At 41.2% G+C, this 72089-nt stretch overlaps 1 protein-coding gene and 1 long non-coding RNA gene across 2 annotated transcripts in view; one reads left to right on the forward strand and one right to left on the reverse strand.

Annotated features, from left to right (window-relative positions):
- The first annotated feature begins 14975 nt into the window (after positions 1-14975).
- Positions 14976-29519, forward strand: LOC140711965 (pregnancy-specific beta-1-glycoprotein 2-like). The gene is made up of 5 exons (XM_073017260.1): positions 14976-15369; positions 16584-16943; positions 25205-25483; positions 28660-28909; positions 29406-29519. Exons 1-5 carry the CDS (start codon positions 15033-15035, stop codon positions 29497-29499), a joined length of 1320 nt encoding a protein of 439 aa, XP_072873361.1. The 5' UTR covers positions 14976-15032; the 3' UTR covers positions 29500-29519.
- A 39738-nt stretch (positions 29520-69257) lies between these two features.
- LOC140711843 (uncharacterized) overlaps positions 69258-72089 on the reverse strand; it is a 480768-nt gene continuing 477936 nt past the window's right edge. Inside the window, exon 4 of the long non-coding RNA XR_012093152.1 lies at positions 69258-69525. This is a non-coding gene — a long non-coding RNA (uncharacterized lncRNA). The remainder of the gene's footprint in view (positions 69526-72089) is intronic.

The following is a 72089-nucleotide window of genomic DNA, read 5'->3' on the forward strand; positions in this document are numbered from 1 at the left end:
ATAGGTCATATGATAGGCCACAAAACAAGTCTCACAAAATTTAAGAAAATTGAAATTATATTAAGTATTCTCTCAGACAACAGAGAATTAAACTGGAAATCAACTCCAAAAGGAACCTTCAAAACCATGCAAACACATGGAAATTAAATAACTTGCTCCTGAATGATCACTGGGTCAAATGTGAAATCAAGATGGAAATTTAAAAACTCTTTGAACTGAACAATAGTGACACATCCTATCAAAACCTTTGTCATTCTGCAAAGAGTGTGCTAAAGGTTCGTAGCTTTAAATGCCTACATCAAAATGACTGAAAGAGCACAAATAGACAGTCTAAGGTTACATTTCTAGAAATTCAAGAAACAAAAAGACACCAAAGCCAAACCCAGCAGAAGTAAGAAAATAACCAAGATCAGAGCAGAACTAAGTGAAGTTGAAACAAAATAATACAAACTACAAATAAAATGTAAAGCTTGCTTTTTGGAAAAATAAATAAAATTGATAGACCATTGGCAAGATTAACCAAGAAAAGAAGAGAGAAGAGCCAAATAAGCTCATTTAGAAATGAAATGGGAGCTATTACCACCAATGCCACAGAAATACAAAAGATCATTCAAAGGTAGTATGAACACATTTATGTGCATAAACTAGAAAACCTAGAAGGAATGAATAAATTCCTGGAAATGTAAAACCCTCCAAGATTAAATCAGAAAGAATTCAAAACCCTGAACAGACCGACAAAAAGCAACAAGATGGAAAAGATAGTTTAAAAATTAACAATAAAACAAATTCCAGGACAAGACAGATTCACAGCTGAATTCTACCAGACATTCAAAGAAGAGTTGGTACCAATTCATTTGACACTATTCCACATGCTAGGGAAAGATGGAATTCTCCCTAAATCATTCTATGAAGCCAGTATCACCCTAATAACAAAACCAGAAAAAAACATAACAACGAAAACTACAGACCAAAATCCCTGATGCACGCAGATGGAGAAATTCTTAACAAAAGACTAACTAACTGAATCAGAAATATAACCCACCATGATCAAGTAGGTTTCACATTAGGGATGCAGGAATGCTTCCACATACACGAGTGAATAAATGTGGCACACCACATAAACAGAATTTAAAAATCTCATGATCCTCTCAGTAGACACTGAAAAGGTACTCGACAACATCCAACATCGTTTTATGATTAAAACGCTCAGGAAAATTGGCACACAAACCCACAGCCAACGTAATACTGAATGAGAAAAAGTTGAAAGCATTCACTATCAGCAGGGGATCAAAACAAGGATGGCAACTCTCACCACTTTTATTCAATAGAGTACTGAAAGTCCTAGCCAAATCAATCAAACAAGGGAAATAAATAAAGGGCATCCAAACTGGTAAAGAGGAAATAAAACTGTCACTGTGTGCTGATGATATAATCATATACCTAGAAGACCCTAAGGACTCCTCCAAAAAGCTGCTAGAACTGATAAATGAATTCAGCAAAGTTTCAGCATACAAAATTAATGTGCACAAATCAGAAGCTCTACTACACACCAACAGTGACCAAGCAGAGAATGAAATCAAGAACTGAACCCCTTTTACAACAGCAGTTTTAAAGAAATAATAACTCAGAATATATCTAAACAAGGAGGTGAAAGACCTCAAGAAAAGCTACAAAACACTGCTGAAAGAAATCATAGGTGAAGCAAAAAATGAAAATGCACCCCATGCTCATGGATGAATAGAATCAGTGTTGTGAAAATAACCACACTGACAAAAGCAATCTAGAAATTCAACGCAATTCCCATTAAAATGCCACCATCATTCTTCACAGAACTAGAAAAAACAATTCTAAAATTCATATGGAACCAAACAAGAGCCAACATACCAAAAGTGAGCCAAACAAAAAGAACAAATCTGGTGGTGTCACATCACCTGACTTCAAAGAATTCTCTAAGTCCAGAGTCACCAAATAGCGTGGTACTGGTATAAAAATAGGCAGATAGACCAACGGAACAGAATACAGACCCCAGAAATAAACCTAAATACTTACAGCCAACTTATCTTTGACAAAGCAAACCAAAACATAAAATGGGTAAAGGACACCTTATTCAACAAATGGTGCTGAAATAATTGGCAAACCGAAAGTAGGAGAATAAATCAACTCCAGATGAATCAAGGACTTAAATCTAAGACCTGAAACTATAAAAATTCTAGAAGATGATATTGGAAAAATCCTTCTGGACATTGGCTTAGACGAAAAGTTTATGACCAAGAACCCAAAAGCAAATGCAACAAAAGCAAAAATAAGTAGGTGAGAATTAAACTAAAGAGCTTCTGCACAGCAAAGCAACAGTCAGCGGACTAAACATATAATCCACAGAGTGAAAGAAAATCTTCACAATCTATACATCTGAAAGGTAACCAACATCCAGAATCTACAAGAAGCTCAAACAAATTAGCAAACAAACAATCCCAAAAAATGTGGGCTAAGTACGTGAATAAACATTTCTCAAAAGAAGATATACAAATGGCTAACAAACATATGAAAAAATGCTCAGTATCACTAACGATCAGGGAAATGCAAATGAAAACCACAATGTGATACCACCTTACTCCTGCAAGAATGTTCATAATCAAAAAATGAAAAAATAATAGTTGTTGGACAGGCACAGTTGCTTACACCTGTAATCCAAGGTGGCCAAGATGGGCGGATCACTTAAGGTCAGGAGTTTGACACCAGCGTGTACAACATGCTGAAACATGGTGAAACCCTGTCTCTACTAAAAATACAAAATAATTACCTGGGTGAGGTGGCACATGCCTGTAATCTCAGCTACACCAGAGGCTGAGGCAGAAGAACGGCTTGAACCTGGGAGGCAGAAGTTACAGTGAGCCAAGTTCATGCCACTGCACTCCAACCTGGGTGAAAGAGCAAGACTCCATCCATCTCAAAAATAAATAAATAAAAATAATAGATGTTGATGTGGAAATGGTGAAAAGGGAACACGTCTATGGCGCTGGTGGGAATGTAAACTACAAATGAGTGGATAAAGAAATTGTGGTATATATATGATTGAATACTACTGAGCCATAAAAGGAATGAATTAATGGCATTCACAGCAACCTGGAAGACAATGGAGACTATTATTCTAAGTGAAGTAATTCAGGAATGGAAAACCAAACGCTGAATATTCTCACTCGTAAGTGGGAGCTAAGCTATGAGGATGCAAAGGCATAGGAATGATAAAATAGACTTGGGGAAAAGGGTGTGAAGGGGGTGAGGGATAAAAGACTACAAATTGAGTTCAGTGTCTACTGCTCTGGTGATGGGTGCACCAAAATCTCACAAATCACCACTAGAGAATTTATGTAATGAAATACCAAATCCCCAAAATCCTATGGAAAGAAAAGATTTAAAAATAAAATAAAACAATAAAAAAATTAAAAACATAGTTACTAAAAAATTCTTCTAAAATGTAAAAAAAAAATAAAAAAATAAAAAAAAGTTCCTGAAGGTCATATACCACAAACTCTATTATGTTGCCTCTTAATGCGTATATTTGAGCCCACTTCCTCAACTTCTGAGAACTTATCAGGAAGCTGCTGATCACCTGTTTCAGGTGTTTTCTATCTATTGTGAGACTGTATCTCCCTGTACCTAACTGCAACCAATATTACTTTAGAATTAACAACCACTTGACTTGACCATCACCTGGTGATGAACACTTGACATTTCTAGTGTTTGGAGGTGGAAGGATCTCTCCTGCCCTGCTCATGTCTGACCAGCTACCTACTGCAACACTTTCAGTTTTTTTGTTTTGTTTTGTTTTGTTTTGTTTTGTTTTTTTTTAAGATGGAGTCTGGCTCTCTCACCCAGGCTGGAATGTAGTGGCGCAATCTCAACTCACTGCAACCTCTTCTTCCCGGATTCACACCATTCTCCTGCCTCAGTCTCCCCTGTAGCTTGGACTACGGGCGTGCGCCACTATGTCTGGCTAATTTTTTGTGTTTTTAACAGAGACGGGGTTTCACTGTGTTAACCAGGATGGTCTCGATCTCCAGACCTAGTGATCTGCCCGCCTCGGCCTCCCCAAGTGCTGGGATTACAGGCATGAGCCACTGCACCGGGCCTCAGATTTCTTATTATCAGATTTTAGGTAGGACAAACAGCTGATATTCCTGGCTTTTCATTTTTTTTTTTTTTTAAACCAAAAGTATTAGTTCCCAAATGAAACTAATAAGCCTTAACCAAGATTACAGCTTAGCCAAGCATCTATGAGGCATCTCCAAAGAGGTGAAGGAGCACCTCAGAAACTCAAAAATCACACAAATATCAAAACAAATAAGGCTGATTCCTTCATCTGAAATTAAATCCAGGATACAGCAGTAAAAGTACAAGATTTTAAACTATTCGATGACAAGGTAAAGTGGATTTTATTCTTATTTTCTCATAGGTTCTAAGGCAAGCAGTTTGAGTTTATAAAAAAAATTAACTTTGTTTTAGGTCATATTTTTGCTCTGTAATTTAGTTAAAAGAAAATTTAAGGCTAGCCATAACACTATTAGGTAGGTATCTTTCTTTGAAATTAAATCCTCTGATCAACCATTTGGAATAAGAGAGCTCTAAAATATTTTTTAACTTAGAAGTCCCAATGTAAAGAATCCATCTTCTGGCCATGGACAATTAGAATTTCCAGAGATGTATTGATTCTAAGTGACTCAATCCAACAGCCTCTTTGGTGAAAAACCAACCCCAATGATCTTTTCCCACACCGCAACAAAATAAAATAGGTACTCTCAGGAACTGGCTTAGGAAAGCAAAAGCCATATTTCCTAGGGCTATTGTCACAGCCCTATCCAAGCAAAAAGACTTGGGATGACCAAAGTCCAAGATGGATGGGATTTCTTATGACAAGCCCTCCTGGGAGCTTAACACATTTGGAAAACAAAAGAAAAAATAAAAATCCTCAGGTTCTCAGCCATGTTAAGGCTAGTCACCTAATGTGACTCAAAAATGATTCCTATCCCTGATGGTACAGACCAAGAGTGAGTGCTCTGATTTGGTCATAAATCAAGTTCTCAAGGACATATGACCACTAGAGTGTAATTGACATTACCGACCTCCCGAGTAGAGAGCAATCATACACCTGCAGATAATCAAAGGTTGTTCTTAAGACCATCTGAGTAAACTCCTCTACAATCCTATGTATCTACACCTTTTAAGAGAATTCAGCTGCCTTCAGCCAAATCTTTTACTGAAGCTATGCAACCTCCCCGGCCTTCCGAGAAGGTTTGTGACTATTTCCTATAACTATCTTTATAATTTTTCCTCTAAAATCGTTTCCACCACCCTGACTGAACTGCCACATCTCCCCCTTTTCTGTTTTTTTTGTCTCTCTCAAAACAAAACAAAACAAAACAAAAGAAAACAAAACAAAACAAAAAGATTTCTCCCCCCTTGTTCCTAAAGCTCTATGTCTAGCTTACCTTCTTTTGGGAACCATGGGTTAAGTGATACAATTTGCATTGGGTCCCTTAATTGAGTCTGCAAAACCGAGGCTCCAGTGGCTTGAAGCAGCTGTTTGAATACTTTTGGATACTGCTCCTGTTGTGCTGATAACTGTTGTCCCGTGATAAAAGCCTAACCTGAACAATTCCCTCGAAATTGAGATCCCAAGCGGGCACTGATGACCTACTGACTTACTGACTTATCCACTTACTGGCTTACCAACCACATAGTCTTCTCCTTAGTTTTCAAAGGTTCTGTCATGATTATTTGCAGGTATACCTCAGACCTGGGCACCAACATGCCAGGTCCTCACATGGGGCACCAACTGTCTGCGTCCAACCGGCAGACCCTGACCCAGCAATGGATGAAAAATACACTCAGACACTAATATCCAGTGAAAGAGCAGGCTAGGTGGCCAAGTAACTCAGGGATACCTAGTAGGGCCCGGTAAAGAGTTAACAGCAGTGGCCCTGATCTGCCAGTGAAATTCGCATTTATTTAGTTCAGATTAAATAACAAAGGTCTTTAGTAAAGACCACTAGAAGGTAGTTGACATTGCCAACCTCCCCAAGAGTAGTTCCTCCAGCATAAGATTAAATGTTGGCTTTAGAACCGCCTGAGTAAACAGGCTATTTAGATAAAGTCCTCTACATTCTTGTGTATCTATGTCCTAAGCTTTTAAGATAATTCAGCTGCCTTCAGCCAAACCTTTTATTGAAGCTATGCAAACTCCCAGGTTCCAAGAAGGTTTGTGACTATTTCCTATAACTATCTTTATAATTTTTCTTCTAAAATATTTCCCACCACCTTGACTGAAGTTCCAAAGTTGAGAAGACAGGGAAGGGCATCAAACAAGTATGAAAAAATTAGAACAAGTTTGGCCATAAGAAAGTAAAATGTTGGTCAGGTCTTTCAACACAGATAAAAAAAAAAGGGAGATTAGAGCCATGCTATGGGGACACTGAATGCCAGCCTACGTAATGGGAACTTCATCCCACAGATAAAAGAAATCACTGGAAAGCTTTGAGAAGGTCACAAACATGACAAACAGCATTTCCGGGAAGATTACTGTGACCAGCACTAGGCAACAGAAGTTGGGAAATGATCTTCAACTTTGGACACTTAATAGAAATATGTAAAAGATCTATATTTCTTTTCTTTCCTTTTCATGTTTAATTTTGAAATAATTTCAAGCTTTCTAAAATGTTCCAAAACTAGGCGAAGTCCTCATATGCTTTTCATTCAACTTCCCCAAATATTAACATTATAGATATAAACCTAATAATGAAAATCAATAAATGATTATTAACACTGTAAAATGAATGCTTGTAGAGACCTTATCCATATCCCCTCTATGTTCTGACTAATGTCCTTTTTCTGGACCAGGATCCAATCTAGTATCACATATTGCTCTTCATTGTACTGTTCTCTCAGTCTTCTTTAATCTGGGAAAGTTAGGATTTCCCTTTAAGAGCTTACTTATTTTGTAGCATGACCCTCATTTGGGACTTTTCTAACATTTTCTCATGATTAAATCCAGGTTATACAGTTTGTAGAAGAATACCACAGGGATGATGCTGCACCTTCTCCATCCATTATATTAGAATGCCCTGAGATGTCGTTATCTCTGACTACTGGAGACATTAACTTTGATCACTGGGTTAAAGTTCCTCCACTGCAAAATGACTCTTTTCCTTCAAAGCAGTTTTAAAAAACCAATCTCTGGGCTACACCACCCATCAGCCAAATCAGATAGGCTTGAGGGATGGTACAGGCATTGGTAGGCTTTAAATGCTCTACAAGTGACTGTAATCAATATCTGGAAATGCAAACATATGGCTTAGACAGTGAAGATTAGAATCCTGAAAATCAGCTAGGAGACCATTCCTAAGGCTTCTCTTAAAAAAAAAAAAAAATTCTAAATAAAAGCAAATACATGTGGATTTTGGCACAGACATATGGTTGAGACATTGAGGAAAAATTGAAATCACCTGATGGGGAAAGAGATGCGTGAGCAGACTTCAGTCCAATTAAAAAAAAGAAAAGGCAGAATCCGGTGTGCTGACACTTGCTTGTAATTCCAGTATTTTGGGAGTGAAAGTGGGCAGATAGATCACTTGGGCCCAGAAGTTTGAGAAAAGCCTGGGATTTCACCTGCCTGGGTGAAAGCCCATCTCTCCAGAAACAATCACAAAAAATTAGCTAGGCATGGGGGCACGGGCCTGTGATTCCAGCTACTCAGGAGGCTGAGGCAGGAGGATCGCTTGAGCTCACAAGGTTGAGGTTGCAGTCAATTAAGATCTCATCACTGCACTTCAACCTGAGTATGAGAGTGAGACAATCGCTCTTTAAATCAAAAACAAACAAACAAACAAAAACCAGTAAAAACAATGTTCTAAGGTGAGATCTAGTACAAAAACTGCATCTTTTTCTGTGATGTTTAGATGCTATAATTAAAATAGAACATGGAGGTGTTTCCATATGAATAGCTGACAGATGGTACACTTTTTATGCAGCTGCATCATATTCTATTGTGTAGATATAAGGTAATCTGTTGAATTAGCATCGTGCTGGTGAAAGTCTAGGTTGTTCCCAACATTTTGCTGTTAAACAAACAATACAGTGAATAACCCTGATTAGGTGTCATTTTTCATGGCTGGTAGTGTGATAAATTTTTCCCAGTAAAGTTTGGGAGGCAAAAATATATATTTTTAAAATTTTGACATGCATTCAGAAATTTTACTCTCCAAGGTTTGTACATATTTTTATGTTCCAAGAAAAGTAGGGGAGGGTAATATCACCTCAGCTGCTCTCACACAAAAGTCCTGAGTGACAGGATGTTTAGGGACACAGGCACATGGCCATATCCCTGGTGCCCACACAGGGCAGGGGCATCTGGATCCTGGGAAGCTTCAGGAAAGGTGAGGATCTCCTCTAGAGGACACCCTACTAAGGATCAGAAAGGGGCCAAGGAAGTCGAGAGATTACAACAGGTCTTAAACTATGGGAAAGCTCCAGTGGAGGGCATTAAGATTCAAGGTGTAAGCTGAGGTGAGAAAGTGGTAGAGACTGATGGAAGGAGAAGGTAAAAACTCTAGGGAAGCTAAGGAAGGCATATCAGGGTTCTCCACTCCTCCTCAGCATTGAACTTTGTAGTGGTCATGCTGGTGGGGCTCTGTGAGGTCTAGAATGCTCAACACTATCTGGGGACTCTACCCACTGAAGGCCAGCAGGACTCCCTCCCCCAGCTCTGATAACCAGCAATGTCTCCAGACTTTGCCGAATGCTTTTCCCAATGAAAAATTTGCCCCGGCAGAAGGCAGAAGCATTAATCTACATTAATCTATAAAAGCAAATCACCACTAAAATCCATCACCTCTTGGTAGAAGAATTACAAGTGTGAGAGGGGTAAAATGGAGGTCTTCAATATCTACTGAAATGACTTTTACTTAATCAGCAATTTGATGTCCCAGAAGGCATGTTTAGAGGTGATGCCACATGGCTGCCTGTACCTCACAGCAGAAAGGGTGTGGGTTTTCCGAGGGTTTTAACCGTGAACTGGAAATGTCTGTAAATGTGAAAGGAAAAGACACCCACTGGGTTACATTAAAAAATTGATGTAGGGAATTCTGTAGATATTGGGAGAAAAAAATACATAATGTAAACCCAAACACCATGCTGATTCTCTCACCACCTTAGGGCCATCTTGTCTATCTATGAATGGTAGCATAGAGATTTTTGTATATTTTCAAAATGGTATACTGTTGGATCACTTTAAAAATAGGTATAAATCCCAAACTGGATGAGGTAACTGGACACTGCTGGAGTCTCACTTTTGCTCAGGAGAGCTGACAACATCCTGCTCCCCCTGGCCTGGACACTGTCTGACTCAGGGGCCTAAATGCTCTCTTATTATGGAGAAAGAAGATGTTTTGAACATTCTCATCATTCACCCATTCACCTCTCACACCCGTTGACCTCTCAAACCTCTTCACCACTCCTGGATTTCATTCTCAATTTACTGAGCACCATTTCTGTCCCTCATCCATTTCAACATGTGCTGGGTCCAGGTGGTGGCTTCTGCCCATGGTTTTGCAAAAAACAAAAAAACAAAACACAAAACAAACAAACAAGCAAAAACAATGAAAAAGACTTTCAAAATTGCTTTGCCTGAATCCTCCTTAGACTGACCTTCACCTGCAGCACCATGATCATATCAGCAGAATTTGGACACTTTTTCTGGTAATCAGATGCTTTCCATCTCTCATTAGGAAATGTGACTCTCTCCACCCTGCATAAAGTTTTCCCAGTAGAAATCAACACAGAGATACTGCCTGTGTGTTCCCAAAGGAAATGGATTCTATAAGAACATGTGAAAGCTTCCATTATAGAAAAGACCATGTAAAACATACATTATGTAGATGATTCTCACCATTCCTTTAAGAGATACTTTGTAAAACATAACATTAATAATTATTCAAAAGAATAAAGTGTAAATACTGTTTTCTTAAATTAATTTTAATAAGGTGGTTCCTCCCATGTGCCCCGGCTGGGACTCTGAACAAAATTCTCCATCTTCAGGCGCAGTGCCTGAGAGGATGACATGGACTTAGGCCTGATATGCAGCCATTTCTGTCCACTCTTCCCCTGCTGCAAGACAGTGCCAGCCCAGGGCCTAAATCCTCTGCTGAAGAGCTGAGAGAGAAAATGGAATATCCAAAGCCTCTTACCTTTTTTCAGTCTACTTGAATGGGTACCAGTGCAGTCCATTTGCCCGTGTGGACACCCACCTGCTGGTCTTTGGCTTTTAAGAGTCAGACCTCCCTGGCTTCTCTGGGTCTCAGCTGCTTTCACTCTGCTGAGCCCTGCTCTTTCCCATGGGGTTCACTCCCCTTACAGGCATGTCCTCCAGCTCCAGCTGACAGGTCAGCTAACCCAGAACCAAGAGAATCAACAAAGATTTCAATATCTAGTGTGTCCAGCAGAGATCTAAACTGCACAAAAAAATAAGGAAGTAGAGAGGCACACAGTTCCCCTGACAACATTATGTCCCCAAACAATGTCTTCTGTGCCCCTCATTAAGGAGCTCACTGTCTCTCACCACAGAGGCAAGTGGCTCCAGGGTCTCTCAATTCCTCAACGGGAAGCAACACACATTTTAACCCAGTACCCTCAGCAAAGAAGCGGTGATAATTTACCTACTTGTGATAAAGTTCCTGAAAAGATCCCGAGACTGCAAAATTCCCCTCCAAAATACGACAGAAAAAGCTTTCCAATTGCAAAACATTGGCCTCCTTGCTGTTAAAAAAAGTACTCCTGAAAGAGCCAAAACAACTTTGCCAAAATAAATTGCAGAACTTGAACTTTCTTATTTGAAATCTCACAAAACATTACAAGTACTAAAAACAGAAACTGCTGGCATAAGAATACAAATAGGGACCAAAGGGATAGAATTGAGAGTCTAGAAATAAACCCTCACCTTTATCGTTCATTTCTCTTGAATAAGGGTGTCAAGATAATTTAATGGAGGAACAATCATCCTCTCAAATAATGGTGCAGAAACAACTAGATAACCACATGCAAAACAATAAACTTAGAGAACTATACTTCCAACCATATCAAACAATTATCTAAAAATGGATGAGTGAGTTAACTGTAAGATCTATCATTACAAAAACTCTTAGAAAAAGGCATCGGGGTAAAAGTTAAAGTTAATGACCTCAAATGTACAATGGATTCTCAGGTATGACCCAATTGCATGAGAAAGAAAAAGGAAAAATAGATAAATTGGGCTAAAGATGCAAGCCTTTTGTGCATCAAAGGATATTATCAAGAAAATAAAAAGACCAAACAGAATGAGACATAACAGTTGTAAATCACAGAGACAATGGTTTCATGCCCAGAATATATAAAGAACTGATACAACTCAATAACAAAGAGACAAACCACCCAATTTATATAAATGGGCAAAGGACGCAAATAGACATTTCTTCAAAGAATATATGCAAATCATCAAGAGGGACATGAAAAGAAACTCAACATCATTAGTCATTAGGAAAATACAAAGTTAAAGCCACAATGGGATCCCACACTATACCTACAAATATGGCTACCATTCTTTTCAAATGTTAAATAACAAGTGAAAGCCTTATGTAGAATTTGGAATCCTCATACATTGCTGGTGAGATTATAAAACTGTGCAGCCACTAGGAGAAATAGTTGTGCTGTTCCTCAAGAAGCTAACCATAGAATTCTTATATGAAACAGCATCCATTCCTAGGTATATACCCAAAGAATTGAATCCAGGGACTGAAACAGGTACTCGCATGGGAATGTTGATTGTAGCATTACTCACAAAAGAGAAAATATGAAAACAATCCAAGTGTTCATCAGCACATGAATAAACAAATGTGGTCACACATACAACAGAATGTTAAACTGCTATAAAGAGGAATGAAGCTCTGACATCCGCTGGAAGATGCATGGACTTTGGAAACATTTATGCTAAGTGAAATATGTCAGAAACTAAATAACATATACATATAATTCCATTTATATGAAACATCAAGGACAGGCAAATTCACAGAGACAGAGAAGAGATGATCAAGGTCTAGGGTGGAAAATACAGGGAGTTATTATAGTTTCAAAGATACAAAATTTCAGTTTAAAATGATAAAAATTTTCTAGGAAAAATAGTGGTGATGGTAACTTAACATTGTGTATGTGGTTAATTGCATTTGATTGCACATTTTAAAGTGGTTAAGAAAGCACATTATTCACAGAACTGTGCAAAATCGATTTCTATTATTTAATTGACCCAGGCTAAGGTGTTTGTTATGGCAGCTGAAGTCCATGAATACATCATCTGACCCAGTGTTTTCCATGAAACATATGACTTTTTCAGTCAAGTTAGCTGGAAGCTCCTGTCCCCAGAAGAACTGCAGGTCCCAAAACAAGAGCTCCAGCAGGGGTTCAACCAGTACAGGTCCCACAGAGCAGCCTCGATGTCAGGCCCTGGATGGCATGTGAGGCTATAATGATAGAACCACAATGTGAAAGTGTAAGTGTTTTTACTACTTACAGACACTGGGGAGCACTCGGCACACCTGGAAACCACAGATACAGAGGTCAGTGAGCCCAGGCAGGGAGGAGAGACGAGACCGGTAAGCCAATGTCTTTAGTAAGTCCAGGTGTTGTCTGACAGGTTTCCAGCAGGGAGCTTTAATGGATGTGTTTAAGGTAAGCAGCAAACACTGGGACCAGGAGATCATGCTGTGATTGAGAAGTGGTCACTTTAAATGTAAGGGCAAATGTCAGAATATCAGTTTAAAGAAAGTAGATGGAGAGAGAGGAGCCCAGCACACCAAGCAGGAGAGATGCCTCTTAGATTTTATCGCTGGCCACCAACTGCAGCCACTTGAACCAGATACAGTATTGAAAAGTGCCATGGTGAGCAAGGCCTGCCTCTGATGTGAGGCAAATAAATTTACACCATAAAAAAGGAATGCCAAGGCAACATGACACTATGAGCATTCATGACATCCAGGGACACCAGCGGGTGTGGTACTGTGCCCTGGAGTCAGAATCCTGGGTTCTGGTCCCTGGGAGTGAGAAAATGAAAATGACTTGTCCCTGCTCCCCTGGCATTGATCCTCCCACCCTGCTGCTCCGTCTTCTGTTCCCAAGCCCATGTGCAGTGGTCAGCCCCAGACATCACTGCCCCCAGGGTATACACAGTGTCGCCTACTGCACACACACACAAACTCACCGAAGGTGACAAAAATCTGCGTTCGGGACATCCGATCGTGAAAGAGGGAGCACAGTGAACGTAGAGCCACAGAGACTGGGACTCAGGGCTGGAAGGTGATGGAGCTGTAACATAGCATATGTGTGACCTCGTTTGAAACTTGCAGATCCTTGCGGAATAAAACAGGTAGCCTGGCCTGGGTCTTCGGCTACCCACACTTCCCTTCCAGTCCACCAGAGGGCGGCAGAGTCCCTCCAGCCTGTAGCCTTCCCAGGGGATGCAGATCACCCTCAGCAGAACCCATAGCCAAACATGGTCCACCCTCACCAGGGTCACCTCGGCCGAAGTCCTCAACGTCCTCCATGTTCCCCACACGGACTCTGTCAGCTCCTCCCTGACCTGGTGGCCGCCAACCTAACACCACTCCCTCTGCAGGCAGCTCCTGCCCCACACACCTTCTCCTTCCCTGGGCTCAGTTAAAAAGACATCTCCCAGGGCAGCGCTGGTGCAGGGGACACCACACTGTGCGCCTTCCCCTTGTGACCTCCCTCCATCCTCATCAACTCTTTCTGTCACTGCTCCCTAAATGTCCGCCTCTGCTCCATCTGTCCTGTTCTGTGGGGCATCCTAGGCCAAGCCTAGCGCTGACACAGAACAGCGGCTGCCTGAGGGCCCACAGCCTCCGGGGAATCAGTCAGGCACCCTGTGACCTGCCTGCCCGCTGCACCCCGTGGGGCTCAGAGCCCGTATGATGATCACACAGGCACCACATAGTATGTAGCCGCCTGCCCCTGGCTGTCCCTTGGGAAGACAGACCTCTCCTGTGTTCCTGCCAGGAGAAGGGGGTATTATTGCTCTTTGCTCCCAGAACACAACTCACCCCCACCCGCCTTCTCAGGTTTGAGGAACGTCCCTCCAGACAGGCTCTCTGGTGACTGCCTGTTCCTCCTCTACAGAAAACATCTTGGCCAGGTGAAAATCCTCAGGACAGACCCCTGGGTATGTCAGCACATGGAGGGCTGAGCCCATCATGACCACGGAGTAAGTCGGGATGAATCTCTCCAGCTCTGAACTCCTACTCTGTCCCAGGCTCCCCTTCCTGTATCTCAGGGAGCCATGTTCCACGGGGTTCCTGGGTAACTTCCCACTTCCTCCTGCACCACCACGGGGAAGGTGTGGTGACCACAGGATAATCAGACGGCCAGGGAAGAGAGGACACCAAAGATGGTCAGGAAGAAATGAGAAACCCATCCACCAGTCCCAAGGGAGCAATAGAGTGACTGAGAACTGTCCCTTTGACTATGGGAATCACAGCCCCCACTGAGCAACCAGCACATGCCTCTCCTCCCAGGAGGCATGAGAGATTCACCCTGCACACCTCCAGGAAGGACAGTTTCCTCTGGGACACCCAGGTCCTGAATGCCCATCCTTGGAAGTTGCAGCCAAGCTAGACACAATTAGAGAAAGGAAGGGTCCCTGTCACCAGGCAACATATAGCTCACCCACAGCACAATGTGGTGTCCCTATAACAGGGACCTGATGCAGCTCTAGCCTCCTGCACTGAAGGGGAGAGCCAGATGGGGATGAAAGAGGGCAAGGGGTGTGAATGTACACCCCGACTCAGAGCCACTGGGGCAGTAGGAGGCTGAGGCCCAGAACTGTGCTTGCCCAACCTACAGGGTATGTGTGTGACTCTGTGTGTCTGTGCGCGTCTCTTTTTTGTGTATGTTTGTTGTTTTGCACAGTGTGTACCGAGGTTTGGTGACAAAAATCACTGATGAGAAATGTAGAGGCCTCCACAATTCCCAGGGACTTGACACACAGACAAAAGGAAAAAGAGAAGGAGGGACAAAGAGGCAGTACTGAGAGGGGAGGGGATAGAGAAGTGTCCTGGGCTCAGACCCCGCCCATAAGCCTGAGAAGTGCTCCTGCCCCGGGGAAGAGGCTCAGCACAGAAGGAGGAAGGACAGCACAGCTGACAGCTGTGCTTGGAAACATTTTGGATCCCAGGCTCATCTCCACAGAGGAGAACACACAGGCAGAAGAGGCCATGGGGCCCCTCTCAGTGCCTCCCTACACACTGCATATCACCTGGAAGGAACTTCTACTCACAGGTGAGGAGAGAACTTCCTGGGAGAGGACAGGAGGAGGAAGCAGAATGATTGGATGGGGTCTCCTGGAGGGGATGGGGTTCTAAAAAATAAAATAAGCCAGCACTTTGGGAGGCTGAGGTGGATGGATCATGAGGTCAAGAGTTCAAGACCAGTCTGATCAACACAGTGAAGCCCCGTCTCTACTAAAAACAGAAAAATTTAACCAGGTGTGGTGGTGTCCTCCTGTAATCCTAGCTACTCAGGAGGCTGAGGCAGGAGAATTGTATGAATCTGGGAGGCAGAGGTTGCAGTGAGCCAAGATGGCACCACTGCATGCCAGCCTGGGAGACAGTATGAGACTCCATCTCAAAAAGAAAAGAAAACAAATAAATAAAGGAAAGAAGGCTCTGTTGGAGCCTGGATTGGGGAAAATATACCAGAGAGGGACAGGGTCACAACAGGAAAATCACTTTGAACTGGAATTGGTAATAGGTAGGAAAATCTCAAGTGTTCTGTTCTCCTTGTTTAGCATCACTGGCCACCATATTTTGAAAAATGATAATAATAACTATTATCAGATGACACTTCAGATGAAAATATAAGCAGGACATGAAACACTGTCCTCAACAAAAAACCACAACAATTGGGGAAAGAAAAAAAGTATCTCTGGCTTGGAGGTCCCTGGGAACCCTCACATCTGCAGGAGTCTGCAGCCTGTCGCAGGCACTGGGGTGCAACCAAGATCACAAATGTCTCTGTCCTCACGGAGCTCACGCTCTCATGGGCAGGAAGACAGACATGCAAAGAGATCTGGAATGTGAGGTCAGGTGTTGACAAGAGCTCCGGAGGGAGCAGAGCAGGGAAAGGTCAGAAATGGAAGATCCAGGGTCTCTGAAGGAGGTGTCATGAAAGAAGTCTGAGGATGCCCTGATGTGAGCAGAACCTGAGGGCAGTGTGGAGGGAGCCATGCAGACCCCTGGGGAAGAGGATTTCAAAGAGAAAAATGCGGAGGTCAGAAGTGTTGAATGAATAGGGGTCGTGCTGCTGACCTTGACCCAGTAGGACAGTAGGACAAAAACACACACACACACATACACACAAAAAGGGGTGTGTGTGTTTGTGTGTGTGTGTCTACAAGGCTGATGATTGAAGAGATCTTCTCAGGACCCAAGGCCCCATCTTTTTACCCCAATACATAGGTCTCAATATTGACTGATGCTCTCTCCACCTCCTAGCATCACTTTTAATCTTCTGGAACCCGCCCACCACTGCCCAAGTCACGATTGAAGCACAGCCAACCAAACTTTCTGAGGGGAAGGATGTTCTGCTACTTGTCCACAATTTGCCCCAGAATCTTATTGGCTACAGCTGGTACAAAGGGCAAATAATGGACATCCACCATTACATCACATCATATGTAATAGACACTGAAATGATTGTATTTGGGCCTGCATACAGTGGACGAGAAACTGTATATTCCAATGCATCCCTGCTGATTCAGAATGTCACCCGGAAGGACACAGGATCCTACACCATACATATTATAAAGCGAGGTGATAAGATTAAAAGAATAACTGGACATTACACCTTATACCGTGAGTGATTCCACATGATCCCTGGGTGTTGGGGGGGTGGGTCACTTCTACTTTGCACACACAGGATGGTCAGGCCTGGACTGTGCCTGTGTCCCTCTCTGCATTATGTCCCATGTTGGGGTTTCGGCATTTAGTGCAGGACACACACAGAGGAGACAAACCTCAACAGATCAGAATTCCTTTCCTGCCTCCAGACCCTGCAGACACTTGCTGCACAGGAAGGACAGTCTCATGGCGGGGGGGCGGTGCTCAGCAGGAGGAGGTCAGTCTCAGCCAAGCACTTCATGTCCTCTTCATAAACTTGACCCTGAGAAAGACCCTGGAGAACTGAGTAGGGCTTTGCCTAAGAGGCCCCCTGAGATACTCTCAGAAAAGCTCAGCCCTAGAAACCTCAACCCCAGACCCCTGTCCCTAAATCCTTACTCCAGATAAAGCTGAGGAGCCTGTGCCAGGGCTGGGTTTTGGCAGGGCTTACTGGGACCAAGGATTCACCAGGTGTCTGAGGACTGTGTCTCCTGGAGCTGCTCACTACCAGGGCTCAGCCCTCAGAGCCTCATCTGGGCAAACACAGAGCTTTCTTCACCTGAGACTCAGAGCGGAGAGGACAGAAAGACAAGCTTCGTAGGCCATCAGTCAACTGCCTTGTGAGGCTTAGGACACTCCATAGAAACTCTAATGTCCCCAGAAGCAGAAGCAGAAGAGAGAAAATGTACCTGGCAGCAGCTTGTCCACAGGGATCTGACCTAAAGGTGCTCTCTCATGGGAGTGAATAATAATAAATGCTGTTTGTGTGAACACCTCCACTGTGCCAAGCATTAGGTCAGGTGACTGTGAAAAATTTACAATTTATTCACAGATAGCATGAAAAGCCACAGTCCATTTGCCATTTAGCTTATTTGACTGAGAGAAAACTGAGGCACAGGAACGCACAGTCACTGAGCTAGAATCAGGCAAACACAAAAGGCAGATCAGGGTCACATGAGGTCTGTCTGCAGCTACAGGTCCATCCTCTCCTCCACCAGAAGTGAGGAATTACTGGGATCCAAGGGTCCCGTAGTCATTTATTGGCTCAAATCCTCTCATCTTTGGCATCCAAACCTCAGAGGAGCGAGAGCAAATGGTCAGCTGATTACTCTGTACTCCAGAACTGAATCACTTGCCTCAACTGTCAGAGTCAGTGCAAAAAATGTCCAGGCCTCCCCCTCAGATCTTAACCCCTATCACTGAACCTGAAATCCTGCTTCCCAAAGTGTCCATGTCACTGGCATACCGGATAAAGGACAGGACCTTGTTTTCTTTCCCCACTCACACCCTGCACCAGCACAGGCCCAGTGAGAGACACACACTCAGGAGCTCTCACATAACAAATGAAGGAATTGAATGAAGAGATGAATGATCCATAACCTCTTTAGAGACTGGATCTCAGATGCAGAATCCTAGGAGGTCTAGGTCACACCTTTCCCTTGTCCTTCAGAGGCTGACACCCATCTTTCATCCCCCCACTACCTCTTGCCCCTAAAGACACTCCACCTCATGTAAGTCGAAACCCTTTGGCCACTGGAGGATTTTCAGGGCTCCCTGGTTCTGGACTGTGGAAATGGGGACACCTAGTCCCTGGGGTCTCTGAAGTCACTGTAGCCCCCACTGTTCACTGCCATGCTATCTCTGCCTCTCTCTGCTTCTCTGTGTCCCTCATCTTCCTCCCACTTCATTCTAACTGGCAAGCCCTGCCCCGCACAGCTTCTTCCTCCAACCCTAGGCCTTCCCCAGACACTCCCTCTATCTAGGCTGCCTTCTATTTCCTTCCTGTTAACACTGTGGAAAGGTCCACCTCCCAGGTAATAGGAAAGGCATAGAAATGACCTGGAGTTTCCACTCCTGCCAGGCTTCATCTCGAGCCAATGTCCACAAGTCACTAAGAGAATAAACTTCCACTGTATCCCCATCCAGGGCTCTTTCCTGTTGTGAGGCTGATCTGTGCACAAGACCGTGGGACAGGGATAGGCAGCTCCTCCATCCATTCTTATAATTCCCAGACATGTTCTTCTGGCCTCCTGCACAAACAAAACCAATTTATCCAGATGGTGATTTGCAGTAAAGAAAGATTTTAATGACTCCAAGTCTGCCAAATAGGAGGACGGAGGTATATTAATACTCAAATCAGCCTCCCTAGTGGATCAGGGGTTAGAGATTTTTTCTTTTTTTAATTAAAAAAATTTTTTTAAAAATATACTTTAAGTTCTAGGGTACATGTGCACAACGTGCAGGTTTGTTACATATGTATATATTTGCCATGTTAGTGTGCTGCACCCATCAACTCGTCAGCACCCATCAACTTGTCATTTACATCAGGTATAACTGTCATTGCAACCCCACCCCCAACCCCTCCCTATAATAGGCCCCCATGTGTGATGTTCCCCTTCCCGTGTCCAAGTGATCTTATTGTTCAATTCCCACTATGAGTAAGAACACACGGTGTTTGGTTTTCTGTTCTTGCGATAGTTCGCTGAGAATGATGGTTTCCAGCTGCATCCATGTCCCTATAAAGCACACGAACTCATCCTTTTTTATGGCTACATAGTATTCCATGGTGTATATACGCCAAATTTTCTTAATGCAGTCTCTCACTGATAGACATTTGGGTTGATTCCAAGTCTTTGCTATTGTGAATACTTGTGCAATAAGCATACGTGTGCATGTGTCTTTAGAGCAGCATGATTTATAATCCTTTGGGTATATACCCAGTAATGGGATGGCTGAGTCATATGGTATTTCTAGTTCTAGACCCTTGAGGAATCGCCATACTGTTTTCCACAACGGTTGAACTAGTTTACAATCCCACCAACAGTGTAAAAATGTTCCTATTTCTCCACATCCTCTCCAGCACCTGTGGTTTCCTGACTTTTTAATGATTGCCATTCTAACTGGTGAGAGATGGTATCTCATTGTGGTTTTGATTTGCATTTCTCTGATGGCCAGTGATGACGAGCATTTTCTCATGTGTCTGTTGGCTGTATGAATGTCTTCTTTTGAGAAATGTCTGTTCATATCCTTTGCCCACTTTTTGATAGGGTTGTTTGTCTTTTTCTTGTAAATTTGTTTGAGTTCTTTGTAGGTTCTGGATATTAATTCTTTGTCAGATGCGTAGATTGCAAAAATTGTTGCCCATTCTGTAGGTTACCTGTTAACTCTGATGATAGTTTCTCTTGCTGTGCAGAAGCTCTTTAGTGTAATTAGATCCCATTTGTCAATTTTGGCTTTTGTTGCCTTTGCTTTTGGTGTTTTAGACATGAAGCCTTATCCCATGCCTATGTCCTGAATGGTATTACCTAGGTTTTCTTCTAGGGTTATTATGGTATTAGGTCTAACATTTAAGTCTCTAATCCATCTTGAATTAATTTTTGTATAAGGAGTAAGGAAAGAATTTAGTTTCAGCTTTCTTCTTATGGCTAGCCAATTTTCCCAGCACCATTTATTAAATAGGGAATCCTTTCCCCATTTCTTGTTTGTGTCAGGTTTGTCAAAGTTCAGATGGCTGTAGATCTGTGGTAGTATTTCTGAGGGATCTGTTCTGTTCCAATCTCTATATCTCTGTTTTGGTACCAGTATCATGATGTTTTGGTTACTGTAGCCATGTAGTGTAGTTTGAAGTCAGGTAGCGTGATGCCTCCAGCTTTGTTCTTTTGACTTAGGATTGTCTTGGCAGTGCAGGCTCTTTTTTGGTTCCATATGAACTTTAAAGTAGTTTTTTCCAATTCTGTGAAGAAAGTCATTGGTAGCTTGATGGGGATGGCATTGAATCTATAAATGACCTTGGGCAGTATGGCCATTTTCACGATGTTGATTCTTCCTATCCATGAGCATGGTATGTTCTTCCATTTGTTTGTGTCCTCTTTTATTTCACTGAGCAGTGGTTTGTAGTTCTCCTTGAAGAGGTCCTTTACACCCCTTGCAAGTTGGATTCCTAGGTATTTTATTCTCTTTGAAGCAATTGTGAATAGAAGTTCATTCATGATTTGGCTCTCTGTTTGTCTGTTACTGGTGTATAAGAATGCTTGTGATTTTTGCACATTAATTTTGTGTCCAGAGACTTTGCTGAAGTTACTTATCAGCTTAAGGAGGTTTTGGGCTGAGACAATGGGGTTTTCTAAATATACAATCATGTCATCTACAAACAGGGACAATTTGACTTCTTCCTTTCCTAACTGAATACCCTTGATTTCTTTCTCTTGCCTGATTGCCGTAGCCAGAACTTCCAACACTATGTTGAATAGGAGTGGTGAGAGAGGGCATCCCTGTCTTGTGCCAGTTTTCAAAGGGAATGCTTCCAGTTTTTGCCCATTCAGTATGATATTGGTTGTGGGTTTGTTACAAATAGCTCTTATTATTTTGAGATACGTTCAATCAATATAGAATTTATTGAAAATTTTCAGCATGAAGAACTTTTGAATTTTGTCCAAGGCCTTATCTTCATCTATCGAGATAGTCATGTGATTTTTGTCTTTGATTCTGTTTATATCCTGGATTACGTTTATTGATTTGTGTAGGTTGAACCAGCCTTGCATCCAAGGGATGAAGCCCACTTGATCATGGTGGATACGCTTTTGGATGTGCTGCTAGATTCAGTTTGTCAGTATTTTATTGAGGATTTTTGCATCGATGTTCATCAGGGATATTGGTCTAAAATTCTCTTTTTTTGTTGTGTCTCTGCCAGGCTTTGGTGTCAGGATGATGCTGGCCTCATAAAATGAGTCAGGGAGGATTCCCTCTTTCTATTGATTGGAATAGTTTCAGAAGGAATGGTACCAGCTGTCAACATTAGACAGAGATATTCAAGCATAGTTTCAGAGGCACAGGACTAAAAAATCGGTACTGCTGATTGTTTGGGGATGGAATCACGGGGGCAGAGGGAAATGATCTGTTTGTACTTGAATCTGACTCTAAGTGGGGACCACGTGACTGGCTAAGCCATTAGTCATGGGTATGGATGAGATCAGCGGCTTGCCAGAATGCAAAGAATGAGAAACTCCTCAGAAGACCAATCTCAGGTTCTACAATAATGATGTTATCTATGAAAGCAATTGATTACGAATTTTGTAAACTCTGGGCGAATGATATTTGAGCAGTAAGGGATTATAGAAACTGTGCCTACATTTTAGCAGAATTCACTGCTCTCCTATAATCTTACTCTCACGGTCTTTCACCAGTTTTGCAAAGGCAATCCCTGAGCAAAATAAGGGTATTAGTGTTATCGAGGAACTATTATCATTGTTTCTTCAAAGTTAAACTATAAAGTAAATTCCTCCCATGGTTAGCCTGGCCTATGTCCAGGAATGAGTGAGGACAGCCAGCCTTAGACTAGATGCCAGATGGAGTCACCCATGCTAGTTTACTGTCACTGTTGTAATCTTTGCACTGACTCACCAGGGTGTCAGAGGCTGGACAGGCTTGTAGTCTCCAAAGTCCATGGGCTGATTTCACCCATTTCCCTCTTGACTCCATCCTCAACCTACTATGGAGCTCACATTCTCCAGTCACTTCCTAGAGACTTCTGGTTTCCTGTCAGGCATATAACAAGCTTGAAATTTGTCACTCGGTTCTAACAGTAAGTAAACAGTTGAACAAACTCAAAAGTCCACAACTAGTTAAAATACCTCAGAGATGGCCAGGCATAGAGGCTCACGTCTGTAATCCCAACACTTTGGGAGGCCAAGGCGTGCGGATCACGTGGTCAGGAGATCGAGACCTTCCTGACGAACACGGTGAAACCCCATCTCTACTAAAAATACAAACAAATGAGCTGGGCGTGCTGGCGGGTGCCTGTAGTCCCAGCTACACGCGAGGCTGTGGCAGGAGAATGGCATGAACCCGGGAAGCAGAGCTTGCCGTGAGCCAAGATCATGCCACTGCACTCCAGCCTGGGCAATAGAGCGATACTCCATCTCAGAAAGAAAAAATGCTGTTAGAGAAATGAAGAATGCTTTTGATGCTTACTGGTAGAATGCACACAGCTGAGGAAAGAATCCCTAGCTTGAGGATGTGTCAATAGAAACTTCCAAAAATGAAACAGGAATGTTCAAAAAGAGTAGGGAGAAAAAATGGAGCAATATATTCAACTTCATATTTATCATTTTGTATTGACAATAGCAATTTTTAAATTTTGCAGTTATGGGACAACTACCAAGGCTGTACCATTCACATAATGGGAATACTGCTGGGTTCGGGGACCTGTTGGAGGTGGCCAGGGGGTGCTATCTGATGGTTTTCCTGCCTGGGCCACATTCCATTGTTTCTTCATGATGATGCCATTTTCATAAGTTGGGATTCTTCGTGTGGGGGACACATGACCCAATGGCATCTCACTTAGACTCTTCTTAATTCACACAAACTTAAACTCTAGTTGTATTTCCTGAGGTTGAGAGAAAATGAAAACAGCACTTCACATACCTGTTCTGGGCTCCTCCCCATTTTTCCTAACTCTGCACAGAAATTAGAAACAGGGAGTTCTTTCTATATTTACTAACATAACACACATCACTTCTTTTAATTCAGCATCATTCCTCCCTTTTTGTAATTGACACACTGACAAGTTCTGTCCTTTCAACGGGTCTCTTCTACTCACCTTTGGCATCTTTCTTTGAGCATAATGTGATCCTGCTGGAATTCACCCCACACCTAAACCTTAATTGGGTATCAAGAGAAATACTACTACCGGCAATTGATCTTAGATGTTTGGACCATCAGTAAAAATTTCCACTGATGACAACATTTTAATGTTTCCTTCAAATTTTGTTTTGTTTTGTTTTGTTACTAGAGTCACATCGTAACATAAGGTCTAAAATCCTGACAACTTTTTATGGGAAAATTACAATATTACAAATTGAGCATCCCAAATCCAGAAATCCAAAATCTGAAATGCACCAAAATCCAACACTTCTGACCACTGATATGGTGCTAAAAAGAAGTGCTCACAGGAGCATTTTGGATTTAAAATTTTTCAGATGTGGGATGCTAACCCAGTACATCTACTGCAAATATTCCAAAATAAAAAATGTTGGAACTCCAAAACACCTGGTTTTAAGTTTTCTGCATAAGGAACACTTTATCTGTATGAACTATAGGTATGAAGATCTACAGGAGATCTCTGGAACCTCCTCATCCTGCATAACTGAAAGCGCACACCCATGGAACAATGCCCTATTCCCCTCACCCCAGCTCCTGGAAACTACTATTCTACTCTCTGATTCACTGGAATCCACTGAGATGAGGTACATAGAGTAGTCAAACTCACAGAATCAGAGAGTAGAATGTCTACTGAGAGAAAGTATCTGCAAGACTTCTTCCCAAATATTGGTCTAAGAGCCACCAAACACATATGGTCCATGAGGGCCAGGCTTCCATCATCGGTTCATGCTCGTGCTTTCCACTAGTCAGTTGTGCATTTGCAAACATCCACATGTATTTCTAGAAAGATCCACATGGTCCTCACCTGCCCTCTACAGGGGGAAGGGAACATCGTGGACACAGGACATCATCCACAGAAAAACATGGTCTCGGTCCAAAGCTATCAGCTCTTGCCTGTCCCCTTCACTCTTTGTAGGTCATTCCTTGGACTCTGCTCTATCTTTAGAGGTCACTGGCTCAAGTCAGTCACTATGAGACAGCTGGGAAAACTGCCCCACCTTGTTGCTCCACTCCCTGATGACTGAATTGACCTCCAGGTTTGACTCTGGTCTCCCCTGTGTTATTTCCGCTGAAGTACCCAGTCCCAGTCCAGTTTTCCCACTACCCAAAGGGCCTAAGGACAATGGGAAGTTCCATCATCCGTCTCTAGGATGCCCTTGGAAAGGGAAGCTGCAGAGAAAACATACCTTGGGAGCAAAGTAAGACTGAAACTAAGAAGATTCTAGCACTGCATGCTCCAGGTGAGGATCACAAGGTGGGCCAGGCAGGCAGTTGGAGAGGGAGGGACTCAGAGAGGCACCAGGGGCTCTGACTGCTGAACCCATGTTTTTCCATGATGCAAAGATGCTGCTCAATTCACACTTGAGAAAGTCTGTGCTTCTCCCACATACAGAGGGCAGCCTCACAATCTCTGAGCCCTCAGATTGCCATGCATCTGTCTTGTAACACACATACCTGCCATGGGGTTTTAAGGACTTGGGTGGGCTGAAGTGGGAAATGCCATCTCTGATTGAAAAATGTCTTTGGAGGAATCAAAGGTACCACATAGGACAATCTTCTCTCTGTTATCTGCACAGTGGAGACTCCCAAGCCCTACATCTCCAGCAGCAACTTAAACCCCAGGGAGGGCACGGAGACTGTGGTCTTATCCTGTGATCCTGACACTCAGGATGTAAGCTACCTGTGGTGGATAAATGGTCAGAGACTCCCTATCAGTCCCAGGTTGCGGCTGTCCGAAAACAACAGGACCCTCAGTCTATTTGGTGTCACAAAGGATACTGCAGGACCCTATGAATGTGAAATGAAGAACCCAAGGAGTTCCAGCCGCAGTGACCCAGTCATCTTGAATCTCCTCTGTGAGTATCTTCTGTTCCTCTGTGAGCCAGGCTGCCATCCCAAATGCCCATGGCCAGAGGCCACGCCTCCCAGTCCCTCTCAGGTGCAAGTACAGAGACCCTTATCCCCGGATATCAAAGCTGGCCATAAGTCCTAAGAGTAGGCTTAGGCTTGATCAACAATGGGAGAGAAGAGGCTGCTCCTGTCATGGGAGACTCAGGGTCCACAGTTTATGATGGGAGAAGTAGGTGAATGTCTCAGGCTCCAGATCAGTGAACACAGCAGGGATTTGGCTGGGACTTCAGTGTTGTGACTTAGCTCACAGGGTCACTGTGGCCCTTCCACAGACAAGGATTTTCCCTTCCCTCTGACAACATCAGCTGTGACTTTATTTTCTTTGCTCCAGATATCCTGGATGCCCCCACCATTTCTTCTTCATATACCTATTACCATCCAGGGGAAGTCCCCAAGCTCTCCTGCCTCACAGACTCTCACTCACTGGCAGAGCATTCTTGGCTGATTGATAGGAAGTTCCAGCAATCAGCACAAGTGTTTTTTACTCTCCAAATCACTAAAACATATAGAGGGGTCTATGTCTGTTTCATGCATAACTCAGTCACTGGTGGAACAAATCTCATAATCAAGAGGATCATAGTCCCTGGTAAGTGGATCCCTGGAGCACTGGCAATATGTTTTCCAGTGAAGTCTATCTGGCTATCAGGGAAGAGCCACCTGCCCTCTGCTAAGGGAGAGGGAAAATAAAAAACCCAGGACAGGGAATATGTTTCTGCTCGAAAACCACCAGCTTTTGCCTGTCCCCTTCACTCTTTCTAGATCATTCTTTAGACTATACAGTAACAATGAACAATGTGAAGGGAAATTCAGAAAAGAATTTCCATTGTCATTAACATCAAAAAGGAATAAAATATTTTGGAGTAAGTTTAACCAAAAAGGTCTAAGGGTTATACCCTGAAAACTACAAATCTTTACTGAATGAAATTAAAGATGACATCAATATGTGGGAGGACATTTCATTTTCATGGACTGGAAAAATCAATATTGTTAGGATGACAATACTACCCAAAGTGAGCTGCAGATTCAACACAACCCCTACCAGAATCCCAGAAACATTTTTTTTTGCAGAATTACAAAAATCTGTCCTAAATCTGACCTGACAGGCTCTTACTGATGACTGCCACAACAGAGACACTGAGAAAAAGATGCAAACATGGAAAGGTGGAAAGTGTTCATGACATAGAAAATAGCAATCATTATTTCTCACATCCCAAAGCCTTCGAAAACATACAAGTGCAGCATGGCCAGTGTGGAATTGACCAAAAACTAATCACCAAGCTAGAAACGTGGTGAGAAAAAAAAGGGGCAAGAATGTATTTAGCCTATCACCTCCCACTTTTGCTGACTAATGTGATGCTGAAAAGAAATACTCACTGGAGCATTTTAGATTTTGAATCTTTGAGATTTGGGATGCTAAACCAGAAAGTATGTGACAAATATTTCAAATCAAAAAATGTCAGAAATCCAAAACACTTTTTGTCCTAAGTCTTATGCATAAGAAACACTCAATCTGTGTGAACTATAGGCATCGAGCTGTACAACAGATCTCTAGAACCTCCCCGTCTTGCATAACTGAAACTGCACACCCGTGAACAACTTCTGATTCTCCCCACTCCCAGCTCTTGGCAACCATCAGTCTCTTCTCAGATTCACTCTGGAATCCACTTACATGATGTCCCTAGAGTAGTCAAACCCATGGAATCGGAGAGTAGAGGGTCCAATGAAAGAAAATGTTTGCAAAATTTCTCCCCAAATTTGTCTCATATCCATCAAACACGTATGGTCCACGAGGACCAGATTTCCAGCAGTTCATTCCCACCCTTTCCACCAGTCCGTTCTGCATTTGCAAACATCCACATGTATTTCTGGAAAGATCCATTTAGTCCTCACCTGCCCTCTGCAGAAGGAGAGGAAACTTAAAGAACCCAGAACAGGGAACATGGTTCTGCTCCCAAGCCACCAGCTCTTGCCTGTCCCCTTCACTCTTTCTAGATCATTCCTTGCACTCTGCTCTGTCTTTGGAGGTCACTGGCTCAAGTAAGTCATCATGAAACACCTGCAGAAAACTGCCCCACCTTGCGCCTCCACGGCCTAATGACTGAACTGACCTCCAGGCTTGACTCTGGTCTCCCCTGTCTTCTTTCTGCTGAAACATCCAGTCCCAGGCCAGGCTGCTCAGTATCTTCAGGGTTTCAGGACAATGGGAAGTCCCATTATTACTCATCTCTAGAATGTCCTTGGAAATGGAAGCCGTAGAGAAATCACATCTAGGGGGGCAAAGTAGGATGGAATTTGGAAAGGGCCCAGCAGTTGCACACTCCAGGTAAGGAACCCAAGGTGAGCCAGCCAGTCAGCTGATTAAAGAGGGACTGGGAGGTGTATCAGGGACTGTGACTCCCACTGATGTATCTGTCCATGACCCAACACTGCTGCTCAATTCACTCTTGAGAAAGTCTGTGCTTCCCTAAGACAGAGCAGGTGGCCTCACAGTCTTTGAGCCCTTAGATCATCATGCATCTGTCTTGTGATACACACACCAGCTATTGACTTTCAAGGACTCGGGTGGGCTGAGAGGTGGGAGATGTTAACTCTGATTGAAGGATGCCTGTGGAGGAATCAAAGGTGCCACACAGGACAATCTTCTCTCTGTTATCCACACAGTCCCAGGTTAAAGCAACCCGGTGATAAGAGGATCCTCATTCTAGGCAATGTCACAGAAATGACACAGGCCCCTATGAATGTGAAATATGGGACCAAGTTGGTAGCACCCCCAGTGACCCAGTCACACTGGATGTCCTTTGTATCTTTGGTTTTTGTGTGAACCAGGCCACCCGCTGAAATCCAAATGAACACAGGCCAGGCCTCTCAGACTCTCTCAGGTCCAAGTACAGACACTTTTATTTCTGGACACCAGGGCTGGCCATGACTCCCTGCCCTGGAAAATTCTGGGTATGCACAGCCTTAAACAAAAATATAAGGGGAGGAGATGCTCTTGTCATGGGAGACTTGGAGTCTACAGCCTGTGATGGGAGAAACAGGAGAATACCTCAGGCTTTGGCTCAGTGAACACAGGAGTGGTTTGGCTGGGCCTTCACCTGTGACTTTATTCTCTTTACTCCAGATGGTCCACACATCCCCAGCATTTTGTCTTCATCCCCCTATTACCGTTCAGGAGAAAAACTCTACTTGTACTGCTTCGCGGACTCTAACCCACCGGCAGAGTATTCTTGGACGATTAATGGGAAGTTTCTGCAATCAGGACAAGAGCTCTCTATCCGCGAAATTACTACAAAGCATAGCGGAATCTATGGTTGCTCCGCTCGTAACTTAGCCACTGGCAGCGTAAGTTCCACATTCAAGACGATCCAAGTCTCTGGTAAGTGGATCCCTGCATCACTGGCAACAGGGTTTTAGGTGGAGTCTATCTGGCTTTCAGAGGAGACCCAGGAAAACATTTTAATTCCCAGCCTGTGGCCCATTGGCAGAAGCAAATCCTAAATTCTCCTTCTGAACCCTCCCAATTTGTCTCTACGGACTCTCCCCTTGTTTTCATGGCTGACTTTGCGTCCAGCCTGAGAAAGGTAGGGAGGGGGCTTTGTCAGCCCTGAGCCCTATGTGGTGGAAGAGGCTTCACAGAGGGACAAGAAGGAGAGTCCTCAAGGTCAAGTTGCTTCTCGCTGTCACCAACACATCACTTTCTGCCACATCTTTATTTTTTTTCTCTACTGCATGAGCTACAAGGAGCATCCTAGGCTTTGAAACAAGCTCACATTTTCCCCCCAAATGAGAGGAGGAAGCCCCTTGGATGAGAGGAGCAGCTCAGACCGCTCCCTAATCTGCTCCGGTCTTCTCCGGTGACTGGCCCTGCCTGACTCCACCTGGTGTGGGACCAGCATGTGTGGAGAAAGAGCCCTGGTGGCCTGTCCTGGATTCGGCTAAATCGAGCTGTCAGTTGAAGTGAAGCCTAGGCTGCAGGGAAATTAAGAGAGGAAGCCTCAGGGCAGACTCTTGAGCTGTGTCCTGGCTCTGAAGTCACAGGCTCTATGAGGCTGTGGGCACTGCATGTGGGACACAGCACAGAGGACAGTGAGTGATGCACACTTGAAGAAATAGGGAGATTCACCTCTGGGGCTCTGCATGGCAGGAAAGGGGCTATGCCAAAAAGTGTGTATTTGTAAGGGTAAGACTACCAGGACACTTTACATATATCCAATATAAGTCTTATCATTAACTATTTCTAAATGTGCAATTTAGTGTTGTGTAACCATCACACTATCCATTTCCAGAACTTTTTCCTTTCACCATATTAAACCTCTGTACCCTATAAACAGTAACTCTCAGTCCTTCTCCCCCTAACCCTTAGAACCCACCATTCTACTTTCTGTCTCTATGTAGCTGGCTATTTTATCTTTTATAAATGGAATTATAGAATAATTATCCTTTCATGTCTGGCTTATTTCAGTTAGCATAATGTCTTCAAGGTTCATCCACTTTGCACGATGTATTGGAATTTTATTCCTTATTAAGGTTGAATAATATTTTGATGTATAGATATACCTCATTTCCCTACCCACTTATCTTTCAATGGACTTTTCCATTGTTTCCATTTTTGGCTATTGTGTGTAATGCTTCTCTGAACATCAATGTGCAAATATTTGTTCACATTTCTTTCAATTCTGTGGGGAGTATGTCCAGAAGTGGAATTGCTGGATTAAATGGTAATTTATTGTTTAAATTTTTGAGAAAGAGCCACACCACTTTTTACAGTGGCTATAACATTTCCCATTCCCATCAGCAATGCACTAGAGCTCCGATTTTTCCTTTTATTTGAAAACACTTGTTGTTTTGTGTTGCTGTCATTGTTGTTTATCAAAGCCATCCTAAAGTGTGTGAGGTGGTGTCACATTGTGGTTTTGATTTGCATATCTCTAAGTATTCGTGATGCTGAGGAGCTTTGCTTGGGCTTATTGGATATTTGTATATCTTCCTTGGAGAAAACTCTATTTTAATCCTTTGTTCATTTTTTAATTGGGTTTCTGGATGTTTGCTGTTGTTCACTCGTAGTTTTTTGTGTATTCTGGAAATTAATTTCTTATCACACTTATAATTTGCAAATATTTTTCTCATTTCATGGGTTGCCTTTTTACTTTCTTGATAATGTTCTTTGATATATAAAAGGTTTTGATTTTTATGAGGTCCAATTTATCCATTTTATTTGTTGCCTATGCTTTTGTTGTTACAGCCAAGAAATCATTGTGAAATCCAATATCATGAAGTTTTTATCCTGTTTTCTTCTAAGAGTTGTATAGATTTTGCTCTTACATTTAGATATCTGATCTATTGTGGGTTAATTTTTGTATATGATGCTAGCTAAAGGTTCCACTCCTTCTTGCCCTTGGATATCCAGCTTTTGCAATATCATTTGGTGAAAACACTGTCCTTTCCGCATTGAACGATCTTGGCACACTTGATGAAAATCATTTGGCCATATATGCAAGTATTTCTTTCTGGAGTCTCTGTTCCATTTCATTAATTTCTATGTCCTCTTTTATGCCAGTACCACACTCTATTGGTTATGGGGGCTTTGTAGTAAATGCTGAGATCAGGAAGTGTGAGTCCTCCAGCTTCATTCTTCCTGTTCAAAGTTGTTTGTCTATTTAGGGTCATGAGTTTCAATATAAATTTTAGGATGGATTTTTCTTTTACTGCAAAAATGTCACTGAGATTCTGAGAGGAATTATATTGAATCTGCAGCTCACTTTGGGTTTCATTGTCCTCCTGACAACAGTGAGTCTTCTATTTCATGAAAACAAAATGTCTTTCATTTTATTGATGTCATCATTAAGCAATATTTTATGGATTTCAGGTATAATCATTTCACCTCTTTGGTTAAACTTATTCCTAAGTATTTTATTCTTTTTGATATTAATACAAATTAAAATTTTTTTCTTAATTTCCCTTCGGATTGTCCATGGTTAGTGTATTGAAATACGACTGATGTTTGAATGTTGATTTTGTATTGTGGAACATTACTGAATTCATTTATCAATTCTAATAGGTTTGTCCATCTTTAGGATTTTCTACATATAAGTTCAAGTTATCTGTGAGCAGAAATAATTCTACTCCTTTCTTCCAATTTGAATGTCTTTTTAAAAATTCTTGCCTAATTTTTCTGACTAGACCTTTCAATACTACATTGAATAGAAGTGTCCAAAGCAGCAACCTTGTCTTGTTCCTTCTCATACAGAGAAAGCTTTCAGTCTTTCTCCGTTGAGTGTGATGTTAGCATTGGGTTTTTCACATATTGCCTTTATGTTGAGGTGGTTTCCTTACATTCTTAGTTAGAATGTTTTTATTATGAAAAAATATTGAATTTCATCAAATGCTTTTATTGATTCAATCTTATTACTGGTTATAGTTCTATTCATATTTTTGTGTTTTTCTAGGAATTTGTCTATTCCATCTAGGTTATACGATTTATTAGCATACAAGTATTTACAGTAATTTCATAATCATTATTTTATTAGAATTGGTAGTAATCATTTCATTTTCTGTTTTTTCTTTTTTACTTTTATTTTAGAGAAAGAGAGAGCCGCTCACTCTGTAGGCCAGCCCAGGCTGAAATGCAGTAGTGTGAATGTGCCTCACTGTAGCCTCAACCTCCTGGGCTGAAGAAATTCTCCTTCTTCAGCCCCCCAAGATAGTAGGACTACAGATGCATGCCACCATGCCCAACTAACTGGTTTAAAATTTTTTTTGTAGAGACAGGGTCTCCCGAGGTTACCTATGCTGGTCCAGACACCTAGCCTCAAGAAATCCTCCCATTGTGACCTTCCAAAGTGCTAGGATTAAAACATGACCCACCATGCTTGGACTCCATTTCATTTCTGATTTTAGTAATTTTAATCTTCTCTCTTTTTTTCTTAGTCTAGTTAATGGTCGTCAATTTTGTTGATTTTATTTTGAAGAATCAACTTTGGTTTCATGAATTTACTGTATTCTTTTTCCATTCTCCATTTTATTTTTATCCACTCTAAGCCATATTTTTTACTTCATTCACTGTGCTTGGGTTTAGTTTGTTCTTCTTTCATATCCTGAAGCATGAGAGAGCTTGCTTCATACGATTCTTTTAAAGGTTTCATGCAGTCAATGAAACAAGATGCCACACACAGACGAACCAGTCAGCTTCTATATTACTACTGTGATCATTAGCCTTGAGGTCAAATAGTCCCAGAATGAAATCTCAGATCCTCCTATTAGTAGCCATATGACACCAGGAAAGTTTTTACACTACTCTAAGCTTCTGTCCTTTCATCGGCAATATGGAAATAAATTGTAACTGACAGGGTTATTGTGTGAATTAAATGAGATACAGGTATAGTATTTAGCACAGGGCCTGACACATAAGATGTGCCCCTCAACAGTACCTATTTCCATATATATATAGAAAAAGAGGTACCACAAAAACACTAGGACATGGTTACTGACTACTTGTGGGAGAGAAAGGAAAAAACCTAAGTGTAAAGAATCAATCCTGGTATGTTTTTTCTTTTTTCTTTTTTTTTTTTAACCAACTGAGATGCATCCAGAACAGGACTAGACAAATAAGATAAATTATCAGGAAGACACCTGTGAGGGAATGTGGGGCAGGCATGAAGGTAGTGTGGGAGAACCCACAGACCACTATGCAAAGCTCACTCCTGTGAAAAAGAAAGGGAAAGAAATTTTAGGTATCAATGCAGTTCTAAGAGAGTTTTTGCAAGGCTGATGGGGAGTCCTCCAACCAGTCACCCATTAGAGTTAAAGAGAGCCTCAGAGAACTAGGCTTGCTTACACGCCCTTGCTGCAAGCCTGTGGGAAGGAAGCTTTCTGTGCAAAGGAGGTGGTGAATTTGAAATGCGCTGACCTGGGCCTTCTGTCAATCAGGTCCCTGCCATGGAGACCTGGCAGGGTCTGATTCATGGCTGCCACCACAGAGACACTGAGATAAAGATGCAATCATGAAAAGGTGGAAAGGTGGATAGTTCTACTGACATAGAAAATAGCGATCAGCCTTTCACACATCCGAAAGCTTTCTGAAATATCTGAGTGCAGTAGAGAATTGACAGAGGACTGATAAAAAACCTAGAAACATGGTGAGAGAGGAAAAAAAACTGCAGGAATATAATCATCTCCCATCAACTTTCCAACAGAAATAATGCATTCCTTGAAGAAACAATTATAGACTACCTCATGTTACATGCTGTTTCCTGAGGTTCCCCCCTGTAAAGTAACATCATCTCCATTCCTTCTTTTCTTTTCTTTTCTTTCCATGACAGCTGCTTCAGGAAGAGGACGTCTATCCTTGCATTAATCCGACATAGCAGCCGTGATGTCATTTCTGTATTTCAGGAAGTCTGGCAGGTATGATGGCCTTTTCTCTTGTCCTGTTTCCTGCAGGCTGACTGCCATGCTTGGGAGAGGGAAAAGACTTATTGGCCTGTATCTGGGACTGGATCTCCTCCTTCTTCCACTAAACTCCTGCTTCTCAACACTAATTCCTGCAGTTCCCTTTCTCCCTGGCCTTCATGCTCCCTCTACCCCAATGTCTTTTAGACATAATTGTCTTGTTTATTTCTCAGATTCAAATGAGAAACACAATTTCACATTGTGAAACCCTCTTCATTATTTTTCACATCTCTCAATAGTGTAATTCTCTCCATTCCCATAAAGACCAACCACTTCTCAAAGTGTTGCTTGACTTCTTGTCTCCAGACTTTGAAACCTTCCTTGCATATGACTGCCTCATTACCTTTCTAAAATCTAGTTAATCCACTTAATCAAGAATCTCCAGGGGTCTACACTAGCCTATTTGGTAAGTTCACATTTCTTCTATTTACTAATCCTTCTCACTTCCTTTACCTCTACTTCCTAGTATAATTCCTCTATCCTAATTAGAACTGTCTTCCTACACATCTCTGCCCCTTCACCCATATATACATAAAATTCTTAGTTCCAATGCTATGTCTAAAAACAGGGTCAACTCCCCTCCACCATCTGCACTACAGACTTAACCACTCCTTTCATCACAAACAACCTCTGACCTCATGGAGGAAAAAGACTTTAGGATTAGCCTGTGAACCTGAGACTCAGAACACAATGTATGTGTGGTGGAGACCTTTTCCTGATGACTAATTCACTTGTTCAAAAAAGATAAAGAAATGAAGAAGGCAAATTCCCTACCTCAGGGGACAGGAAATGCTTAAGACAGGAAATGAGATCTGAAATTCATCATGATACCAAAACAGAAAAAAAGTGAAGGCCACAAGAAATCAGGGAAATCTGATGGGAAATATAGCTACACGTTGGAATCACTGGAAAACATTTTTAAAAGTGGATGCTCAAGCCCCACCCATGAGTTCAAGTTTAAAGGTCTGGAGAGGGACCCAGGCATTGATAATTTTTAAGTCTTCCCTGACACTACTAACATGTAATGAGGATGGAGAACTCTTGTTATAATAGGTAGAACTTACAACTAAGTCAATGATTTTCAAGTAGAAGTACTGGAATTACCTAAGGACGTTTTTGAACATATATAAGACTATACTTTTTTGGCCCTAATTATTAATGGGCTACACCAAGAATTCAGTAATCCAGCTGGGAAACAGAAGCTGAATGTAAAAGCCACCTTATTTTATATGTTAAAATATATATAAAGCATTTTCAAATAAGTGATAAGTGTTGCTAAACCTTCTCTAAATAACATTTATGGGAATGTTAATAATATGAGTATTCTAGGCTGGGCGCAGTGGCTTATGCCTGTAATCCCAGCACTTTGGGAGGCAAGGCTGGCAGATCACGAGGTCAGGAGATCGAGACCATCCTGGCTAACACGGTGAAACCCCGTCTCTACTAAAAACACAAAAACAAAATTCGCCAGGTGTGGTGGCAGGCACCTGTGGTCCCAACTACTCTGGAGTCTGAGGCAGGAGAATGGCGTGAACCCGGAGGTGGAGTTTTCAGTGAGCGGAGATCCTGCCACTGCACTCCAGCCTGGGCGACAGAGTGAGAATCCATCTCAAGGAAAAAAAAATTTAAAAAAATTAAAAAAAAAAAAAGATTTCTAAAAACCGTATGAAATTTCTAGAAATAGAATATGTTATCAGTCATAGTGTCATATGCCACAGAAGTAACTAGATTTCTATGTGAGCTGTGTCTTTACCATAATAAAACTAATAAAAATCTCATTAGATTTTTAACCATGGTCATTTTAAATCTTTGTCATTCCCAGACAGTTGCTTTGATTCTTCCTCGAAGTATTTACAGTCAGCTACAGTCCAAAATTGCTTTTTCTTTGAGGAGATATATGGAAAAGACTCTGACAACGACTCTTGAATACAAGTTTCTGATAACTTCAAGATCATACCACTGGACTCTCTGAGAACTTTCAAAATGTTAATGAACAGGCTGATACCTTCATGAAATTCAAGACAAAGAGGAAAAAAACTCAGTTATATTGGACTTAATAATCAAAAGGATAATATTCTCATAATTTTTTATTTGAAAATGTGCTGATTCTTTGAATATTTTATTCTCCAGATTTATGAACTTTCTCTTTTAAGCTCTTTATACTTTACAGCAATTTGATAAAGTATACTTCTGTAAACAAAAGTCAAAACATTTGCTTTTGTTCCCAATCTGAGTGCTTCAGAATTGGGAAACTATTTGTGAGTATTCATATGCTTATGGTAATAAAGTTATTTGCACAAGTTCAGTAAGAATCTACTCTCTTTATAACAGGACACATTTGAAAACATTGGTTGTGTTACTAAGGCTTTGACTGGGATGTTCTATTTGAGAATATACATAGAATAAACCCATAGGGAATGCAGGGAATGTCTGAAGTTGGCCTTGATTTGGCCTCCTAGTCTCAAGAGGTTTTTGGAAGCTTAATCTGAGAGTCTTATAAAACTTCTAAGAACGCAAAGTTTAAAAAGATCTTCTATGGTCCCTTGCTACTCTTGTTGAACTTAGGTAAAAAATCTAGGCAAGTTTGGTGAGAGTCAATTTTGCAAACAATTCATCCTACTGGAATTATCTTTGGTAAAAATGCAGACTCCTATTTAGAGAAAGAATATGTTGAAAAGAAAAACTGTAGTACACCTATTACCAGACTGAACCACTGTTCATTATCTTTGAGCTTTTATAATCTACTGGTAGACTGGACTGGACCCTGAATTCTTTTAGTTCTTCCAATTAAATTTTCTCTAATGAAATCACTAAGACCAAGAACAGCTCTGTTCCTGAAGCCATATAAGCTAGAGGTGGACAACTCAATGTAAGTTTCATGGGAAAACCCTCGTGTCTGAGGTGTGGGCCACTCAGAGCTCACCAATTATTCAACACCATCACTTAGATACTTATACTGCAAAGCACGACAACAAGTTGATGACTGCACACTGTGGACAGCTTTTCTCAAGATGTCAGAACAAGACTGTCAATCATGATGAGACTCTTACCTCTCTTAATTTGTCCTTGCTTATGCCTGTCTCCTTTGCTTCCCAGAATAATGCTGTACTTAGGATTTCACAAGGAGTAGCTTCTGAGAGTAAGTTAACAGTGTCAGATATATCATGTCAACCACATTATTATTTTTTTAAGATGGAGTTTCTCTCTTGTTGCCCAAGGTGGTGCCATGGCAAAATTTTGGCTGACCACAACCTCTGCCACCTGGGTTCAAGTGAATCTCCTGCTTCAGCCTCCCTAGTAGATGGGATTATAGGCATGCACCACGACACCAGGCTAATTTTGTATTTTTAGTAGAGACCGGGTTTCTACATATTGGTCAGGCTGGTCTTGAACTCCCGACCTCAGCTGATCCGCACGCCTTGGATTCCCAAAGTGCTGGGATTACAGGCATGAGCCACAGCACCTGGCCCACACATTTTTACATAACAGGAGATCCTTTAGTCCACCCAAAGGTTGACCTTAGCTGCATCTTTAACACAACTTTTTCCTCAAATATATGGAGTTTTTTTTTTAGGCTTCTACTTCTATACTTGCCTATCCTTCTCACTCCCTGTTTTAATTTAACATAGGCATGCAATGCTAGAAAATAGAATTGCTCTCTACCAGCTAAGCAGGGGGGAGACTGTGCAGTTTCTGACACTTCTTGTTGCACATGGATAAATACATCGGGCATTATAGAGACTCTGTTGTAAAAATCAACAAATGTGCTGCCTGGTTAAAATGACTAGACTTTTCTGGCTTCTTCTTTGATCTATTCTATTGTAGTTGGCTTGCATCTTGCCTAAGGTGCATATTCCAAACTCTTGATATTTTTGTCCTGATAGTCATACTGGTAGTCTCCCTCGTGTGGTGCAATCTACAAACATTTTTATTTGTGTGCAAATATTTGTGTGCAGCCATCCCTCAAATATCAAATTGTTTCTCTTGGGCTGGAATTCGAAAACCCAAAGAAATGTGTGGTTTATGTGCCGGGTGCAGTGGCTCACGTCTGTAATCCCAGTACTTTCAGAGGCCACGGCAGGTGGATCACAAGTTCCAGAATTTGAGGCCTGCCTCGTCAATATGGTGAAACCCTGTCTCTACTAAAAATACAAAAATTATCCGGGTGTGGTGGTGCGCACCTGTGGTACTCTAGGGAGACCCCCCTGAAACCATTGCTATGGAACAAAAGATGAAACGCTCCTGATTGTTGTAAATTCAAAGTTGCATGCAGGATTGTGTAAAGACAATGCCAGGATGGGCTGCCAGAACGAGCCAACAGCGCGTGATGTACATCCACCTGCAGAGAGCCTATAAATGGACGTGTAGTCAGGGAGGTTTCACATCACCAAGATTCCTATCTCAGAAAAGTAGATGTTCATAGCTCTGGGAATGGGATGCAACCCTTGTGGAGAGCCTATAAATTGACACATGAGGGGCATATGTTCATATGGATAAGATAGGGTTATAAATACCCTTATCTTGCCACAGCTCTTCTAGGTCTCTTCAGGGTTTAGGCATACTCCCTTCTGAGAATTTTTTGGTTTAACTGGTTGTCTAGCTTCATGTCCTGTTTCTATTGATTGTTTGGAACCAGCTTTTCCTGCAACTGTTACTGCTGATTAATATCTTGCTAATCATAGGATATGGATTGACTGTGTTTTAAGGCTCTGTTAGAAATTACTGATGCACACACTATGATGTAAATTCTTATCTCTGTATACTGTACTTCTGCATATCGATGTTATGTTAAAGAATTATTTCAACCCCATGTGACCATCTTACCTCATAATCAAACGACCCTAAATCCCTCACTAACCTAACCCCGCCCTCACTAAGCTTAATAATAAATGCTGGTTTATCCAGTGCATTGGTGGCATCACAGGACCAGAAGGCAATGCCCCGCCTGGACCCACTTTCACATGGGTGTGTCTTTTATTTCTTGACCTGCTAATCCACCTGGGAACAAAGAAAGAGTCCTGTTACACTGTGGGCTGCTGGCCAGATCCCACAATATAATCCCAGCAACTTGGGATGCTGAGGTGGGAGAATCACTTGAATCCGGAAAATGGAGGCTGCAGTGAGCCGAGTTCATGCCACTGCAATCCAGCCTGGGCCACAGAGTGAGACTCCATTTAAAAAAAATAAAAGGGGGGGTGGCGCCAAGATGGCCGAAAAGGAACAGCACCAGCCTCCAGCTCCCAGCACCAGCAACACAGAAGTCGAGTGATTTCTGCATTTCCAACAGAGGTACCAGGTTCATCTCACTGGGGCGTCTTGGACAGTGGGTGCAGGACAGTGGATGCAGCCCAACGAATGAGAGCAGAAGCAGGGTGAGGCATCACAAGGGGGAAGGGAATTCCCTTTCCTAGCCAAGGGAAACTGTGACACACAACACTTGGAAAATCAGGTCACTCCCACCCTAGTAATGTGCTTTACCAAGGGTCTTAGGAAAGGGCACATCAGGAAATCATATCCCGCACCTGGCTGGGAGGGTCCCATGCCCATGGAGGCTCCCTCATTGCTAGTACAGCAGTCTGAGATCTAACTGCAAGGCGGCAGCAAGGCTAGGGGAGGGGCACCTGCCATTGCTGAGGTTTAAGTAGGTAAACAAAGTTGCCAGGAAGCTTAAACTGGGTGGAGCCCACCGCAGCTCAGGGAGGCCTGCATGCCTCTGTAGACTCCACCTCTGGGGACAGGACATAGTCAAACAAAAGGCAGCAGAAACCTCTGCCAATGTAAATGTCCCTGTCTGACAGCTTTGAAGAGAGTAGTGGTTCTCCCAGCATGGAGTTTGGGATCTGAGAACGGACAGACTGCCTGCTCAAGTGGGTCCCTGACTCCTGAGTAGCCTAACTGGGAGACATCCCCACTAGGGGCAGACTGACACCCCACACCTCACACGGCCAGGTACACCTCTGAGATGAAGCTTCCAGAGGAAGCTTCCAGAAGAATGATCAGACTCGCTGTTCAGCAATATTCACTCTTCTACAGCTTCCGCTGCTGATACCCAGGCAAAAAGGGTCTGGAGTGGACCTCAAGGGAACTCCAACAGACCTGCAGCTGAGGGTCCTCACTGTTAGAAGGAAAACTAACAAAGAGAAAAGACATCCACACCAAAACCCCATCTGTATGTCACCATCATCAAGGACCAAAGGTAGATAAAACAACAAAGATGGCGAAAAAGCAGTGCAGAAAAGCTGAAAATTCTAAAACTCGGAGAGCCTCTCCCCCTCTAAAGGAACACAGCTCCTCGCTAGCAACGGAATAAAGCTGGACAGAGAATGACTTTGACGAGTTGAGAGAAGAAGACTTCAAACTTCTCCGAGCTAAAGGAGGAAGTACGAACGAAGTGCAAAGAAACTAAAAACCTTGAAAAAAGATTTGACAAAAGGCTAACTAGAATAACCAATGTAGAGAAGTCCTTAAACGACCTAATAGAAATGAAAACCATGAAACAAGAACTACGTGACAAATGCACAAGCTTCCGTAACCAACTCGATCAACTGGTAGAAAGGGTATCAGAGATTGAAGATCAAATGAATGAAAATGACCGAGAAGAGAAGTTCAGAGAAAAATGAGTATAAATAAATGAGCAAAGCCTCCGGGAAATTTGGGACTATGTGAAACCCCCAAATCTATATCTGATTGGTGCACCTGAAAGTGATGGGGAGAATGGAACCAAATTGGAACACACTCTGCAGGATATTATCCAGAACTTCCTCAACCTAGCAAGGCAGGCCAACATTCAAATTCAGGAAATACAGAGAATGCCACAGATACTCCTCAAGAAGAGCAACTCCAAGACACATAATTGTCAGATTCTCCAAATTTGAAATGAAGGAAACAATGTTATGGGCAGCCAGAGAGAAAGGTCGGGTTGCCCACAAAGGGAAGCCATCAGACTAAGAGCTGATCTCTCAGCAGAAACTCTACAAGCCAGAAGAGAGTGGGGGCCAATAGTCAACATTCTTATAGAAAAGAATTGTCATCCCAGAATTTCATATTCAGCCAAACTCTGCTTTATAAGTGAAGGATAAATAAAATCCTTTACAGACGAGCAAATGCTGAGAGATTTTTTCACCACCAGGCCTGCCCTACAAGAGCTCCTAAAGGAAGCACTAAACATGGAAAAAACAACCGGTACCAGTCACTGCAAAAACATGCCAAAACGTAAAGGCCGTCGATGCTAGGAAGAAACTGCATCAACTAATGAGCAAAATAACCATACAACATCATAATGACAGGATCAAGTTCACACATAACAATATTAACCTTAAATGTAAATGGGCTAAATGGTCCAATTAAAAGACGCAGACTGGCAAATTGGATACAGAGTTAAGAGCCATCAGCCTGCTGTATTCAGGAGACCCATCTCACGTGCAGAGACACACATAGGCTTAAAATAAAGGGATGGAGGAAGATCTACCAAGCAAATGGAAAACAAGAAAAGGCAGAGGTTGCAATCCTAGTCTCTGATAAAACAGACTTTAAACCAACAAAAATCAAAAGAGATAAAGAAGGTCATTACATAATGGTAAAGGGATCAATCCAACAACAAGAGCTAACCATCCTAAATACATATGCACCCAATACAGGAGCACCCAGATGCATACAGCAAGCCGTTAGAGACTTACAAAGAGACTTGGACTCTCACACAATAATAATGGGAGATTTTAAAACCCAACGGTCAACATTAGACAGATCAACGAGACAGAAAATTAACAAGGATATCCAGGAATTGAACTCAACTCTGCACCAAGCGGACCTAATAGACATCTACAGAACTCTCCACCCCAAATCAACAGAATATACATTCTTCTCAGCACCACATCATACTTATTCCAATATTGACCATATAGTTGGAAGTAAAGCACTCCTCAGCAAATGTACAAGAACAGAAATTATAACAAACTGTCTCTCAGACCACAGTGCAATCAAACTAGAACTCAGGACTAAGAAACTCACTCAAAACCACAAAACTACATGGAAACTGAATAATCTGCTACTGAACGACTACTGGATACATAACATAATGAAGACAGAAATAAAGATATTGTTTGAAACCAATGAAAACAAAGATACAACATTCCAGAATCTCTGATATATTTAAAGCAGTGTGTAGAGGGAAATTTCTAGCACTAAATGCCCATAAGTAAAGTAGGAAAGATCTAAAATTGACACCCAGAGATAGACCAATGGAGCAGAACAGAGGCCTCAGAAATAATACCACACATCTGCAATCATCTGACCTTTAACAATCCTGACAAAAACAAGACATGGGGAAAGAATTCCCTATTTAATAAATGGTGCTGGGAAAACTGGCTAGCCATAAGTAGAAAGCTGAAACTGGATCCCTTCCTTACAACTTATACAAAATTTAATTGAAGATGGATTAATGACTTAAATGTTAGACCTAAAAAACCAAAAAACCCTAGAAGAAAACCTGGGCAATACCATTCAGGACATAGGCATGGGCAAGGACTACATGTCTGAAACACCAAAAGCAATGACAACAAAAGCCAAAATTGACAAATGGAATCTAATTAAACTAAAGAGCTTCTGCATAGCAAAAGAAACTACCATCAGAGTCAACAGGCAACCTACAGAATGGGAGAAAATTTTTGCAATCTACTCATCTGACAAAGGGCTAATATCCAGAACCTACAAAGAACTCAAATTTACAGGACAAAGCAAACAACCCCATCAAAAAGTGGGCAAAAGATATGAACAGACACTTCTTAAAAGAAGACATTTGTGCAGCCAACAGACACATGAAGAAATGCTCATCATCACTGGCCATTAGAGAAATGCAAATCAAAACCACAATGATATACCAACTCACACCAGTTAAAGTGGTAAACATGAAAAAGTCGGGAAACAACAGGTGCTGGAGAAGATGTGGAGAAATAGGAACACTTTTACACTGTTGGTGGGACTGTAAACTAGTTCAACCATTGTGGAAGACAGTGTGGCGATTCCTCAAGGATCTAGAACTAGAAATATCATTTGACCCAGCCATTCCATTACTGGGTATATACCCAAAGGATTATAAGTCATGCTACTATAATGACACATGCACACGTATGTTTATGGTGGCACTATTCACAATAGTAAAGACTTGGAACCAACCCAAATGTCCATTAACAACAGACTGGATTAAGGAAATGTGGCACATATACACTATGGAATACTATGCAGCCATAAAAAAGGATGAGTTCACGTCCTTTGCAGTGACAAGGATGAAGTTGCAAGCCATCATTCGGAGCAAACTATCAGAAAGACAGAAAACCAAACACCACATGTTGTCACTCATAGGTGGGAATTGAACAATGAGAACACTTGGATACAGGACGGGGAACATCACGCACCAGAGTCTGTTGTGGGGTGGGGGAAGTGGGGAGAGAAAGCATTAGTAGATATACCTAATGTAAATGATGACTTAAGGTGTGCAGCACACCAACATGGCACATGTATACATACGCAACAATCCTGCATGTTGTGCACATGTACCCTAGAACAGAAAGAATAAAAAATTTTTTTAAAAGACAAAGGAAATTAAAAAAAGAAAAGAAGAGAAATGATGGAAGCCCAAAACTACAGTTACTGAGACTAATGTTAATTCTTTAAGTTTTGATCATATTTTCACCTACGTGAGAGTACAGATACTTCAGAATAGAGCCACACAGGCTGGATGTTATATACTCCCACTGAAATTTTAAGGATTCAGATAGCTCTCAAAACAGATCATATTTTCCTGTAAATAGAAGATTCCAGTCTACATGAGTGAGCATAATAAGGAAGTCCCCTCTGCTTTAACTTTTACCAAAATAAGTGACCTGAAGTACTCTGATGTTAACCAATCAATTTATTTCTATGGCTTTGTTTACTGATTCGCATTTGACAAAACCCACTGTTTTGTTATTGTATTGCCCAGGGAGAGTTATCACTGTATCTGTAGAAGGGAGCTGCCCTAAATCATAAATGACAAATTAAACCCAATTCCATGTATAACTAAATTTGTTGAAATTTTGTCTTGTCACACATGTTCACAGCAAGCAATGGCCAGTGGAGTCTCTCAGCCTGCATCGTTCTCACTCTGACTCTCCTACCTTTCCCTTTCACTTACAAGGACCTTTATAATGACACTGGGAGAAACCCAGAAAACCAAGAATAAGCTTTCCATCTCAAGATACTCAACTGTATCACCGTTGAACAGTGTTTTTTCCAAGAAAAGTAAATGCATGTGTTCCAAGGGTTAGGATGGGATTTTTTTTTTTTTTTTTTTTTTTTTTTGAGACAGAGTTTCACTCATGTTGCCCCAGCTGGAATGCAGTGGGGTGATCTCAGCTCACTGCAACCTCCACCTCCCAGGTTCAAATGATTCTCCTGCCTCAGCCTCCCAAGTAGCTGGGATTACAGATGCCCGACACCATGCCCAGCTAATTTTTGCATTTTTAGTAGAAACAGGTTTCACCATGTTGGCAAGGCCAGTCTCGAACTCCTGATCTCATGATTTGCCCATCTCGTCCTCCCAAAGTGCTGGGATTACAGGTGTGAGCCACTGCACCCAGCCCGGATGTGGACATTTTTAAGAGGCCATTATTCTGTCTCCTACATGTCACTTTCATAAACATTACCCACAACAAAAGTACGTTTTGCCTTCCTTCCATGTCTCACTTTTCTGTCTGCACAAACCACAGTGAAACATACTAGCTCTGCTATGAAGTGGCTGGATGACCCTAAGTTCCTCATTTGACCTCCCTCAGCCTCTTTCCTCATCTGCAGTGTAAGGCTGACTGTTACTGCATCAGAAAATGACAGTGGAAGAGTAAATTAACATGTGTAAGACATTAGTCACAGAGTCTGGTACCTGACCAGCCCTCGGTAAACATTCCTTTCGGTCCTTTCCTTTCACCATCCCATTTTTCTTGCCCTCACCTATCTTTTCCTTCAACTCCTTTCTCTTCAATAACTTTCTCCGTCTATCCTGCGAATTAAAGACACCACACTACCCATTCTCTCATGACTCTGATGGTGTGTTCTCGTGACACAGTCTGTTTCCCACTCAAGGCAATGGTATTATGTATACGGAGAGGTCTGTTTGCAACAAGAAATTCTTTTTATGTTCACACAAAATTTATACACGAGTTGTCTTAACTTACACATACCAGTCTCAATTCTACCCTGTTATTTCATACATGCACTTCATTATTTTATACTTCAGTCTTTCTCCTTACGCCCTAAAAATTAGGATAGTACAAAAACAAAAATAATGGTCTGGGCCAGAAGAGGGTATTCCTTTAGCAAGATGAATGCTGTCTGCAAGGCAGCCCTGAAGCCCATTTCTGGGTTTGGCTTACATCACAGCCATTCCACTCTAGGACACATCCTTAGATTCCCAGGAGATAATGATTGTCACGGAAGCCACACCCACTCTGAGCATTCCTACTGTTAGGTAAATGAATGTTTACAGAATGTTGTGCATGAGTTACTCCTCCTAAATTCTTCTACTCCTGGAAGTTAAGCTTCCCTACTAACCAGCTTCGTCTCCAACTGGCCTGCCTGGACCCTGACTGGAAAGTACCTCCCCACTCTGCATGGCCAGGGTGGCACTTTTGCCTATTCCCAACATTATAATATCTCACGCAGTGATACAGCACTCACTATGCACCAGGCACTATCCTAAGAGCTTTTCATGTAGCTACAGTCCTAACAAAAATATCCTAAGTGCCACCACCCCATTTTTAGAAATTAAAAAAAAGAAAAAAAAAACCCTGTGGCAGAGAAGTATGTGTCCACTGTCACCTAACTCCGTAATTTAACCTCATCCTCCACTTCATCTGCTAAGATGACACTCTAAAATTAACAAGGTCTCCTGAATTAAATCTACCTTCAAAAATGATTTTTGTCCCTTTTGCTTTCAGGATTTGACAGCCAGCATTTTGTTTTCTGTCTCATCCTTCACTTATGCACCTGTTCCCTAACACTATACTCACAACTGCACAGCTCTGCATAAAAGCTAGCTTTTAGAAACCTCAATCTTTTTTGGAAAAAAGAAAGGCCAGGTTCCAAGTCACACAAAAAGTCATTTTTATTCTATTGTCAACTATTTGCATGGCCATTCTCTGGCCATAAACAAATGCACTAGAAACAGAAAGTGTAATGAGAAGAAAGTAGGAGGAGGGTGAGTTTCTAGATAGACACACAGGGAAAAGATTCCAAATCCAGAAAAATTCATAAAATGCACCCAGGGAGTGTGGCTTTGAGCAATGACAGCCTCACCTGCCATGTTCCACGGTGTTGGCCTCTTACTTCCTTCTCAACCTGCCTTTCCTGGTCTTGCTTTCTTAGACCAATACAAACAACCTGGGAGCTGGGGCCAGATCAGAGCACACAGCACTGAGTGGTAGGGTTGGTAAAGGCAGAAAAGGAAGAAGAGTGTTTGACTCATGAAGACCTGACTCACCGAGGTACATATCACCTAGGCAGGTAATAGATTACTGAAGGGCTTTGCAGGACTCATGGTTGTTATCCGGAATGACTGACTGAGGCAAGGGTCTTGAACAATTGAGTTTTATTGAGCCATAGCTTGAAGGTGCACCCTGGGAAAACATGAATTGCAAAAAACCTCGGTGGCTTGTGTTCTCTCTGAAGAGGTTTCCGGAGGCTTAGTACTTATACATTTGATTAAGGGAGAGAAGGCATGTAGGAAGAGATGGAGTGGGCAGAGAAACAATTGATCTAATCTTCTCTTCCTTCTCTGCCTCAGAAAATGATAAAGTTATAATCAGTATGTCTTTCTTTCACAAAGAAATATACATCTTGAAAGGTTTTGAGGTCAAGAAAAAACAATTTGTTCAGGCAATCATCCAGAGATGCCTCAGATCTTTGGCTTTCCTGTTTACTCCATTCTTTATCTTTTCTTTCTTTTTTTTTTTTTTTAAGAGATGCAATCTTGCTCTGTCACCTAGACTAGAGTGTACTCACTGCAGCCTTGAACCCCTGTGCTGAAGTGGTCCTCCCGCCTTAGCCTTCCAAGTATCTGAGACTATAAGCATGCACCACTGAACCTGGGTAACTTGATTTATTTTGTTTAGTAAAGATGTGTCTCTCTTTGTTGCTTAGGCTGGTCTTAAACTCCTAGTTTCAAGTGATCCTCCTGCCTTAGACTCTCAAAGTGCTGAGATGACAGGCCTGTGACAGCACACCTGCCATTCCAATTCTTCAAAAGCTCTCAGAGAAAGCATTGTAGAAGACGTTTTTGGCTGTATGTTAAATCTGATCCTACATGACTAGGAAAACTTATTCTTAAGAAGTCATGTCCCACGGTAAAGGGGATGAAGTCAAATCAGAAAGGGCAAAGGGAAGCTAAAAGGTGACAGTATAATCCTGGAACCTCATTAAAGTCACGCAACTGCTGCTTCAATTATAGCAATTTGTTTGGCAAACATGGCTCTAACCCTTTCTGTTGTATGTTGGCTCACCTGTAATGTCTGGAGCAGCCTATAGACTAGATTTTCTAGAGTTTCTGAAGCATCTTCCAATTGCAATTACAATCTGACACAATTCTCTGAATTGCAGTCTGAGTCCAGTGTTCATGTGTACCTTTTGTGTAGTCTACACATCAGCAGGCTAAAGGTTGTTTATATATAAGTTGCTATGATTTGTCCAGAATTTTATATAAGTCATCTAGTTTCAACTTGCAAGGTTTAATCTATCCATCTGACAAAAGGCTAATACCCAGAATCTACAAGAAACTTAAACGAATTTACAAGAAAAAAAAATGAACAACCCCATCAAAAAGTGGGTGAAGCATATGAACAGACACTTTTCAAAAAGAGACATTTATGTGACCAACAAATATATGATAAGAAACTCATCATCACTGGTGATTAGAGACATGCAAATCAAAATCACAAGGAGATACCATCTCATGCCAGTTAGAATGGTGATCATTAAAAGTTCAGGAAACAACAGAAGCTGGAGAGAATTGTGGAGAAATATGAAAGCTTTTACACTGTGGGTGGGAGTGTAAAAAGACACATGCGCACATATGTTTATTGCGGCACTATTCACAATAGCAAAGACTTGGAACCAATCCAAATGCCTATCAATGAGAGACTGAATAAAGAAAATGTGGTCCATATACACCATAGAATTTGATGCAGCCATAATAAAGGATGAGTTCATGTCCTTTGCAGGGACATGCATGAAGCTGGAAAGCATCAATCTCAGCAAACTAACACAGGAACAGAAAACCAAACACCACATTTTCTCACTTATAAGTGAGAAACAATGATAGTTGAACAATGAGAACACGTGGACACAGGGAGGGGAACATCATACACTGGGGCCTGCTGAGGGGTGGGAGGCTAAGGGAGGGATAGCATTAGGAAAAATTCCTAATGTAGATGATGGGTTAGTGGGTGCAGCAAAACACCATGGCACGTGTATACCTATGTAACAAACTTGCAGGTTCTGCACATGTATCCCAGAACTTAAAAGTGCAATTTTAAAAAATGATACAAATTTTAAAAGCACAGTTTTAAGTTATAATATATCAAAATGGAAGAAAAATCGAAAAGAATTCTGAAACCATTAGTTTTGAAACTTGTAGCCAGGAAAAAATTTAGGATTCAGTTCAAATTGTAGGTAAATAACAAAATTAAAAAAAAAAAAAGAGCACATCTAAAATTCAATAATTGTTGTTCTATTGTTTTCTTCTGAAAAGTAATCTTCCCCTCCTGTTTCCCATTTTTATGAAACAGAAATAATATGGGACTAATGTATTTCCAAAATAAGTTTTAGTCTTATACCTGGATTGTTTACATAAAGTGCAGCAAGTATGTAGATTCAAGGCCTCTATTAGTACCTATATGTTATGTATATATTTATATATGTATAAATATAAGAATATATAGATATTCTATCATGTAGAATGGCACTAATGTATATTAGCAAATCTGTACAAGTTTTCAGCAGCCTCAATTCTTGTTTCTTCAGAAGAAAGGATTCAACTAAGGGTCATAAGGCAGAAGAAGAGACTGAGGCAAGTTTTACAGCAAGAGTGAGTTTATTTAAAAGCTTTAGAGCAGAAATTAAAGAAAGTAAAGTACACTTAAAAGAAGACCAAACAGGCAATGAGATTTCACGCGTGTGGTTTGACTTTGGACTTAGGCTTTTGTAGGTTGGAATAATTCTGAAGTCTGCATCTCTTCTTCCCTGATTTTTCCCTTAAAGTGGGCTGTCTGCATGTGCAGTGGCCCACCAGCACTTAAGAATGGAGCCTGTGTAGTGTGTTTCCTGGAGTACAGTTGGAAAAAAGATATCGAAATAAAAGCTATGTATGTCAATAAAATTGGTCTCCTTATAAAATCCTGTTATAAATTTCTATAATTTTTGTGTTACCTTGGCATTTATTTTTAATCTTCTTTGAACACACCCACATTCCTTCTCTCTCTCTCTCTCTGCTTTGAGATGTAAATTTATTACCTACTTTCTCTAAAACTCAGCAAGGGTTTCCTCAGATAAATGTTAACTTTTTCTATTTACAAAAGCACAATTTAAATACAACTTCTTTTTTTTTTAAACAGTGAGTTTTATGGGTTCCATGCATAAAGTTTTAAAATCAAAAATCTGGAGGGGCAGAGCAAGATGGCCGAGTAGGAACAGCTCCAGTCTCCAGCTCCCAGCACCCGTGACACAGAAGACAGGTGATTTCTGCATTTTCAACTGAGGTACTGGGTTCATCTCACTAGGGAGTGCCAGACAATCGGTGTTCGTCAATTGCTGCCGCATGACCAGTGGGAGCTGAAGCAGGGTGAGGCATCGCCTCACCTGGGAAGTGCAAGGGGGAAGGGAATCCCTTTTCCTAGTGAGGGGAACTGAGACATACAACACCTGGAAAATTGGGTAACTCCCACCCCAATACTGCACTTTACGAAGGGTCTAAGCAAACGGGCACACCAGGAGATTATATCCCACACCTGGCTGGGAGAGTCCCATGCCCACGGAGCCTCCTTCATTACTAGCACAACAGTCTGTGATCTAACGGCAAGGCAGCAGCCAGGCTAGGGGAGGGGTGCCCACCATTGCTGAGGTTCAAGTAGGTAAACAAAGCCACTGGGAAGCTCGAACTGGGTGGAGCTCACAGCAGCTCAAGGAGGCCTGCCTGTCTCTGTAGACTCCACCTCTGGGGACAGGGCACAGCTAAACAAGAACAACAACAACAACAACAACAACAACAAAGGCAGCAGAAAACTTTGCAGATGCAAACGACTCTGTCTGACAGTTTTGAAGAGAGCAGTGGATCTCCCAACATGGAGGTTGAGATCTGAGAATGGACAGACTGCCTGCTCAAGTGGGTCCCTGACCCCTGAGTAGCCTAACTGGGAGACATCCCCCACTAGGGGCAGACCGACACCCCACACCTCACACGGTGGAGTACACCCCTGAGAGGAAGCCTCCAAAGCAAGGATCAGACAGGTACACTCGCTCTTCAGCAATATTCTATCTTCTGCAGCCTCTGCTGCTGATATCCAGGCAAACAGAGTCTGGAGTGGACCTCAAGCAATCTCCAACAGACCTACAGCTGAGGGTCCTGACTGTTAGAAGGAAAACTAACAAACAGAAAGGACACCTACACAAAAACCCCATCAGTACGTCACCATCATCAAAGACCAGAGGCAGATAAAACCACAAAGATGGGGAAAAAGCCACAGAAAAGCTGGAAATTCAAAAAATAAGAGCGCATCTCCCCCTGCAAAGGAACGCAGCTCATCGCCAGCAACGGATCAAAGCTGGACGGAGAATGACTTTGACGAGATGAGAGAAGAAGGTTTCAGTCCATCAAACTTCTTAGAGCTAAAGGACGAATTACGTACCCAGTGCAAAGAAACTAAAACTCTTGAAAAAAGAGTGGAAGAATTGATAACTAGAATAATTAATGCAGAGAAGACCATAAACGAACTGACAGAGATGAAAACCATGACACGAGAAATACGTGACAAATGCACAAGCTTCAGTAACCGACTCGATCAACTGGAAGAAAGAGTATCAGTGATTGAAGATCAAAGGAATGAAATGAAGTGAGAAGAGAAATCTAAAGAAAAAAGAAGAAAAAGAAATGAACAAAGCCTGCAAGAAGTATGGGATTATGTGAAAAGACCAAATCTACGTCTGATTGGGGTGCCTGAAAGTGAGGGGGAAAATGGAACCAAGTTGGAAAACACTCTTCAGGATATCATCCAGAAGAACTTCCCCAACTTAGTAGGGCAGGCCAACATTCAAATTCAGGAAATACAGAGAACGCCACAAAGATACTCCTCGAGAAGAACAACTCCAAGACACATAATTGCCAGATTCACCAAAGTTGAAATGAAGGAAAAAATCTTAAGGGCAGCCAGAGAGAAAGGTCAGGTTACCCACAAAGGGAAGCCCATCAGACTAACAGCAGACCTCTCGGCAGAAACTCTACAAGCCAGAAGAGAGTGGGGGCCAATATTCAATATTCTTAAAGAATTTTAAACTCAGAATTTCATATCCAGCCAAACTAAGTTTCATAAGTGAAGGAGAAATAAAATCCTTTACAGATAAGCAAATGCTTAGAGATTTTGTCACCACCAGGCCTGCCTTACAAGAGACCCTGAAGGAAGCACTAAACATGGAAAGGAACAACCAGTACCAGCCATTGCAAAAACATGCCAAAATGTAAAGACCATCGAGGCTAGGAAGAAACTGCATCAACTAACGAGCAAAATAACCAGTTAATATCATAATGGCAGGATCAAGTTCACACAGAACAATATTAACCTAAAATGTAAATGGACTAAAGGCTCCAATTAAAAGACACAGGCTGGCAAACTGGATAAAGAGTCAAGACCCATCAGTCTGCTGTATTCAGGAGACCCATCTCACATGCAGAGACATACATAGGCTCAAAATAAAGGGATGGAGGAAGATCTACCAAGCAAATGGAGAGCAAAAAAAAGCAGGGGTTGCAATACTAGTCTCTGATAAAACAGACTTTAAACCATCAAAGATCAAAAGAGACAAAGAAGGCCATTACATAATGGTAAAGGGATCAATTCAACAGGAAGAGCTAACTATCCTAAATATATATGCACCCAGTACAGGAGCACCCAGATCCATAAAGCAAGTCCTTAGAGACTTACAAAGAGACATAGACTCCCTTACAATAATAATGGGAGACTTCAACACTCCACTGTCAACATTAGACAGATGAACGAGACAGAAAGTTAACAAGGATATCCAGGAATTGAACTCATCTCTGCAGCAAGCAGACCAAATGTACAAGAACAGAAATTATAGCAAACTGTCTGTCAGACCACAATGCAATCAAACTAGAACTCAGGACTAAGAAACTCAATCAAAACGCTCAACTATATGGAAACCGAATAACCTACTCCTGAATGACTACTGGGTTCATAAGGAAATGAAGGCAGAAATAAAGATGTTCTTTGAAACCAATGAGAACAAAGAGACAACATACCAGAATCTCTGGGACGCATTTAAAGCAGTGTGTAGAGGGAAACTTAGAGCACTAAATGCCCGCAAGAGAAAGCTGGAAACATCTAAAATTGACACTCTAACATCACAATTAAAAGAACTATAAAGCAAGAGCAAACATATTCAAAAGCTAGCAGAAGGCAAAAAATAACGAAAATCGGAGCACAACTAAGGGAGATAGAGACCCAAAAAACTTTCCAAAAAATCAATGAATTGAGGAGTTGGTTTTTTGAAAAGATCAACAAAATTGGTAGACTGCCAGCAAGACTAATAAAGAAGAAAAGAGAGAAGAATCAAAGAGACGCAATAAAAAATGATAAAGGGGATTACCACCGACCCCACAGAAATACAAACCACCATCAGAGAATACTATAAACACCTCTACACCAATAAACTAGAAAATCTAGAAGAAATGGATAATTTCCTAGACACTTACACTCTGCCAAGGCTAAACCAGGAAGAAGTTGAATCCCTGAATAGACCAACTGCAGCCTTGGAAATTGAGGAAATAATTAATAGCCTACCAACCAAAAAGAGTCCAGGACCAGATGGATTCACAGTTGAATTCTACCAGAGGTACAAGGAGGAGCTGGTACCATTCCTTCTGAAACTATTCCAATCAATAGAAAAAGAGGGAATCATCCCTAACTCATTTTATGAGGCCACCATCATCCTGATACCAAAGCCTGGCAGAAACACAACAAAAAAAGAGAATTTTAGACCAATATCCCTGATGAACTTCGATGCAAAAATCCTCAATAAAATACTGGCAAACTGGATCCAGCAGCCCATCAAAAAGCTTATCCACCATGATCAAGTTGGCTTCATCCCTGGGATGCAAGGCTGGTTCAACATATGCAAATCAATAAAGGTACTCTAGCACATAAACAGAACCAAAGGCAAAAACCACATGATTATCTCAATAGATGCAGAAAAGGCTTTTGACAAAATTCAACAGCCCTTCATGCTAAAAACGCTCAATAAATTCGGTATTGATGTAACATACCTCAAAATAATAAGAGCTATTTATGACAAACCCACAGCCAATATCATACTGAATGGGCAAAAACTGGAAAAATTCCCTTTGAAAACTGGCACAAGACAGGGATGCCCTCTCTCACCACTCCTATTCAACATAGTGTTGGAAGTGCTGGTTAGGGCAATCAGGCAAGAGAAAGAAATAAAGCGTATTCAGTTAGGAAAAGAAGAAGTCAAATTGTCCCTGTTTGCAGATGAAATGATTGCATATTTAGAAAACCCCATTGTCTCAGACCAAAATCTCCTTAAGCAGATAAGAATCTTCAGCAAAGTCTCAGGATAGAAAATTAACGTGCAAAAATCACAAGCATTCTTATATGCCAGTAACAGACAAAAAGAGAGCTAAATCATGAATGAACTTCCATTCACAATTGCTTCAAAGAGAATAAATACCTAGGAATCCAGCTTACAAGGGATGTAAAGGACCTCTTCAAGGAGAACTACAAACCACTGCTCAGTGAAATAAAAGAGGACACAAACAAATGGAAGAACATACCATGCTCATGGATAGGAAGAATCAACATCGTGAAAATGGCCATACTGCCCAAGCTTATTTATAGATTCAATGCCATCCCCATCAAGCTATCAATGACTTTCTTCACAGAATTGGAAAAAACTGCTTTAAAGTTCATATGGAACCAAAAAAGAGCCTGCATTGCCAAGACAATCCTAAGCAAAAAGAACAAAGCTGCAGGCATCACGTTACCTGACTTCAAACTATACTACAAGGCTACAGTAACCAAAACATCATAGTACTGGTACCAAAACAGAGATATAGACCAATGGAACAGAACAGAGTCCTCAGAAATAATACCACGCATCTACAGCCATCTGATCTTTGACAAATCTGAGAAAAACAAGAAATGGGGAAGGGATTCCCTATTTAATAAATGGTGCTGGGATAATTGGCTAGCCATAAGTAGAAAGTTGAAATTGGATCTTTTCCTTACTCCTTATACGAAAATTAATTCAAGATGGATTAGAGACTTAAATGTTAGACCTAATACCATAAAAACCCTAGAAGAAAACCTAGGTAATAATATTCAGGACATTGGCATGGGCAAGGACTACATGTCTAAAACACCAAAAGCAATGGCAACAGAAGCCAAAATTGACAAATGGGATCTAATTAAACTAAAGAGCTTCTGCACAGCAAAAGAAACTACCATCAGAGTCAACAGGCAACCTACAGAATGGGAGGACATTTTTGCAATCTACTCATCTAACAAAGGGCTAATATCAAGAACCTACAAAGAACTCCAACAAATTTACAAGAAAAAAACAAACAACCCCATCAAAAAGTGGGCAAAGGATATGAACAGACATTTCTCAAAAGAAGACATTCATACAGCCAACAGACACATGAAAAAATGCTGATCATCACTGGCCATCAGAGAAATGCAAATCAAAACCACAATGAGATACCATCTCACACCAGTCAGAATGGCGATCATTAAAAAGTCAGGAAACAACAGGTGCTGGAGAGGATGTGGAGAAATAGGAACACTTTTACACTGTTGGTGGGATTGTAAACTAGTTGAATCATTGTGGAAAACAGTATGGCGATTCCTCAAGGATCTACAACTAAAAATACCATATGACTCAGCCATCCCATTACTGGGTGTATACCCAAAGGATTATAAATCATGCTGCTATAAAGACACATGCACACGTATGCTTATTGTGGCACTATTCACAATAGCAAAGACTTGGAATCAACCCAAATGTCCATCAGTGACAGACTGCATTAAGAAAATGTGGCACATATACACCATGGAATACTATGTAGCCATAAAAAAGGATGAGTTCGTGTCCTTTGTAGGAACATGGATGCAGCTGGAAACCATGATTCTCAGCAAACTATCGCAAGAACAGAAAACCAAACACTGTGTGTTCTCACTCATAGGTGGGAACTGAACAATGGGATCACTTTGACTCAGGAAGGGGAACATCACACACTGGGGCCTACCACGGCGGGGGGAGGAGGGAACGATTGCACTGGAAGTTATACCTCATGTAAATGATGAGTTGATGGGTGCTGACGAGTTGATGATTCGGCACACCAATATGGCACAAGTATACATATGTAAAATACCTGCACGTTATGCACATGTACCCTAGAAGTTAAAGTATAATAATATTAATTAAAAAAAAAGAGAGACACACTCTTGCTCTGTCACGTAGACTAGAGAGTACTCACTGCAGTCTTGAACTCTTGGGCTGAAGCAGTCCTCCCACCTTAGCCTCCCAAGTATCTGAGACTATAAGCATGCACCACTGCACCTGGATAATTTGATTTATTTTGTTTAGTAAAGATGTGGTCTCCCTTTGTTGCTTAGGCTGGTCTTACACTCCTGGTTTCAAGTGATCCTCCTGCCTTGGACCCTCAAAGTACTGGGATTAGAGGCCTGTGACAGCACACTTGGCACCCCAATTCTTCAACAGCTCTCAGAGAATGCTTTGTAAAAGACTTTTGTGGCTGTATGTTTCATCTGATCCTACCTGACTAGGAAGGCTCATTCTGGAGAAGTCACATCTCATGGAAAAGGGGATGAAGTCAAATCAGAAAAGGCAAAGGGAAATCAGAGCAAAATGGGGACAGTATAATCCTGGAACCTTATTAAAGTGACAAAATTGCTGCTTCAGTTAGAGCAATTTGTTTGGCAAACATCGCTCTAAACCTTTCAGTTGTATGTTGGCTCACCTGTAATGTCTGGAGCAGTCTATAGACTAGTTTTTCTATAGTTTCTGAAGCATCTCCCAATTGCAATGGCAATCTGACACAATTCTCTGAATTGCAGTCTGAGTCCAGCGTTCATGTGTACCTTTTGTGCAGTCTACACATCAGCAGGCATAAAGGTTGTTTATATATAATTTGCTATGATTTCTCCAGAAGTTTACATAAGCCATCTAGTTTCAGCTTGTAAGGCTTAATCTATCCATCTGACAAAAGGGTAGTATCCAGAATCTACAAGAAACTTAAACAAATTTACAAGAAAAAAAAATGAACAACCCCATCAAAAAGTGGGCAAAGCACACGAGAAGACACTTCTCAAAATAAGACATTTGTGTGACCAACAAACATGAAAAAATGCTCGTCATCACTGGCCATTAGAGACATGCCAATCAAAACCACAATGAGATACCATCTTACGCCAGTTAGAATGGTGATCATTAAAAGGTCAGGAAAACACAGATGCTGGAGAGAATGTGGAGAAATACGATTTTACACTGTTGGTGGGAGTGTAAATTAGTTCAACCATTGTGGAAGACAGTGTGGCGATTCCTCAAGGATCTAGAACAAAAAATATCATTTGACCCAGTAATCCCATTACTGGGTATATACCCAAAGGATTATAGAACATTCTACTATAAAGACACATGCACACATATGTTTATTGTGGCACTATTCACAATAGTAAAGACTTGGAACCAACCCAAATGCCTATCAATGACAGACTAGATAAAGAAAATGTGATACATATACATCATGGAATTCAATGGAGCCATAATAAAGGTTGAGTTCACGTCTTTTGCAGGGACATGGATGAAGCTGGAAACCACCATTCTCAGCAAGCTAACACTGGAACAGAAAACCAAACACTGCATGTTCTCACTCATAAGTGGGAGTTGAACAACGAGAACACAGGGACAGAGGGAGGGGAACATCATACACTGGGGCCTGTTAGGGGGTGGGGACTAGGGGAAGGATAGCATTAGGAGAAATACCTAATGTAGCTGATGGGTTAGTGGGTGCAGCAAAACACCATGGCATGTGTATACCTATGTAACAAAACTGCAGATTCTGCACATGTATCCCAGAACTTAAAAGTGTAATTTTAAAAAATGATAAAAATTATAAAAGCACAGTTTTAATTTACAATATACCAAAATGGAAGAGAAATGGAAGAAAATTCTGAAACGATTTGTTTTGAAACTTGTACCCAGGAAAAAATTTGGGATTCAGTTCAAATTATAGGTAAATAACAAAATTCAAAGAAAAATGAACACATCTAAAATTTAATAACTGTTGTTCTGTTGTTTTCTTCTGCAAAACAATTTTCCCCCTCCTGTTTCCCATTTTTATGAAATGGAAATCATATGGGACAAACTTATTTCCAAAATAAATTTTATTCTCATACCTGGATTGTTTACACAAAGTGCAGCAAGAGTGTAGATTCAAAGCCTCTATGAATACTTATATGTTGTGTATATGTATATGTATAAATATAAGAATATATGCATATTCTATCATGTAGAATGGCCCTAAAGTATATTAATGGCAGCAAACCTCTACAAGTCTGCAGCAGCCTCAATTCTTGTTTCTTCAGAAGAAAGGATTCAACTAACGGTCGTAAGGCAGAAGAAGAGACTGAGGTAAGTTTTACAGCAAGAGTGAAAGTTTATTTAAAAGCTTTAGAGCAGAAATTAAAGAAAGTAAAGTACACTGAAAACAGGGCCAAACAGGAGATGAGATTTCAGGTGTGTGGTTGGAACTTGACTTAGGTTTTTGTATGATGGAATAATTCTGAGGTCTGCATCTCTTCTCCCCTGATTCTTTCCTTAAAGTGGGCTGTCTGCATGTGCAGTAGCCCACCAGCACTTGAGAAGGGAGCCTGTGTAGTGTGTTTCCTGGAGTACAGTTGGAAAACAGAGACCAAAATAAAAGCTATGTATGTAAATAAAATTGGTCTCCTAATAAAATCCTCTTATAAATTTCTATCATTGTTGTGTTACCTTGGCATCTATTTTTAATCTCCTTGAACACACCCAAATTCCTTCTCTCTCTTTCTCTCTCTGCTTTGAGTTGTAAATTTAATACCTGCTTTCTCTAAAACTCAGCAAGGGCTTCCTCGGATAAATTGTAACTTTTTCTATTTACAAAAGCACAATTTAAATTCAACAGTTTTCTTTTTTTATTTATTATTATACTTTAAGTTGTAGGGTACATGTGCATAACTTGCAGGTTTGTTACATATGTATACTTGTGCCATGTTGGTGTGCTGTACCCATCAACTCGTCATTTAAAGTGAGTTTTATGGGTTCCATGCATAAAGTTTTAAAATAAAAAATCTAAAGCATTTCTATCTCCCTCTATCTTTATGTGTACATGCATATGTTCTATTTGGTATCACATATATGTATATGTCTGTACCTATGTTTATATATTGTTTGTACATGTTATCAAATTAATGCAAAAATAAATGAGTACTCATCAATTAAGTGAATAATCCCATATGCTTCTCAACACATGTGATTTTAGTAATCTCCAATAACAGAACACCTCAAATGAGCATGCATACCTATCTGCAGCCTCCTTAAAAAAATTATCAGCCATGAATTTTATATCCAACAAAACTAAAGTTCATAAATAAAGGAAAGATAACAGACCTTTTCAGACAAACAAATGCTGAGACAATTTGCCACTACCAAGACAGCACTACAATAACTGCTCAAAGGAGCTCCAAATCTTGAAACAAATCCTGGAAACACATCAACTCAGAACCTCTATAAGCATGAATCTCACAGAACCTATAAAACAAAAATACAATAAATAAATGAATAAAACCAAAGTATCCAGGCAACAAATAGCAGGATGAATGGAAGAGTGCCTCACATCTCAATACTAACATTGAAGTAAGTAGTCTAAATGCTCCACTTAAAAGATATGGAATTTCAGAATTGATAATAATTCACCAAGCAAGTGTCTGCTGCCCTCAAGAGATTCCCCTAACCATAAAGGGTCATATAAACTTAAGGTAAAAGGATAGAAGAAGATACCCCATGGAAATATGACAAACGTGAGCAGGAGTAGCTATTCCTATATCAGGAAAAACTAACTTTAAAGCAACAGCAGTTAAAAAAGACATTATATAATAATAACCGGACTTGTCCCACAGGAAAATATCACAATCCTAAATATATATACACCTAACACTGGAATTCCCAAATTTATATAACTATTACTACTAGACCTAAGAAATGAGATAGACAGTAACACAATAATAGCGAGGCACTTCAGTACTCCACTGACAGCACTAGACAGGTCATCAAGGAAGAAAGTCAAGAAAGAAACAGTGGATTTAAACTATGCCCTAGAGCAAAGAGACTTAAGACATATTTACAGAATATTCTACCCAACATCCCAGAATATACATTCTATTCATCAGCACATGGAACTTTCTTCAAGATAGGCCATATGATAGTCCACAAAACAAGTCTCAATAAATTTAAGAAAACTGAAATTTTATGAAGTACTCTCTCAGACAACAGTAGAATAAAACCGGAAATCAACTCCAAAAGAAACCTTCAAAACCATGCAAACACATGCATATTTAATAACTTGATCCTGAATGATCATTGGGCCTAATATGAAACCAATGTGGAAATTTGAAAATTCTTTGAACTGAACAATAGTAATGCATCCTATCAAAACATCTGGAATTCTGCAGAGTGTGTTAAAAGTTCATAGCTTTAAATGTCTACATCAAAAACACTGAAAGAGCCCAAATAGATAATCTAAGGTTACATTTCTAGAAATTCAAGAAACAAGACCACACCAAAGCCAAACCCAGCAGAAGAAAGAAAATAACCAAGATCAGAGCAGAACTAAATGAAGTTGAAACAAAATAATACAAACTATAAATAAAATGTAAAGCTGGCTTTTTGGAAAAATAAATAAAATTGATAGAACGTTGGCAAGATTAACCAAGAAGAGAGAAGAGCCAAATAAGCTCATTTAGAAATGAAATGGGAGCTATTACCACCAACACCACAAAAATACAAAAGATCATTCAAAGGTAGTATGAACACATTTATGTGCATAAACTAGAAAACCTAGAGGGGATGAATAAATTCCTGGAAATATAAAACCCTCCTAGATTAAATCAGAAAGAATTCGAAACCCTGAACAGAACAACAAAAAGCAGCAAGATTGAAAAGAAAATTTAAAAATTAACAACAAAACAAATTTCAGGACCAGACTGTTTCACAGCGGAATTCTACTAGATATTCAAAGAAGAGTTTTTACCAATTCATTTGACACTATTCCACACGCTAGAAAAAGATGGAATTCTTCTTAAATCACTCTATGAAGCCAGTATCACCCTAATATCAAAACCAGAAAAAAACATAACAAAGAAAACTACAGACCAGTATCCCTGATGCACACAGATGCAGAAATTCTTAACAAAATACTAGCTAACTGAATCCAACAGCAAATCAAAAACATAATCCACCATGATCAAATAGGTTTCATAGTAGGAATGCAGGAATGGTTCTATATACACAAGTCAATAAATGTGGTACGCCACATAAACAGAATTTATAAATCACATGATCCTCTCAATAGACACTGAAAAGGTACTTGACAACATCCAGCATCGTTTTATGATTAAAACGCTCAGCAAAATTGTCACACAAAACCACAGCCAACAGAATACTGAATGAGAAAAAGTTGAAAGCATTCACTCTCAGCAGGGGAACAACACAAGGATGGCCGCTGGCTCTCACCACTTTTATTCAACAGCGTACTGAAAGTCCTAACCAAATCAATCAAACAAGGGAGATAATGAAGGGCATCCAAATTGATAAAGAGGAAGTAAAATTGATTCTGTTTGCTGATGATATAATTGTATACCTAGAAGACCCTGAAGATCCCTCCAGAAAGCTGCTAAAACTGATAACTGAATTCAGCAAAGTTTCAGTATACAAAATTAATGTGCACAAATCAGTAGCTCTGCTACACACCAACAGTGACCAAGCAGAGAATCAAATCAAGAACTGAACCCCTTTTAGGATAGTAGTTATAAAGAAATAATAACTAGGAATATATCTAAACAAGGCGGTGAAAGACCTCAAGAAAAACTACAAAACACTGCTGAAAGAAATCATAGATGATGCAAAAAAGGAAAATGGACGCCATCCTCATGGATGAATAGAATCATTATTGTGAAAATGACTACACTGACAGAAGCAATCTACAAATTCAATGCAATTTCCATTAAAATGCCACCATCATTTTTCACAGAACTAGAAAAAACAATTCTAAAATTCATATGGAACCAAACAAGAGCCAACATACCCAAAGCGAGACTAAGCAAAAAGAACAAATCTGGTGGTGTCACATCACCTGACTTCAAACAATACTCTAAGTCCAAAGTCACGAAAACAGCTTGGTGCTGGTATAAAAATAGGTGCATACACCAATGGAACAGAATACCGATCCCAGAAATAAACCTAAATACTTACAGCCAACTTACCGTTGACAAAGAAAACCAAAACATAAAATAGGTAAAGGACCCCTTATTCAACAAATGGTGCTGAAATAATTGGCAAGCCAAAGTAGGAGAATAAAACTGGATCCTCATCTCTCACCTTATACAAAAATCAATTCAAAATGAATCAATGACTTAAAAACTAAGACCTGAAACTATAAAAATTCTAGAAGATGACATTGGAAAAATCCTTCTGGACATTGGTTTAGGCGAAAAGTTAATGACCAAGAACCCAAAAGCAAATGCAACAAAAGCAAAAATAAATAGGTGAGAATTAAACTAAAGAGCTTCTGCACAGCAAAGCAACAGTCAGCGGACTAAACATATAACCCACAGAGTGAAAGAAAATCTTCACAATCTGTACATCTGAAAGATAACCAATATCCAGAATCTACAAGAAACTCAAACAAATTAGTAAACAAACAATCCCATGAAAAAGTGGGCTAAGTACGTGAATAAAGAATTCTCAAAAGAAGATACACAAATGGTTAACAAACATATGAAAAAATTCTCAATATCACTAATGATCAGGGAAATGCAAATGAAAACCACAATGTGATACCACCTTACTCCTGCAAGAATGTTCATAGTCAAAAAAAGAAAAAATAACAGTTGTTGGACAGGCACAGTGGCTGACACCTGTAATACCAACAGTTTGGGAGTCCAAGATGGGTGGATCACTTAAGGTCAGGGGTTTGACACCAGTGTGCACGGCATGGTGAAACCCTGTCTCTACTAAAAATACAAGAAAATTATCCGGATGAAGTGGCACATGCCTGTAATCCCAGCTACTCCAGAGGCTGAGGCAGAAGAATGGCTTGAACCTGGGAGGCAGAAGTTACAGTGAGACAGGGTCATGCCTCTGCACTCCAATCTGGGTGAAAGAGCAAGACTCCATCCATCTCAAAAATAAATAAATAAAAATAATAGATGTTGATGTGGAAGCGGTGAAAAGGGAACACGTCTACACTGCTGGTGGGAACGTAAACTATAAATGAGTGGGTAAAGAAATTGTCATATATACATGATTGAATACTACTCAGCCATAAAAGGAATGAATTAATGGCATTCCCAGCAACCTGGAAGAAACTGGAGACTCTTATTCTAAGTGACGTAACTCAGGAATGGAAAACCAAACACTGTATGTTCTCACTCATAAGTGGGTGCTAAGCTATGAGGATGCACAGGCATAAGAATGGTACAATAGACTTATGGAAAAGGGTGGGAAGCGGGTGAACGACAAAAGCCTACAAATTGATTTGAGTGTCTACTGCTCTGGTGATGGGTGCACCAAAATCTCAAAAATCGCCACTAGAGAACTTATATAATTAAATACCAAATCCACAAAAACCTATGGAAAAAGAGATTTAAAAATAAAATAAAATGACAAAAAATTTAAAAACACGGTTCCTAAAAAATTCTAAAATTTAAAAAGAAAAAGAAAAGAAAAGAAAAAAAAGGTCCTGAAGGTCACATACCAGAAAACTCTATTATGTTGCCTCTTAGTGCATATGTTTGAGCCCACTGGCTCAACTTCTGAGAACTTATCGGGAAGCTACTGATCACCTGTTTCCACTCTTTTCTATCTATTGTGAGACTGTATCTCCCTGGCACTATGTGCAGCCAATTATTACTTTATGGATACAGTTAACAAACAACTGACCTGACCATCACCTGGTGATGATCACTTGCCGTTTCTAATATGGGGGTGGTGGAAGGATCTCTCCTGCCCTGCTCATGTCTGACTAGCTACCTACTGTAACACTTTCAGATGTTTTTTTGTTGTTGTTGAAGACAGAGTCTCACTCTATCACCTAGGCTGGAGTGCAGTGGCATGGTCTCAGCTCACTGCAACCTCTGCCCCTTGGGTTCACACCATTCTCCTGCCTCAGCCTCCCGAGTAACTGGGACTACAGGCGCACGCCACCATGCCCGGTTAATTTTTTGTATTTTTAGTAGAGTCGGGGTTTCACCGTGTTAGCTGGATGGTCTCGATCTCCTGACCTCGCGATCCACCCGCCTCGGCCTCCCAAAGTGCTGGGATTACAGGCGTGAGCCACAGCATCCGGCCAACTGTGTATTCTTTATGACACAGGCATATAAACTTAAACGGGGCTCTCTTGGGGCTGCCAGTAATATATCATCCATAAAATGAATAATCTTGCTATTACAAAATTCTTTTCCACTGGGGAGCAAGGCTGATCTACATGTTACTGATACATGGTAGGACTATTCAGCAATCCCTGAGGTAGCACTTTCCGATAAAATCGGCAAGCTGGCCTTTCATTATTAATAGCTGGTAATGTAAATGCAAATTTTTCTCTCTTCTGTTCTGCAAGAGGAAGAGTATAAAAACAATCTTTTAAGTCAATCACAATTATAGGCCAGTCTTGACGAATTGCCATGCGGGAAGGGGTCCCATAGGCTGTAGATTAGCATTAATGGCACATAAGTCATGCAAAAGTTTCCATTTGCCAGACTTTTGGGAATGAGGAAATGGGTGAATTCCAAGGACTGTTAGATGGTTCTGTATGGCCGGCTTTTAATTGTTCCTCAACTAATTCATGGGCTCTTTGTAATTTCTCTCCCTTCAGAGTTCCCTGTTCTACCCAATTAAAATTTTGAGAGAGCCACATCAGGGGTAGCAGAGGAAAAGCAGTGGCCGTAATTATAATTTAAATTTAGCTTAAATTTTATCAGAGAATTATAATTTGAGATGTTCCTTATATACAAGGAACACATGTAATTTTACCGTGGGCCACCCATGGAGCTGGAGGGCAGTGAAGCAGGTCCTGGGCAGTGGTTGCACTGTGCTTGCATAGGCGCCACTTTTTGTCTGTGCTGCTTTTTGTCTGCCCCACACAGTCTTGGCTTACCAACCGCACAGTCTTCACCTTCATTTTCGAGGGTTCTGTCGCAATTATTTGCAGCTATACCTCAGACCTGGGAACCCACATGCAAGGTCCTCACACCGGGCACCAACTGTCTGGGTCCAACCGGCAGACCCTGACCCAGCAATGGATGAACAAATACACTCAGACACAAATATCCAGTGAAAGAGCAGGCTAGGTGGCTAAGTCACTCACCAATACCAAGAGGGGTCTGATAAAGAGTTAACAGCCTTGGCCCTGATCAGCCAGGGAAGTGCACATTTATTTAGTACAGATTAAATGACAAAGGACTTAAGTAAACACCACTACAAGGTAATTGACACTGCCGACCTCCCCGAGAGTAGTTCCCCCAGCCTAAGATTAAATGTTGGTTTTAGGACTGCCTGAGTAAACAAACTATTTAGATAAATTCCTCTACATTCCTATGTACCCAAGCCCTAAGCTTTTAAGATAATTCAGTTGCCTTCAGCCAAACCTTTTACTGAAGCTATGCAAACCCCCAGACTTCCAAGAAGGTTTGTGACTATTTCCTATAACTATCTTTACAATTTTTCTTCTAAAATATTTCCCACCGCCTTGACTGAAGTCCCACAGTTGAGAAGACAGGGAAGGGCATTATACAAGCAAGAAAGAACTAGAACAAGTTTGGCCATAAGAAAGTAAAATGTTGGTCAGGTCTTTCAACACAAACAACAGAAAAAAGGGAGATTGGGGCCATGTTATGAGGACACTGCATGGCAGCCTACATAATGGGAACTTCATCCTACAGATAAGAGAAGTCACTGGAAAGCTTTGAGAAGGTCACAAATGTGACAAACAGCATTTCCAGGAAGATTACTCTGACCAGTATTAGGCAAGAGAAGTTGGGAAATGATCTTCAACTTTGGCAACTTAATCAAAATATCTAAAATATCTATATTTCTTTTCTTTTCTTCTCATGTTTAATTTTGAAATGATTTCAGACTTTCTAAAATGTTCCAAAGATAGGCAAAGTCCTCACATGCTTTTCATTCAACTTCCCTAAATATTAACATTGTAGATATGCACCAATCAAAATCAATAAATGTTTATTAACACTGTAAAATGAATGCCTGTACAGACCTTATCCAAATCCCCTCTATCTTCTGACGAATGTCCTTTTTCTGGACCAGGATCCAATCTAGTATCACATATTGCTCTTCATTGTACTGTTCTCTCAGTCTCCTTTAATCTGGGAAAGTTAAGATTTACCTTTAAGAGCTTCACATTTTTGAAGCGTATTGGTTAATTATTTTGTAGCATGACCCTCAGTTTGGACTTTTCTAATATTTTCTCATGATTAAACTCAGGTTATACACTTTGTACAAGAATACCACAGGGATAATTCTGCACCTTCTCCATCAATTATATTAGAATGCCCTAAGGTGTCGTTATCTCTTATTACTGGGGATGTTAACTTTGATCACTGGGTTAAAGTTCCTCCACTGCAAAATGACCCTTTTCCTTCAAAGCATTTTTAAGCAACCAATCCCTGGGCTACACCACACATCAGACAAATCAGATATGCTTGAGGGATAATACAGGCATTGGTAGGCTTTAAATGACCTACAAGTGACTCTAATCAGTATCCGGAGTTGAAAACCTATGGCTTAGACAGTGAAGATTAGAATCCTGAAAATCAGCTATGAGACCATTCCTAAGGTTTCTCTTAAAAAAAAAAATCTAATTTTAAACAAAAGCAAATACATCTAGCTTTGGCATGGACATATGGTAGAGAAATAGAGAAAAAATGGAAATCACCCGATGGGGAAAGAGATGAGTGAGTAGACTGCAGTCCAATTTCAAAAAAAAAAAAAAAAAAAAAAGGCAGAATCAGGTGTGGAGGTGTGGTGACACTTGTAATTCCAACATTTTGGGAGTGAAGGTGGGCTGATAACTTGAGCCCAGAAGTTTGAGATCAGCCTGGGGTTTCAGGAGCCTGGGTGAAACCCCATCTCTACAGCAACAACTACAAAAAATTAGCTAGGCATGGTGGCACGTGCCTGTGATTCCAGTTAATCAGGAGGCTGAGACAGGAGGATCTTTTGAGCTCAGAAGTTTGAGGCTGCAGTCAATTATGATCTTGCCACTGCACTTCAGCCTGCCTATGAGAGTGAGACCCTCTCTCTTTAAATTAAAAAAAACAAACTCACACACACACATTAAAAATAGTGTTGTAAGGTCAGACCTAGTACAAAAACTGCATCTTATTCTGTGATGTTTACATGCTATAATTAAAACAGAACATGGAGCTGTTTCCATTGGAATAGCTGAAAGAGTCTTTACTTTTTATGCAGCTGCATCATATTCTATTGTGTAGATATAAGGTAATCTGTTGAATTAGCATTGTGCTGGTGAAAGTCTAGGTTGTTCCCAATATTTTGCTGTTAAACAAATAATACAGTGAATAACCCAGATTAGGTGTCATTTTTTATGACTGGGACTGTGATAAATTTTTCCCAGTATAGTTTGAGAGGCAAAAATATATATTTTTTAAATTTTGACAAGCGTTAAGAAATTTTACTCTACAAGGTTTCCACAAATTTTTATGTTCCAAGAAAAGTAGGGGAGGGTAGTATCACCACAGTTGCTCTCACACAAAGGTCCTGAACGACAGCACCTTTAGGGACACAAGTACACCGCCATACCCTTGGTGCCCACACAGAGCAGGGGCATCTGAATTCTGGGAAACTCCAGGAAAGGTGAGGGGGTCCTCTAGAGGACACCCTGCTAAGGATCAGAAAGGGGCCAAGGAAGTCCAGAGATTACAGCAGGTCTTAAACTAAGGGCAAGTTCAAGTGGAGGGCATTAAAGTTCAAACAGCAAACTGAGGTGAGAAAGTGGTAGAGACTGATGGAAGGAGAAGGTAAAAAAGCTCCAGGGAAGCTAGGGGAGGCACATCAGGGCTCTCCACTCCTCCTCAGCATTGAACTCTGTAGTGGTCATGCTGGTGGGGCTCTGTGAGCTCTAGAATGTTCAGCACTCTCTGGGGACTCTACCCATTCAAGGCCAGCAGGACTTTACCCCCCAGCTCTGTCAACCAGCAATGTCTCCAGACTTTGCCAAATGCTTTTCCCAATGAAAAAATTGCCCCTGGCAGAAGCGTTAATCTACACTAATCTATAAAAGCAAATCACCACTAAAATCCATCACCTCTTGGTAGAAGAATTACAAGTGTGAGAGGGGTAAAATGGAGGTCTTCAATATCTACTGAAATGACTTTTACTTATTCAGCAATTTGATGTCCCAGAAGGCATGTTTAGAGGTGATGCCACATGGCTGCCTGTACCTCACAGCAGAAAGGGTATGGGTTTTCCAAGGGTCTGTAACCGTGAATCAGAAAGGTCTGGAACTACGAAAGGGAATGACACCCACTGGGTTACATTAAAAACTGGGATGTAGGGATTTCTGTAGATATTGGGAGAAAAAAATACACAACATAAACCCAAACCCCATTCTGATTCTCTCACCATCTTAGGGCCATCTTGGCTATCTAAGAATGGTAGCATAGGGATTTCCGTAAATTTTCCAAATTGTATACTGTTGGATCATTTTTAAAATAGGAATCAATCCCAAACTGGACCAAGTAATTAGACACTCTGGAGTCTCACTCTTGGCCAGGAAAGCTGATAACATCCTGTTCTCCCTGGCCTGGACACTGTCTGGCTTAGGGACTTAAATCCTCCTTTTTATGGAGAAAGGAGGTGTTTTGAACATTCTCACCATTCACCCATTCACCTCTCACACCCGGCGACCTCTCAAACCTCTTCCCCACTCCTGAATTTCATTCTCAATTTACTGAGCTCCATTTCTGTCCCTCATCCTTTCCAACAGGTAGTGGGTCCAGCTGGTGGCTTCTTCCATTGATTTTGTTAAAAAAAAAGAAGAAGAAAAAAAAGACTTTTGAAATTACTTTTTCCTTGACACCTCCTTAAACTGACCTCTACCTGCAACACCATGATCATTACTAGCAGCATTTGGACACTTTATCCGGTAGTCAGATGCTTTCCATCTCTCATTAGGAAATGTGACTCTCTCCACCCTGCATAAAGATTTCCCAGTAGAAATCAACACAGAGATACTGCCTGTGTGTTCCCAAAGGAAATGGATTCTATCAGAACATGTGAAAGCTGCAATTATAGAAAGGACAACCTAAAACATACATTATGTAGATGATTCTCACCATTCCTTTAAGAGATACATTGTAAAACGTGACAATAATAATTATTCTAGAAGAATAAAGCATGCATACTGTTTTCTTAAATTAATTTTAATAAGGTGGTTCCTCCCATGGGCCAAGGCTGGACCTCTCAACAAAATTCTCCATCTTCAGTGGCAATGCCTGAGAGGATGACATGGACTTAGGCCTGATATGCAGCCATTCCTGTCTACCCTGACCGTGATGCAGGACAGTACCAGCCCAGGGCCCAAATCTCCTGCTGAAGAGCTGAGAGAGAAAATGGAATATCCAAAGCCTTTTACCTTTTTCCAGTCCACTGTAATGGGTACCAGTGTAGTCCATTTGCCCCTGAGGACACCCACCTGTTGGTCTTTGGCTTCTAAGAGTGAGACCTCCTTGGCTTCTCTGGGTCCCAGCTGCTTTCACTCTGCTGAGTCCTGCTGTTTCCCATGGGGGTCACACCCCTGCCAGGCATGTTCTCCAGCTCCAGCTGACATGTCAGCCAACCCAGAACCAAGAGAATGAGCAAAGATTTCAATATCTAGTGTGTCCAGCAGAGATGCAACCTGTACAAAAAATAAAGAAGCAGAGATGCACACAGCTGCCCTGACAACATTGTGTCCCAAAGCAATGTCTTCTGTGGCCCTCATTAAGGAGCTCACTGTCCCTCACCACATGGACAAATGCTTCCAGGCTCTCTCAATTCTTCAGCGAGAGGCAACACACATTTGAACAGAGTACCTCAGCAAAGGAAGTGGTGAAAATTTACCTACTTGTGATAAAGTTCCTGAAAAGATCCCTAGACTGCAAAATTCCCCTCCAAAATATGACAGAAAAAGCTTTCCAATGGCAAAACATTGGCCTCCTTGCTTTCAAAAAAGTACCCTTGAAAGAGCCAAAACAATTTTGCCAAAAAAATTGCAGAACTTGAACTTTCTTATTTGAAAACTCACAAGACATTACAACTATTAAAAACAGAAGCTTCTGGAATAAGAATACAACTAGGAACCAAAGGAATAGAATTGAGAGTCTAGAAATAAATCCTCACCATTATAGTTCATTGCTCTTGCATAAGGGTGTCAAGATAATTTAATGGAGGAACAATCATCCTGTCAAATAATGGTGCAGAAACAACTAGATAACCACATGCAAAACAATAAACTTAGACAACTAAACTTCCAATCGTATCAAACAATTAACTAAAAATGGATCTTTGAGCTAATTATAAGATCCATAACCATAAAAACATCTTAGAAAAAGACATAGGGGTAAAACTTAATGACCTCAAATGTGCCACGGATTCTCTGGTAAGACCCAAATGCATGAGAAACAGAAAGGAAAAATAGATAAATTCAGCTAAAGATGCAAGCCTTTTGTGCATCAAAGGATATTATCAAGAAAATGAAAAGAACAAACACAGAATGAGACATAAAAGTTGTAAATCGGGAGGGGCGGAGCAAGATGGCCGAATAGGAACAGCTAGCGACACAGCGTGAGTGACACAGCGTGAGCGACACAGAAGACCGATGATTTCTGCATTTTCAACTGAGGTACTGGGTTCATCTCACTAGGGAGTGCCAGACAATCGGTGCTGGTCAGCTGCTGCAGCCCGACCAGCGAGAGCTGAAGCAGGGCGAGGCATTGCCTCACCTGGGAAGTGCAAGGGGAAAGGGAATCCCTTTTCCTAGCCAGGGAAACTGAGACACACAACACCTGGAAAATCGGGTAACTCCCACCCCAATACTGCACTTTAAGCAAACAGGCACACCAGGAGATCATATCCCACACCTGGCCGGGAGGGTCCCATGCCCACGGAGCCTCCCTCATTGCTAGCACAGCAGTCTGCAATCTAAGGGCAAGGCAGCAGCGAGCCTGGGGGAGGGGCGCTCACCAATGCTGAGGCTTAAGTAGGTAAACAAAGCCACTGGGAAGCTCGAACTGGGTGGAGCTCACAGCAGCTCAAGGAAACCTGCCTGTCTCTGTAGACTCCACCTCCGGGGGCAGGGCACAACTAAACAACAACTAAAGCAGCAGAAACCTCTGCAGATGCAAATGGCTCTGTCTGACAGCTTTGAAGAGAGCAGTGGATCTCCAAACACGGAGGTTGAGATCTGAGAAGGGACAGACTGCCTGCTCAAGTGGGTCCCTGACCCCTGAGTAGCCTAACTGGGAGACATCCCCCACTAGGGGCAGTCTGACACCCCACAACTCACAGGGTGGAGTACATCCCTGAGAGGAAGCCTCCAAAGCAGGAATCAGACAGGTACACTGGCTGTTCAGCAATATTCTATCTTCTGCAGCCTCTGCTGCTGACACCCAGGCAAACAGGGTCTGGAGTGGACCTCAAGCAATTTCCAACAGACCTACAGCTGAGGGTCCTGACTATTAGAAGGAAAACTATCAAACAGGAAGGATGCCTACACCAAAACCCCATCAGTACGTCACTATAATCATCAAAGACCAGAGGCAGATAAAACCACAAAGATGGGGAAAAAGCAGGGCAGAAAAGCTGGAAATTCTAAAAATAAGAGTGCATCTCCCCTGGCAAAGGAGCGCAGCTCATCGCCAGCAACGGATCAAAGCTGGACGGAGAATGACTTTGACGAGATGAGAGAAGAAGGCTTCAGTCCATCAAACTTCTCAGAGCTAAAGGAGGAATTATGTACCCAGCGCAAAGATACTAAAAATCTTGGAAAAAAGTGGAAGAATTGATGGCTAGAGTAATTAATGCAGAGAAGGTCATAAACGAAATGAAAGAGACGAAAACCATGACATGAGAAATACGTGACAAATGCACAAGCTTCAGTAACCAACTCGATCAACTGGAAGAAAGAGTATCAGCGATTGAGGATCAAATGAACGAAATGAAGCGAGAAGAGAAACCAAAAGAAAAAAGAAGAAAAAGAAATGAACAAAGCCTGCAAGAAGTATGGGATTATGTAAAAAGACCAAATCTACGTCTGATTGGGGTGCCTGAAAGTGAGGGGGAAAATGGAACCAAGTTGGAAAACACTCTTCAGGATACCATCCAGGAGAACTTCCCCAACCTAGTAGGGCAGGCCAACATTCAAATCCAGGAAATACAGAGAACACCACAATGATACTCCTCGAGAAGAGCAACTCCAAGACA

This window comes from Chlorocebus sabaeus, chromosome 6, assembly GCF_047675955.1.
Source record: "Chlorocebus sabaeus isolate Y175 chromosome 6, mChlSab1.0.hap1, whole genome shotgun sequence".
NCBI lineage: Eukaryota > Metazoa > Chordata > Mammalia > Primates > Cercopithecidae > Chlorocebus > Chlorocebus sabaeus.

Bases quoted from the DNA above. Each gene is read 5' to 3' on its own strand.
- LOC140711965 (XM_073017260.1), top strand. From the start codon at position 15,033: ATGAGAAATGTAGAGGCCTCCACAATTCCCAGGGACTTGACACACAGA. The intron at 16,944-25,204 runs GTGAGTGATTCC...TTATCTGCACAG, and splicing joins TGGACATTACACCTTATACC to TGGAGACTCCCAAGCCCTAC. The intron at 25,484-28,659 runs GTGAGTATCTTC...TCTTTACTCCAG, and splicing joins AGTCATCTTGAATCTCCTCT to ATGGTCCACACATCCCCAGC.